Below are 72,089 nucleotides of genomic sequence, written 5' to 3' on the forward strand. Positions count from 1 at the left end.
GGGCCAGCTGTTTCCCTATTGAGACATCTCTGCACTCTCTCTTAAGAGAACCAGAAGCATTTCCTTGACCCACTAACCAGATCAAAGGGCAGGGTGGGCATGCTATTCTAGACATTAAACTGGTAAATGCTAAGCTTTAAAAGCTACAATACGTTGGCATTTCCCCATTTAATGTCTAGAATAGCATTCATTCCAAACAAAACTGAGTCAACAGAAAATGAAAGCTTTAAGAGTGATGGCTTTTGGTTTCATAGTTGAGACTTTTCTTGAGAATAGACAGACTGATGCAGATATACTAACACAAACTTTTGTTCTATCCACTGGCATTCTGATGTAGCCTGGGCTCAAGTGTTACAAGGGCTTTCCCATTCTCTTCACAATCATGGGGTTTAGGGACTGCCAGGACTATAGCTAAAGACTTTCCCACATATCATACACACAAAACATTTCTCCTTCATCAGGTTTGTTATCTGTGAAGACTTGTAAAATAACTATTACACTGATAAGGCTCTGTATAAGTCAAGATTCTGTTCCAAGGAAAGAAAACCTAACTTGAACTTGCTTGAGTAAACAAAACAAAGCAAAACCAAAAGTAGAATTTATTGGTTACTGGAATTCTAAAACCCAGGTGTATTTTTAGCTTCAGATATGGTTTAAAGTGATTGCTCAAGCAGAATCTTTAAGGTTTGATTGTCCTCCAACTCTGCTCCCTCTTTTGCTGTGCTGTTCTCAGCCTCCACAAGAACGCAGGAGTTCCTCTCAATTTTCAGACCAAGTGAAAAAGAGTATTTCTTCCTGTTAACTCTTGTCAAGTCTTGGGACTCTAAATGGACCATCCTGGGTCACCTACTGACACCTGAACCAACAGCAATGGCTTGGGGGAAGGAATCTGCAGCTGAGCCAGGCCTGTGTCACACATTCCACTCCCAAGCAGAAGACGGAATCCAAGAGGAAATTTAGTGTACTATTACCAGTAAAAGGGGGTAAAAAATTCTGGGAGCCCAAAACGACAAATGTCCAGCATAGGCTTCTCTCCAGGGTGGACATGATCTAGCTGGGAAGAAGTCCTAAAGGTTTTTTCATACCTGACACACTCATAGGGTTTCTCTCCAACATGGATTCTTTGATGCTGAAGAAGATTTCTTTTGCTCGTGAAGACTTTTCCACACTTATCACATACATAGGAAGACTCCTGAATATGGATTCTTAGATGCCTTTTCAATTGTTCCTGAGCACTAAAAGCTTTTCCACAATCTACACAGTCAAAGGGTTTCTCCTTACTGTGGACTCTCTGGTGCCGAGTTAGTTTTGTATGAAAATTGAAGGCTTGCCCACATATTTTACAAGAATAAGGCTTTTCCCCTGTGTGAATACGCTGATGTTGGCTAAGATGGGAATTCCTTCTGAAGCTTTTGCCACACTCATTACATTCATAGGGTTTCTCTCCAGTGTGGATTTTCTGATGTCGAAGTAGCGGTGAATTACGAACAAAAGCCTTTCCACACTCGTTACACTCATAAGGTTTCTCCCCAGTGTGGACTCTCTGATGTATAACAAATTCAGAACTACTGGTGAAACTATTTCCACACTGCTTGCAGAGATAGGGTCTGTCCCCACTGTGGATTCTCTGATGCCTGATCAGGTTTGCATTATCATTAAAGGCTCTCCCACATTCCTCACACTGATAGGGTTTCTCTCCAGTGTGGATTCTCTGATGCCGAATTAACGAAGAATTGCCATTAAAGGCTTTTCCACACTCACTACACTCAAAAGGTTTTTCCCCAGTGTGGATTCTCTGGTGTCTAATATAGTAAGAAAAATAACTGAAGCATCTCCCACACTCCTCACATCTGAAGGGTATCCTATCACAGTGGATTCTTGGAGCCCTTCCTCTAATATTTTTCACTATGGGGATTTCCTGGTGCTTCTCCAGTTTACATGTTTCTAGGAAGTTGGTTCTCTGAAGAACACTCTTCTGTGGACCACGTGACAATATCACGTCTCTTTCTTCAGGAATTCCCTGTGTTGATGTGGACTCATTGTCAATGTCGGTCTCAGCATCTGACATAATAGAATACACAAATGTCACTTAAGAATTATACTGGAAACAAAAGAGCATCCAAATTACAGGGCTTTTAGAGATTACTATTACAACCTCCACATCAGGCTGCTAGCAAGACAAGGCTATTAAAATGAAAGTGCCAAATATCTTAGGCAGAGAACAGTCGAGGAGGAACAGGGTATCAGTACACATCACACGTCAGATTGCTTCCTAAGCTTTTCCAGACTCTGTATTTGAATAACTTCTCCCTGGTATGTTCTAGTATCTTTTGATCCTATGGTATTTACAAGCCTACAAAATACAAAGAAGGCAAGGCTCTAAGAGCAAGTAGTGACATCGGGGCTGGCAAGACTCAGAGTCTGAAAGTAAAACAGAAAAGAGTCAGAATGCAAAGGCTATGAATGAACTGCTCTTCTTTTTAAAATTCATACCCTGCAGATGTCCCAAAGACTGGAGACACTGAGCATTAGGAGCACTCACTAGGCTGTGGCAAGACAGAGAGAAAAGAAACACAGAAACACTTAGAGGACCTCACACCCAGAGGTTCTTAACTGCAGGTCCACAGATGACAAGTGAACACCCTAAAACTGTTGGCAATTGCTGTCTTGTCATCAGACTCTCCAAAAAGTCTGAACCTCAAACATGCAGAAACTACTGTCCTAGACTCTCTGCCTGTTTGGAAAGCGAAGAACACAGTTTACTTAGATACACCAAGACTGCGGAGTATTCCTTCTCATTTTAGCAAAAAGGAGACAGTCACCTGGAAAATGGCATTTGTATTCCTAAAGACTGGATAACATTCACGTGTGTGGTGATGGGTTGTAATTAGTACTTTGGTGGTGAACATGATGTAATCTATGCAGAAATAGAAGTATAATGATGTACACCTGAAATTTTTACAATGTTATAAACCAATGTTACTGCAATAAACAAAAAATTTAAAAAAAAAAAAACGAAAAAAAAAAGACTGGATGACATTTTACCTAAGTTAAAGTCTATCCATTTTATACAAAATGTTGGACTAATTTTGTTTTAACATTAATTTGGGTTATCAGGGACTCATCTGCTAGTTAATCAAGTTCATCCTTTGTGAGTTAAATGAGTGAGGGCCCTCAGGAGGAAAGCAGAGATCAATAAGTTAACCAATAGTCTGAAAGAGCGATCAAGACAATTGAGAACCTAGTGGTCTGTTCTCTCTCTTCCTGCCTCTTTCTTGCTACTAGGGTGCTCAATGTTATAAAATCAGGACTGAACAATCACTAACAAAAACACTCCTATTTTCCCTTCCCCATACTCAGCCATTCATCTTGATCTGTATCCCCACAGCAGTTCTTCCAAGCAACCCCCACCTTCCTAGTTCTCCAAGTCATCATCACCTCCTTCCTGCTGAAAGAATAAAGCTGCCCAGAGGCAGTGCCCTCAACTTCCTTCCCGTCCATGTCCACATCCTCTCATCCCAAGCCGCCCTCCACACCTCACACTTCCCAACATCCCGAATGCCATCTCCTCCTTTCCCCTGACATACTGCTCTATCAGCTATATCATTCCTTTTCTGCATCTTCAACCTCCTTCTTTAGATCCTCAATCCACTGGGGCTTAACAATCATCCTTTCACATCCCATTTTTTCTTATAGTAGTGTTTTTCAAACATCAGTTGTGAAACTGACAGTGTGTAACTGCAAAGACTTTTTAAAATGAAATACAGTAGTCTATATTAGAATAGAACAGAATAGGATTCACATACATTGCAATGCCAAGGGCAAAGTCTGTTTTCTGATGCTCCACGTTCAGAGTACATATGAATATACAGTGTTCGGGTGCAAAATGTAATACTTACTGAGGCTCATAATCAAAAAGAGTTTGAAAAACATTTGCTACTGTTTACTATATTTTCTTCCATTTCTTTTTTTTTTTTATGAGGAGGACCAGCCCTGAGCTAACATCCAATGCCAATCCTCCTCTTTTTTGCTGAGGAAGACTGGCCCTGGGCTAACATCCGTGCCCATCTTCCTCTACTTTATATGGGATGCCCCCACAGCACAGCTTAACAAGCGGTGCGTCAGTGCATGCTTAGGATCCAAACCCGCAAACCCCGGGCCGCTGCAGCGGAGCGCGAGCACTTAACCCCTTGCACCACCGGGCCAGCCCCTCTTTCATTTCTAAACTTACCAAAATATGAGGCTGAAGTGCTGTCTCAATTTTGTCATCTCTCCTTTATTCCCTCTCTGCAAACCATCTACCCTGGCTTCAGTTTCCCTGTTCCCTCCTCTACCTGTCTACTTTCTCTTCCCTCTCTCACTAAAATTAAATATCACTTAATATTTAAGTTCAGCCCTCATTTTTTCTCTCTAGGGGTCATTTCAGCTGAAACTCTGGTAGAGGACACTTGCATCTCTACTTGTAGACCTGACATTTATCTCAGACTCTATACTTGCCTTCTCAATGGCCTGCACTAGCCATCCATTTTCATATTCTAAAGGAACCTCAGACTCTGTGCTCAGATCTCAATTCGTATGAATTTGAAAAGCTCCTCCTATGTCATGACTTCCCAATGTTATCTGACTCAATTAGCCCCTTTTATGGCTGATTTTGGTGAGATCTGGTCAATCCAAGCACCAAACACTCATTCTCGTTCCATGTTTGCAGTACCACCATCCTCTATTCAATTCACTCCCTCATTCACAAGTCAATGCCTGATATATAGTAACAGTTTAATAAGACTTGATGCCTTCGATTTCCTTCAGGCCGATCAAACGACGTACCATGTTGAGTTAATATTTCACAAACACAGACAACTATGGGCCTACGTCACTGAGGCAAGGGCCACTGCTCTTGCTCCACGCTGTTTTGCCTGCTCTTTCATCTCTGGTTCCCACGCTGTAAGTTCTTTAGGATAGAGCCCTCAGGTCCACCACAAACTCTGCATTCTAGATTTTCCACACGAGACTGGGTGGGTAAGACGTACCAACTATATTCATCTACACTGCTGGCTAAGTTAAGGGGGTCAGGGCACACCGCAGACTCTGCCAGCCGCAGAGTCTAGAAGTCAAGAACAGGAAGTCTTGCTTAGGCTTTGAGTCCGAAGCCTCATGCTCTTGCACTGCTTACCAGAAAAGACAGAATAATACTTCCAGATGAGCTCCAGAAACATCCATTTTTAAATATGCTTTCCAGGTGATTCTCCTCCAGATTAAACTGCAAAGTTTTTCACAATGATTTATTGGATCCTCTACTCCCTTCCTCAGGCCAGAAAAATCTCCTTCTTTTTCTTCACATGAAATCCATTGTAATCTGTCAAATTTGGAACATGTGGCCTGCCACCAAAGGAGCGTTACTTGAGCTTCTACATAGAATTCCGCTCACCCCTCCTTCTGCCGTGCTCCCACAGACCAACAACAGCACTTAACATGTGTTTTTTTTTTTTTTTTTAGCTCTTTACATCTGTCTCCATAACTTGTATCTTTCAGAGCTTCTTCAATAAAGCTTGGCCCATGGCAAGTGCTAAAAAACTGCTCCTGAATAAATCCACCCCGCCCCAAGGAAGGAGGGCCACTGAGGCAGGCAATGCTGAAACTCAGAAAGGAGGGATGGATTCAAAAACTGCATATGAGATCTATTAAGATCTAATAAATCCGAGAAGAGTTAAAATTGGTGAGAAAGGTTTCATATTTTACCTATTAGGAGAAATCATCTCTTTTATTTAAACCCTTCCCAGCATCGTTCACTTTAAAATACACTGCTCTGTAAAGCTCTAGAGCTGCCAGTTCTAAACCTGCCTTGCTTACCTTTACAGATGTCTATGGTCCTCTCTGCAGGTGGGTCATCCTGTGCCTCCAAGCCCCAAGGCAGATCCCCTCCCTCCACAAGTGAGATCAGGGCAGGTTTGGGAATTGGGTATCCTGAAAAGGGGCGAGAAAATGGCACCTTTCAGCCCTAGTCTGCTGGGTCAGAAGAAGGAAAACCCCAAGTGCCTCAGTAAGAATAAGATCTACAGAAGAGAGCTCAGGACTGCAGAAAGCCAAGGAAATTTTGATGAAGAAGAAACTGAGCATTTGTGACCTTTTCCTACTTAAGAGGAGGTCAGTTTGTAAGATCCTGCAAGACATGTGCAAACACACGGAAAGGGTCACACCCTTCCCTAGACAATGCAGGGATGGCAACAAGCTGAGAATTTAGTTCTGGCAAAAGAAACCACTTATTCCTTACTGTGCAGAGCCCTTAGGAGGATGAGACATACTCTTACCAGGGGACAGCAATACCCTACATTGGGACCAAATGACCCAAGACCCCTCCCTACCCAGCAAACTCTGAAGTGGGTCATTTGGCCTCGGCCCTGGAGCAGCGCAATGGAGGATACCAGAGAGAACCCCTCCTTCTCCACACTGCACCCCCAGCCTATAAGGAGAAAAGAAGGAAGGAGAGGGGAAAACATAGATCTGAGTCCCAGTAGGAAAATGGCCTTACCCAGGGATGTCAAGTTCCCATAATTCTCCAGCATCACACTTCTGTATAAGGCCCTCTGTGCAGGAGAAAGGCCAGACCATTCTGCCCGGGTGAAGCACACAGCCACGTCCTTGAAGGTCACCACCTTCTAAAACAAGAGGTTCCTGCTGCCCCAGAGCCAATACTCTGACTCAGGACCAGAGTGTGGGGCACAGGGAACAGGAGGGAGGGGTCCTATTAGAGATGGCTAATGAGAAAAGGTGAAACAACTGGGTGTTAGATCATTAAACGACTATTTCTACAACCAAAAACCTGGAACTTCTCTCACTACCAGGAGAGCTTCCATTAAGACATAAAATTTACTGTTATGAAACATGATAAAAACATTTCAAAAATGCTGGAAAGTCTCCCATTAATTAAGCTTCCTAGAGAAAAATCTCTTTGATGTGGTAAATACTTTCAGTCTTTTATTGTTATACCTACAAGTGGACAATTAGCTTCAATCTGTCTAGATACCCATCATAGGTAGCATCTCAGGACCTACCTGCTCCCCCTTCACTGCCCCAGTGCCCAGCCAATCCATCGGCTCCCCACATGTGCTCCCTCTGCTCTAAAGCTCCAGCCCACAAAACAAGAACAGAGTCATGGTTTGCCCTGATGAGCCCATCTCATCCATCCCCTACCTGTTGCTTAAAGAAAGGGCTGTGCTGTCTGTGCTCAAGAACGGCCAGCAGAGGGAGCTAAGTGCTGCCTGGGGCAGTCTATTCTGCTTCCTGATGGGTATGCCTGGGAGAATATGCTTCTAGAATCACATTGCTGTGGGGTAGCTGTTTTAGATGCTTTTCTTTATACCTCTAAGACAACCTGTAATAGCTTCTGCCAACTAAGCCTCACGTTTTTTCAACAGCCACACTTTCCCCTCCCTGATAGCCCTAACTCGACCTTCCTAGGGAGCTCCAACATCTGGTTTAGACCCTCTATTCACTCCTCAGACTTTGGTATCAAACTTGGTTACCTGAACATGCAGTGACTACCCTCCCACCTTCCAATACCTCAACTCAGTCTGCAGATCTCCACTTCCACTAGTCCCGGCACTGCCTGGGGACCCAACGCATCTGACTCACCATCTGATACCAATCTCATCTTCCCCCAAAACTGGCTCCCTTTCTAATTCATATAAACTAATTGGCACAGTGAGTGACAATTTTGTTTCCCTACCTCAGTTAATAGTACCAACTTCAGCCCAGCCTCCTCTACTAGAAATTTGACATTCATCCTAGACTAACTTGCCCCAGTCATTGCTCATTTCTGACATACAGTCGGTAATCAAATCCTACCAATTTACTGCCTAAATATTTCTGGAATCTGACTCTTCTTCACCATGGTACAATCAGTACACTAGTTCAACAGCTGGGGACACTTAAACAACTCCAATTCCAGGTGTCCTGCCACTGAATCCATCCTTTGCTAGCACATACAATGATCTATTTAAAATGACAACCTGTAGGTCCTTCACTCCACTCATAACTGGGTAGCTGCGGCCTGCTGCTTTTAGGTCCAAGACCAAGTTCTTAACAGGCACAAGGGCCTGCATGGCTGGGTCTCTCACAACTTCTTCATCCTCATTTTGCAGCACTTAGTGTTCACTTTACAAATGAAGTCAGCTAAGATGCAAACAGGTTAAGTGATGGGCTCAAGGCCACTGAGGCCTGATGGGATCCCTAACTTCAGGTGTCCTGTCCTAGCGCATATTTTTCCTACCGTAGCCCACTGCCTCACCTTAGCCAGCAGCACTGACCTCAAGGAGGATATATTTTCCCTGATTCTGAAGCCCAAACTTCTTTCTTTAGGAGGATAAATGGTATAAGCCCCCTTTTTCTTGTCTTCTTCTTGCTGTCCCTCTGCCCCCAATTCCCAAGAATCTTGCGACCTTGATGATCTTAGTCACTGCCACTGACACTGGATACCTACACCACTAACCTGAGTCCCTCATCCTCACAGATCCCTCTGTGGGGGGAACTACCAAACTGGGTACCTTCCAGCTCAGCAGAGATCCTCAGAGTGCAGGAGGCTGTACTTCTGCTTCCCAGGACACTCTTTCCAGCCATTGCTTGCTATGCTTCTGGCTGCTCAGGCCCTCACCATCAGCATTTTACCCAGCATCCAGTCCAACTGGAGAGAATCAACAGGTGTCTTCCTACTGGTTTGGCTCTAACACTTTTGCCAGAATCATCCCTCTCATGCCCCATTTCCTTCAAATCAGATCTCTCAAAGGCTGACCTGAGGGATCCACAGCTCACCTGGTGCCAGGCTTTCCGGGGCATGGCTGCCATCACCTGGGCTTCCTCTCAGTGAAGGGCAGAGGCTGAGGGAAGAAGCAAAGAGAACCAAGAGTGAGTCTGGCCCAGTCAAAGGTTCTCTTCTAAACCAACAAACCTGCCAATAACAATAGCAGCTAGTCACTTACTAACTGCCACTGGGCAAGTGATGTATAAATATTTTCTCTTTTAATCCACACCACACCAGGAAGTTTGAATTCTGAGGAAACAGATTTTGAAACGGTAAATAACTTGCCCTAGGTCACCAGAGCCTGTGCTCACCAACATCAAGCAATGCTGCCTGTCCTGGGTAAGGCACGAGTACAGGGCGAACACGAGTACACTAAGAGCAAAACAAGCAAAGGACACCAAAAAACTTGAAGTAAAAGCTAACAAGAGGAAACTTAGACCTTTGTTTTTAAAAGTACAATTTTACTGAGAAACATAAAAAATTAAAAAAAAACAAAAAGAAATATCTTTTTGGATCAAAAATATATATCTCCTCTCATGCAGTCCCCACAATAATCCTCTGAAACTTTTCTTTTCCCCAAATGAGAGAAAACAAGGCTAAGAGAATAATTTTCTCTACCAAGGTCACTCAGCTGGTGGATGAACTTGGATCCCAAACCAGATCTGCCAGATCCCAAAGGCCATGCTTCTAATAACTACATTAAATTGCCACCAGTCACAATTGCAAGAGAACTTCTTGCAGAACCTGATAAAGTGATTCTAAGATGGAAAAATAGATATGAGAAGCCAAGAAAATTCAGAAAAAGAATCTCAGAATAAGTCTTCTTTTTTTTTTTTTTTTTTGGTGAGGAAGATCAGCCCTGAGCTAACATCCAGTGCAAATCCTCCTCTTTTTGCTGAGGAAGATTGGCCCTGGGCTAACATCTGTGCCCAACTTCCTCTACTTTATATGGGATGCCACCACAGCATGGCTTGACAAGCAGTGCATTGGTGGGCGCCCAGGATCCGAACCTGCAAACCCCAGGCCACCGAAGCAGAGTGTGCGCACTTAACCGCTGCGCCACTGGGACGGCCCCAGTCTTCCTTTTTTTAGACCCCGGGGCAGGCATCTTTTTTATCACCCCATTTTAGGACCCAGTGATAACCAAAACTACTAGCAATGGACCCTGAAAGGCCACCTCAACATGCCAAAATGTCTGAGTTATTACTCTATTACATCATCCCCTACAGACACTTTGTACTCGTTACCCAGCCATATTTTACCAAAAAGGCAGCATCTTCCCTAAAGAAACTCATTGCACGCTGTAATTTCCTGCGTCGTCCTCCTCCTTTCCCTCAGTGTAGCCACAGTGGCCTTCTTTCAGTTTCCCCTACTATGCCAATTCAGGACCTTAGTACCTGCTGTTGCCTCTGTATGAGCCACTCATCTCCACTCTTAGGACCTTGATAACTGATCCTCTCCACCTGCAATACTCTCCAGCAGCCTGACCTCTCTCCACCTAGATAATGCCAGCCCATCCTTCAGATCATCCTCTCCAGCCCAGGTCAGGTCCCCATGTTACACACTCCATTAGCACTGTATTCCCTTTCCTGTATTCCACATCTCCCAGTTTGAGATTATACATTGATTTGTGCTTTCTTCCTTCAACAAACATTTACCACACGCATTTCATTCCAGGCCAAGTGTGAGATACAGTGGAGAGAGAAAAAAGGTGTGATTTCTTCCATCATGGAGCTTAGTCTAGACTAAAGGAAAGACACACATTAATCAAAGACTCTCATAAATAACTTTAAGATCACAATTGTGTTTAGTGCCAATGAGAATCTCACCAAGATGGGAAGACTTAAGAATTAAGGGGCTGGCCCCTTGGCCTAGTGGTTAAGTTCCACACACTCTGCTTTGGCGGCCGGGGTTCACAGGTTCGGATCCTGGACGTGGACCTACAAGACTCGTCAGCCATGGTGTGGCAGCAACCCACATACAAAATAAAGGAAGACTGGCACAGATGTTGGCTCAGAGCAAATTTTCCTCAGCACAAAAAAAAAAAAAAAAAAAGAATTAGGTTAAAAGGAAAATCTTTACAAAAGTAACAGCAAATGAAAAAGCACATTCTAGAAGTGACAGGCCAAGAAGATTGTAGCACAGCCAAAGGGAGTGTGCTGCAAAACGAGAGAGAAGAAATTGCAACAGACCCAACCACACAGGTCCTTGTGCACATTAAGAACTTGGTCTTCCACCTAAAAGCAACAGGCCGCAGCTACCCAGTTACAAGCAGAAGGAGTGAAATGATCAGATTTGACTAATACGTGACTTTCCCATTAGGACTGAAAGCTCCCTGAGGGCGGGAGCTCATTCAAAACTGCATCCCGAGAATCTAGAAAGGCACGGGCATTTAGCAGCTCAATAAGGAGTTGTTGGCCCAACGAGCAGAGGGGCTTGGTGCCTGCGTCGGGCACACCGTACGTCTCTTTTCCTTCCACAGCCTCCATTTCGCCAAGAGGCCGCTGCAGGCTGGGGGGAGCAAAGGCGCCCAAGGGAGGGCGGGACCGGCCCTCAGGCCGCCTCCGACTCCCTCTACCCCAGCATCAAGGACGAACACGACAGCATTCTGCACGAGCGAACAGACGTCCCTAGCAATCTCCTGGGTAACAAGACCCAACACTCACCTCAGTGAAGGCGCAGCGTGCGGCGTGACCGGAAATGCGTCACTACGTCGGCGCGCCCCCAAGACTCAGGTGCTCCCTCTCTAGGATGCCAGAGCGCGCCTCTCAATGGTTCTCTGGCTTTACTCCGCAGGGCGGGGCTTGTTAAACTAGGTGCCTCAGAAGCCTTGATAGGAGAGAAAGTTTATCGTTGTTTTCGCTAATTTTTTAACCGAAATTTAGCATTTCTTTCAATTATGTGTTGGTGGCAAACCATGGTAGCATCACTGTGACTTTGTCACCAATAGAAATCACAGATATTTTCATATCACCTTACAGTTGATGCAGATATCTCAAAATACAGGCTATTCTCATCTCTAAGTGAAATTATCATCTTTGTTATTAGGCTCACCTTTAGATATTGTCATTTCATTTCATCACATTGGTAAAGATGCACGTATATTAGTGTATTACCAATTTATTTTTTAAACTATTTAACTGTATTTTAATTGGTTTCAGAGGGGTCCACGGGTGTCATTACACCGCCAAAGTGGTCGTTGGACCAAAAAAGCTGCCCTCCTTAAAGGTAAAGATCCAGTCACATTAAGAAAGCCCAGGACTGAGAAGGGATACATTAAAGAACTGTTTAGGAAGTGAAAACAGTGGACATTAAAAAAAAAAATGTTTGAAAAAGAGATATGAGGAAGGGGGAGCAATCTATGGTAGCCATAAAGTACAGATGACCTGACAGATGAAGGTGTCATTAACTGAGATCAGGAATTCAGGAAGAGGAGCTGGTTTTAGGCAGGAAGATTACAGAATTTGGTTTAAGAAATACTGAATACACACACAAACTTGCTTTATTAAAATATAATTCACATTCCATACAATTCATCCATTTACTGTGCACAATTCAGTAGTTTGTGGTATTTTCACAGAACTGTGCAACCATCACCACAATCAATTTTAGAACATTTTCATCATCCCGAAAAGAAACCCCATAACCATCAGCAGTCACTCCCCATTTTCCCTGTGATAGGTAGAATAATGTTCCCCTCAAAGACGTCTATGTCCTAATCTCCAGAACCTGTGAGTATGTTAGGTTACATGACAAAGAGGAATTAAGGTTGCAGATAGCATTAAAGTTGCTAATCAGCTGGTTTTAAAATAACACTATTCTGGATTATCCAGGTGGGCCCAATGTAATCATAAGAGTCCTTAAAAGTGGAAGAGGTCATGGGAAGAGAGAACCACAGAGATGACAGCATGAAACTTGTACCAACGCTGCTGGCTTTGAAGCTGGAGGAAGGCAGCCATGTGCCAAGAAAAGTGGGTGGCCTCTAGAAGCTGGAAAAGGCAAGGAAACAGATTTTTTCCATAGCCAACACTTTGAATCTCGTCTAGTGAAACCCGTTTTGGACTTCTGACCTCTACAACTGTAAGATATTAAGTTTGTGTTGTTTTAAGCCACTGTTCATGGTAATCTGTTACAGCAGCAGCAGCAAATTAATATATACCCCAATTCCGGCCTTGCTCCAATCCTAGACAACCACCAATCTATTTGCTGACTCTACAGACTTGTCTATTCTGGACATTTACATCATATAAATGTCCTTTAAATCTGGACATAAAACAAAAAAAAGGAGTTTTTATTGTTGGTAATTTTATTAGTCTTTAGAATGATGGAAACCTATGTGTTTATTTAGTGGCAAGACGTGGGCTGAGCTTGATTTTTTCCTGGGAGGTGGGAGGGACATTGTACTTCTAATCTGCACAAACTCTCAACAAAAAACATAGACTACCTCAGTGAGAAGAAATGTTTCAATGATCCCTGGTGAATGGCCACTCCGAGCAGAGCAGCTGTGTGATCTGAATTATACTTTAAGGTGCTTTACGCCAACTACACACTGCGCCGCCCTTCAACCCTGGCCACAGTGAGCATTGGCAGATGCTCCCTAGCAAGGTGTGAATTTAGGTGCCCATTTCTCCATGATATTTTATTGATTTTTATGCAAGTCTTTTTTTCTTCAAATCATTTGGTAATTATATCTAGATTATGTAGCAGGTGACCTGTGGGGAGAATTAGAAGTTAAACAGCATGCTTATTTCCTGCATAGTCATATTTTTTGCATATTGCTGTTTTTTTTGATATTTAGAAATAAATTCATCCTAGGATTTTGCAACCTGGGCTTCCCTGACCAAGACTCTAATCCGACATCCTTGAATGGGGAAAAGCCTAGGCATCCCAAAATCCTTTTAGCTTAAATGGTTAGTGAGTAATTTCTGTTCCCAGGTGTCTAGACAGTCTCCCTGTGAGTCTTCAGGATTAATAAATAACAGCTAATTAGTGCTGGTCTATTGTACCACCTCTAAGAAAATGTATACTCATACCTCTTATCTGTGGTGATCGCTATAATCAAACATAATTATTTTAAAGCCTCGGCCTTCCTTAGATTCCATTGGGAGCCACCTTCTCTCCTTCTGGTTACTTCATGGCCTGAATATCCAGCTCTCCCTCTAACTGCTATCTTTTTTTTTTTTTTTTTGAGGAAGATTGGCCCTGAGCTAACATGTTGCCGATCTTCCTCCTTTTTTCCTTTTTCTCCCCAAAGCCCCAGTAGATAGTTATATGTCATAGCGGTACATCTTTCTAGTTGCTCTGTGTGGGACACCGCTTCAGCACGGCTTGATGAGCAGTGTGTAGGTCCGCACCCAGGATCTGAACTGGCGAACCCCAGGCCACCAAAGCAGAGCACGCAAACTTAACAGCTACACCACCAGGCTGGCCCCTATGTTATCTATTTTTAACTTGTATTATGAGTAATGAAAGATTGTGGGACCCAGGATATAGTATATGGTCATGACGTACTTGCTGTTATTCCTGACTTGAAAATGGTGGGGAAAATATCAAATTCTCCCAGCTCTCTGAAAAACCCAACCGCAAATGGATTCTAGTTATGGTAGAACTTAAGTTTCATGCATAAAGTCATTTTTGCCTTGGCTGCCAAAAAATGTACAGTTAAACTGTTTTGTTGCAGTATCCATATCGACATAGGATTTGATGTGATTATCTCTTCGCAGCTGAAAACATACTTAATAGTGATAAACAGAATGCCTTCCCTCCAACATTGCAAACAAGGCAGGTATGTCCGCTCTTACCACTACTATTCAACATCATAGTGGGAGTCCAAGCAAGTGCAAGAAGGCCAGAAAAAGAAATAAGAGGCATACAGATTGGAAAGGAAGAAATTAAACAGCTACTATTTGCAGAGGGCATGATTGCCTAGATGGAAAATCCCAAAGAATCTACAATCTCCTAGAACTAATAAGTGAGTTTAACAAGGTCACAGAATTAAAGTCAGGGTACAAAAAAAATCAATTGTTGGAAACTGAAATTTCCAACAATAAAATTTCCTATGATACAATACAATTTAGTAAGTTTTAAAAAATAGTAACATTTACAACAGCACAAAAAGACATGAAATACTTAGGTATAAATCTAACAAAATATTGGAGGCCAGCCCAGTGCCGAAGTGGTTAAGTGCGTGCGCTCCCGCTTCAGCAGCCTGGGGTTCACGAGTTCGGATCCCGAGCGCGCACCAACGCACCTCTTGTCAAGCCATGCTTTGGCGGCCTCCCATATAAAAAGTAGAGGAAGACAGGCACGGATGTTGGCTCAGGGCTGATCTTCCTCACAAAAAAAAAGGAAAAAGAAATAAATCTAACAAAATATGTCCAAGCTATGCATGCTAAACACTACAAAATAATGACAAAAGAAATGAAAGAATAACTAATGAATGGAGATACTGTGTTCATTGACTGAAAAACTCAATATTAAGATGTCAGTTCTCCCCAAATTGATCTATATATTCAAAGCAATTCAATCAAAATCCCAGCAAGACCTTTTATAGAAATCAACAAGCTGATTCAATTGTACGTCAATCATACAATGAAGCTGAACAAAAGCAGTGGAGAAAGGAGGGCAATACTATGTGATGTCTAGAGCATGGGCTCTGAAGCCAGACTGCCTGGGTTCAATCTCTGCTGTTCCACTGACTAGCTGTACTTTGGGCAACCTACTTAACCTCCTGTTCCTCAATTTCCTAAGTGAAACAAGATAACAGTATCTACTTCAAAGGCTGTTGGGAGGATTGAGTTAATGCATGTGGACTACCTAGCACAGGTAAGCACCACAAAATGTCACTGGTTATTAGTATTTATTAAAGAACAGTATGGCTAATTAAAGGCTTATGTTCTGTTGGGGAAGCAACAACTGGAACTAACAAACCTCAAGTGACTTCAACCATATCTTTGCCTGAACCACCTTTGTGTCACCTTTGTGTCTGCAGAATTATAAGTCCATTACTAAAAATCTTCCCCACTGAGTCGATTGCTGTCAAGTAAGGAGGAGGGGGTAAAGCCGTCTTCTCAGGGCCAGATTTCAGACAGCAGGTTAAGTCTGGAATTGAGACTTGTCATGACAAGTAGATGATAGTACAAGGTGGCAAGGGAAGTAACAAGGCACAGATTGCCATGCATCCAAAGAAGAGAAGGACTTGCTCCTTAGTTTTACCAAATCATATCCTCAGTATCTCTTTAGATCAGTGGAGACACTTTTGATTTTCATGACTAAGGGGAGGGCAGAGTGTTATAAATAGTATCTGGTGGATAGAGGTCAGTGGGTAGAGTAAACATCCTCCACAGCACAGGAGAGCCCCAACAAAAAATTATCAGGTCCCAAAAGTCGATAGTGTTGAGTTTGAAAACAGACTGCTTCAGACTGAGAACCCAGACCATTTCCTTGGTTTTAAAAGCCCCTTAACCAGATCAAAGGTCATGGTAGACATGCTCTTCTAGGCATTATAATGACGAATGTCAAGTTTTTGCATGCAAATATATGAGTAATAAAAACTCTTCATATAGGTTTTGTAGATCAACAAATTTAGGAATGACAAGGGGCATATATTGAAAAAAAAAAAATATATATATATATATATATATATTTTGGTGAGGAAGATTGGCCCTGAACTAACATCTGTGCCTATCTTCCTCTATTTTGTATATGGGATGCCGTCACAGTGTGGCTTGAGTAGTGTGTAGGTCCACACCAGGATCCGAACCTGCGAACCCCGGGTCCCCGACGTGTAGCGTACGAACTTAACCACTGTACCACTGGGCCAGCCCCTGAAAATATTTTTCAAAATAGTTAAAATAATCTGAGTACAATGCTAGGCTAATGATTTGTAAATGTCCATTGTTGTTAGCGCCAGCCAAGTGGATTCCAACTCCTAGCAACCCTGATCGTACCCCTGCCCGGTCTTTTTGCACCACCCTCTCACCTTCTGGCGCTATGTCAAACAATGGTCCACTGCTATTCATAGAGTTTTCCAGATCAATTTTTTTGAAAATGGGTGGCCAGGTCCTTCTTCCTCGTCTGTCCTACTCTGAAAGCTCTGCTGAAACCTGTCCACCATGGGTGACTCTCCTGGTATTTGAAATAGCAGTGGCATAGCTTTCAGCATCAAAGCAACATGCAGCTGCCACATTATGACAACCAACAGATGGGTGGTGTGATTCCCTGACCAGGAAATGAACATAGGCCATGGTGGTGAAAGCACCAAATCTTTTTTTTTAAATTTCAGGTGTACATCATTCTATTTTGATTTCTGTGTAGATTACCATCATGTTCACTCTCCAAAGATTACCATCCATCACCATACACATGTGCCTAATCACCCCTTTTGCCCTCCTCCCTCCCCCATTCCCCACTGGTAACCACCAATCCAATCTCTGTCTCTATGTGTTTGTTTGTTGTTGTTATCTTCTATTCACGAGTGAGATCATACGGTATTTGACTTTCTCCGACTTATTCTGCTTAGCATAATACCTTCAAGGTCCATCCATGTGGTCACAAATGGCAGGATTTCATCTTTTTTTCATGGCTGAGTAGTATTCCATTGTATATATATACCACATCTTCTTTATCCATTCGTCCCTTGATGGGCACCTATGTTGCTTCCAAGTCTTGGCTATTGTGAACAATGCTGCAGTGAACATAGGGGTCATGTATCTTTACACATTCCTGTTTTCATGTTCTTTGGATACATACCCAGTAGTGGAATAGCTGGATCGTATGGTAGTTCTATTCTTAATTTTTTGAGGAATGAGTGCCGAATCTTAACCACTAGACTACCATGGCTAGCCATTTCAAAATGTTAGTAGGAAATTACAAATTAACCAACATTGGTTCAAGAAGAAATAGACAATGTAATTGATCAATGGCATAGAAGGAACTGATAAAGTAGTCAAAGTTCTACTCTCCTCTACACTAGCCCCAACAAAAGCAACTGGCCCAGGCAGCTTTATAGGTAGACTTTTTTCAAATTTCAAAGGAACATGTAACTGCTAGGCTTTTGAAACTGTTCCAGAGCACAAAGAAAGAACAGCCTCCTAACTATTTTTAGCAATCTGGTATAACTCAGTTCCCAAATCTTGACAGAGATGGAAAAACTTTACAGGACAATCTCACTTATGAATACAGATGACAATATCCTAAACATATTAACAAATACTATCCAGTAGGATTTAAAGAAATTTATAATATTCTATCCAACTAAGATTGACAACATAAATATGAATCAACTCAATATTAGGAAAAACATTAATATAATTAGTTACATAAATGGGTCAAAAAAGAAACATCATCTTTTTTTTTTTTTGTGAGGAAGATCGGCCCTGAGCTAACATCTGCCAATCCTCCTCTTTTTCTTTTTTTTTTTGCCGAGAAAGACTGGCCCTGAGCTAACATCCATGCCCATCTTCCTCCACTTTATATGGGATGCCGCCACAGCATGGCTTGACAAGTGGTGCGTGGGTGCGCGCCCAGGATCTGAACCGGCGAACCCAGGGCCGCTGCAGCGGAGTCCACGCACTTAACCGATTGCGCCACCGGGCCGGCCCCAGAAACATCATCTTGAAAGATCTAAAATAACATATAAAATTCAGCACCCATCTCTATTAAAAACTAAGTGGGAAATAAACACTTCTTTTAAAGCCTATTTAATACATTCATCTTCCCTATAGAATATTCATTGATAGAGATTTAGTTTTATGATAACTTGAAATTTTCACTACAGTGCCTAAATTGCTGTAACTGCCATCCATTTGGGATACCTGAATGTCGACCTTGCTTAACTAAGGGTTAATGGCTTTCCCACATTCACAATACTTGAGTGTTTGCCTCTGTGTAAACCATCAGAATCACAGCTACATCCTTTCCAACAGATCACACATATGAAATGTTTCTCCATAGTATGGACTCAATGATACCAAATTAAGTTTATGTTAACTCTGAAGGCTTTGAAACATATGAGACATTGAAATCGCTCAATATCAGTAAGGAAAGAAAATTCAACTCAAAACTACTTAAGCAAAAAAATGGAATTTATTGATTCATGTCGCTAAAAAACCCAGAGGTAGACTTAGTTCTCTGCATTTCTCAGTCTGTCATCTGCAGGGCTGGCTTTCTTCCCAGCCATCATGACGGATAAAGGCTAACATCCACGTCCAGCAGAAAAGAATGTCGCTTCCTGGTAGGTTTTCCACAGTGAAAGGGTCCATTGTGATTGGATGAACTTGGGTCACCTGAACCTATCATTCTGGCTAGTGGAAGGAACAGCATAGAAGAGCCAGACTAGGCCACAAATTCCACCCTTGCAGTGGGGAATGGAGCCCCACCTAAACCACATGGACTGTTGAGTGGGGATAGAGTGGCAAAAAAAAGTAGCGCAGTTAATAATTACCATGAAAAGGGGCTAAAAAATGCTGGGAGGCCACAAGAACCAAGGTCCAGGACAGGCTTCCCTCTAGGGTGGGCATACTCGTGATGATGTAGCTGGGAGGAAGTCCTGAAGGTTTTCCCACACTTGATGCACTCATACTGTTTCTCTCCACTGTGGATTCTCTGATGCCGACTTAATGTTGACTGACCAGTGAAAGCCTTTCCACACTCATTACACTCATAAGGTTTCTCCCCAGTGTGGATTCTCTGATGCACAACCAAATCAGAACTTCTGGGGAAGCCATTTCCACACTCCTTGCAGAGATAGGGTCTGTCCCCACTGTGAATTCTCTGATGCCGGATCAGATTTGCACTATTATTAAAGGCTCTCCCACACTCCTCACACTGATAGGGTTTCTCTCCAGTGTGGATTCTCTGATGCCGAACTAATGAAGAATTGCCATTAAAGGCTTTTCCACACTCATTACACCCAAAGGATTTCTCCACATTGTGGATTCTCTGGTGTCTAATATAGTAAGAAAAAAAGCCGAAGCATGTCCCACACTCCTCACATCTGAAGGGTTTCCTTGCATAGTGCATTCTCTCATCTTTTCTTTTAATATTTTTCACCGTGGGGATTTCCTGGTGCTTCACCAGTTCACATGTTTCTGGGAAGTCAGTTTCCTGAAAAACACTCTTTGGCAGCCCATGTGACATCACATCTCTTTCTTCAGAAATTCCCTGTGTTGATGTGGACTCACTGTCAATGTTGGTCTCAGCATCTGATATAAGAAATGGAAGCCACATGCTACCTGAGAATTATACTAGAAAAAATACAGCACTGAAATTGCAGAGCCTTTAGAGATTACTATTCCAACCTCCATGTAGCCTGCCAGAAATACAAAGCTATTAAAAATGGAAATGCCAAATACAACAGAGGCAGAAAACAGTAGCTGTGGAACAGGAAATGAGATCTTGAAGCCAGGTCGTCATACTTTCCAACACAGAAGATTGCTTCCTAAGCTTTTCTAGACCTACGTATCCTCAATAACTTGTGACTTCATAGTACTTAAACGCTTGAAAATGCTCATTGGAGGAAGAGGCACAGGGTCTAAGAGCAACAGGCAACCCCTGATGGGTGACAAGAGTTGAGTGTACGCCCTATAACTGTTAGCAATTGTTGAGTCGATGTGCTGTTGTCAGACTCAAACGTGTCTGCTGGACTACTCAGAAAGGGGAGAGCACAGTTTGCTTCAAGAGAGGAGACTGCACAGTACCCCTTTTCATACTGAGGAAAACGAAAGCCTAAGGTGAGAAACAGACAATAGTAACAGGCTGTCCAGAGGCAGCTGTATTTGCAAAGACTGGATGACATTTTAACTAAGTTTGTTTCAATTCAATTCATTTTTTTTAAAGTTTGAGTTAAATTTCATATTCAAGTGTTGACCTTTATCAATTTGTATTCTTTTGTTAAACATTTGTGTGCTAAAACACGATATTAGCATTTTTATGCCTTTTGCAAAGTAAAACTATGTGCTGAATACCTGTTTATTTTTCCTTTTCTTTACAAATTAGCTGCCCTTGTTCTTTAACCGCTAGAACATAAGCTCCATGAGAGCAAGGGCTTGGTTTTCTTTCCTGCTGTATCCTAGGTGTCTTGAACAATTCCTGGTACATAATAGACACTAAATAAATATGGTAAATAAATGATTGAATAATTATTTGTTACTCTGTATAAAGAGACATACAACTTATGTACTGCAATAACAACATTATTTCGGCTCAAAAATAACTGGATCTAAGGCCAGCCCCAGTGGCCTAGTGGTTAAGTTCAGCGCACTCTGCTTTGGTGGCCTGGGTTCAGTTCCCGGGTGCAGACCTACACCACTCGTCTGTCAGTGGCCATGCTGTGGTGGCAGCTCACATACAAAAAGAGGAAGATTGGCAGCGGATGTTAGCTAGGGCAAATCTTCCTCAGCAAAAAAAATATATATATATATCTATACAAATATTATATATATAAATAACTGGATCCATGTTATAACACCATGGCTGATAAGTTCTATTTTAATAATTGGGGGGGGTTATCTATTGAGATCTCCATGTGTGAATTAGAAGAGTGGGCTTGTTCAGAAGAGAAGTGTTGGGAAACAGGAGCAAGGAGACAGCTGAAATTGTGAGTAAACAGGGTAAATAACAATCTGAAATACAGTGACCAGAACAATGGGGAGCTTGGAAGTCAATTCTCACATACCTTTTTCCTTGCTGTTTGGCAAGAAGTATCACAAAACCTGGATTAGAATAATAGATGAGGGCTGGCCCCGTGGCTTAGCGGTTAAGTGCGCGAGCTCTGCTACTGGCGGCCCTGGTTCGGATCCCGGGTGCGCACCGACGCACTGCTTCTCCAGCCATGCTGAGGCCGCATCCCACATACAGCAACTAGAAGGATGTGCAACTATGACATACAACTATCTACTGGGGCTTTGGGGAAGAAAAGGAGGAGGACTGGCAATAGATGTTAGCTCAGAGCCGGTCTTCCTCAGCAAAAAGAGGATTAACACGGATGTTAGCTCAGGGCTGACCTTCCTCACAAAAAAAAAAAAAAAAAAAAGGATGACAAGAAACCCCTTTCCCTGCTGCCCTATAACCCTATCATTTGCATTGATCACGTTCCCCACAGCAGTTCTTCCAAGCAATCGCCACTTTCCCTAAACCCCCAACTGCCCCCCTCACCTAACACTCCAGTTAGTATCACCCTTCCTTGCTGTGAAAACTAAGGCTGCCCAAAAGGTGCTCCTCAACCTCCTCACTCTCCACTCCCACGTGGTAGTGCCCCATCTCCCACCTTCCCTTAAGGACCCACCCTCTACTCACCATGATGCCAACTCTTCCCACTCCTCCAGGACACAGCTCCATCAGGCACATCCTCTCCCTTCTCACCTTTAACCTTCTCTTATGTTCGATATTCAGGTCCACTTGAGGATATTTCTCTTTCCTAGACTAGTTTTTTTTCTTTTTAATTGTTTGAGAACCACTAGTGGGTCATGAAATAAATGTAGTGGATTGTGAGCAGAAATTTTTTAAAAAGTGAAATAAATCAGACTAGATTTGAATAGATAATTAATAGAAAATTCCAGAGGTCAGAGCAAACAGGAAAGGTAAGCATTGAAATTTTGGTTTCAATTATTTATAGAAGTGTATATATTGGGTTGTGACAAACTGTATTTCTTACTGTGGGTTACAGTCAAAATTGATTACAAAACAATGCCTTAAAGTTACTATTTACAGTCTTTCCTTTCATTCTTAAACCTCACAAAAGAAGGGCCTGTAATTGTTTCCTTAACATGTTCACTTCCCATTTACCCCTCAATTGCCTTATTCTCCACTGCACACCATCTTCCTTGAAAATCTTCCCACTCTTAGCTTCAAGGTCACTCTTCTCTTTTCTGGTGCTCCTGGTCTTAATTATATCTATTTCCTCCTCCCTCTCTCTTTAACGCTCAGTAGTCCTTACTTCTGTTCCGCTGATTCTGTTCCCCACCCTCTTCTCTATTCAGGGACATTTCAGCTACATAGAGTCCTTTATGTAAAGCAAGGTTTCTCAGTCTCAGCACCACTGACATTTGGGGCAGATAATCCTTCATTTGGGGGGGCTGTCCTGTGCAGTACAGGATACTTAGCACCATCCCTGATAAGCAGCAACCCCTTCCCCAGTCTACACAACCAAAAATGTCTCCAGACATTGCCAAATGTCCCCTGGGGGACAACGTGGCCCCAAGTGAGAACAACTGACATAGAGGACTCCCACATATACAGGGTGACCATAAAGTCTGGAAACAAATATAATGTATTTTTTAATAGACTGAAGATGTCCCTGACACCAGTATGTACATCTGCCTGTGTTTCCAGACTTTGACACCCTGTATAATTCCAGACCCAACCTCATCCCAACTTTACAGAGTTGCATTCTGAACAGCCTGCTATACCCAGGGAGTTGTGTGTCCCAAAGAAACGCAAACGTCATGGGATAAGTCTAGTGTCATCTTCCCCATAAGAGCTGTTTTTCTATCATGACTCCTCTATGTTACCTGACTCACTTATACATTTACTACTAAGCTTTGTCAATGCTACCATGTCACTCCTCACAATTCTCTCCATCCCCACATCACTCTCTTCCCACCCTTGTGTAGGCCTTCAAAGTTATTAACTGCAATATAATTTATAACAATGTAACAGGGCCTTAATTTCCCTGTGCAAACAAATTACACACTATGTTAACATTTCTAAAACATAGCAATTATGGGCCTGTCACCAAGGGCAAGGTCACTGAGGTAGGGGTCACTGCTCTCTCACTTCCTATTCCCACGCTGTAAGTTCCCTAGGAGAGAACTCTTCCCATCTGCCGCAATCTCTGTGTTCTAGGCTTTCTACACGCACCAATGATAGTTATGCATGGTTGGCTAAGTAAGGGGGCTTAAGGATATGCTCTGCAGTAGAGCAGTGCTGTTCAAAAGAAATATAACATGAGCCAGAAATGAAAGCTACATATGTAATTTTAATTTTCTGGTAGCCACATTAAAAAAGTAAAAAGAAAATGGTGAAATTAATTTTAGTAATATATTTTATTTAACCCAATATACCAAAATATTGTCATTTCAACATGAAATCAACATAAAAATTAATGAGATGATTTACATTTTTTTTGTACTAAGTCTTCAAAATCTAGTATTTTTTTTTTAAGTTAATTTCACCTTTTTTCTTTTTACCTTTTTGTGTGTGTGTGTGTGTGTGAGGAAGATCAGCCCTGAGCTAACATCCATGCGAATCTTCCTCTTTTTGCTGAGGAAGACCAGCTCTGAGCTAACATCTATTGCCAATCCTCCTCCTTTTTTTCCCCCCAAAGCCCCAGTAGATAGTTGTATGTCATAGTTGCACATCCTTCTAGTTGGTGTATGTGGGACGCGGCCTCAGTATGGCCAGAGAAGTGGTTCGCCCGTGTGCGCCCGGGATCCGCACCCGGGCCACCAGGAGCGGAGTGCGCGCACTTAACCGCTAAGCCACGGGGCCAGCCCCTGAAAATCTAGTATTTTATATTTACAGTGCATCCCAATTTGAATCAGCCCCACTTCAAGTGCTTAGGAATTTAATAAGCACACGTAGCTAGTAGCTACCATGTTAACAGCAGAGAAGTAGAGAAAAGAAAGTCTTGCTCAGGCTTCCAATCCTAAACCTTATCTTCTTGAATGCTTACCAAAAAGACAGAAAAATGAATGCTTGCAGATGGGCCTCAGAAATATCCATTTTAAAATATGCTCCTCAGGCGATTCTTCTGCACACAAACTATGAAGCTCTTCAAATTATATAGTGATATATATGATAAACATGTAGTGATATCTCATTGTGGTTTTAAACTGCATTCCCCTGATGGCTAATGATCTCAAACATCTTTTCATGTGCTTACTTGCCATCTGTGTATTCTCTTTGGTGAAATGTCTGTTCATGCCTTTAGCACATTTTCTAACTGGATTGTTGGTTTTTATTAAGTTTTGAGAGTTGTTTATATATTCCAGATATTAGTCTTTTGTCAGCTATTATATTATGCCAGAAATTATACTGTGTCTTTTATTCCCTTCCTCTGGCCAGACCATCTTCCTTTTCTCCCCCTCCGCAATCCATTCTTATCTGCTGAACTCAGAACAAATGGCCTGCCAGTGGAGGAGCATTACTCGATCCTCTAAGTGGGATTCCTCTCACCCCTCCTTCTGTTGTGCTCCCACAGCACACTGCCTATATACCAACAACAGCACTCAACATCTTCTCTCCTTTTTAGCTCTTTACATCTGTCTCTATAACTAGTATCCTCCAGAGCTTCTTAAACAAAGAAGTGCCGTTTTGGCACATGGCAAGTGCTCAAAAACTTGCAAAGCATGTATCTAACAAAGGACTACGGCTGCAGGTTCTAAACCTGCCTCACTTACCTTTAGAGACATCCGTGGTCCTCTCTGCAGGTGGGTCATCCTGGGCCTCCAGGCCCCAGGGCAAATCCCCTCCCTCCAGAAGTGAGATCAGGGCCAGTCTGCAAACTGGGTATCCTGAAAAGGAGGAAGACAGGGCGCTGAAGGCGAGTCTCATGTTAGTGTTCCTAGGGCACCTCGTAGCCCTGAGACTGCACTGACAGTATCAGTGTCCGAGAAGGAAACCTCAAGTTTCCTTGGATATGGCCCACAGGAGTGGGCTGGAGGACGGGGAAACCCAAGGAGATTTTAATCAAGAGAAAACTGAGCATTTGTGACCTCTTCCTAAAAGGTCACTTAGAGATTATTATCAAGATCCTATGACACACACAAGCACAGGGAAGGAATGATGAAAGTCTTCCTTAGTCTACTGGGAGAGTTGAAGGAAGGTGGAACTCAGAAGATACTTCTTTCCCAGGGTGCCCTGCAAAGAGCCCCTTATGGTGGGAAGTGTTCTCACTGGAACAGCCAGACCCACATTAGACACAAACTAACCTCAGGCTTCTCCCTCCCTCCCCACCTAATATCCTCTGGGGCTGAGGGATTAGGAGTTTTTGCCCCTGGAAATATGCAGAAGGTTATGAGATTCATGCCACATTCCATCCCTACCCTTGTCCTATGAGTCTGAGTCCCAAAGGCAAAGTGGCCTTACCCAGGGAAGTAAAGTTTCCATAATTTGTCAGCATCACTTCCCTGTACAGGGCCCTCTGTGCAGGAGAAAGGCCAGCCCATTCTGCCCGGGTGAAGCACACAGCCACGTCCTCGAAGGTCACCACCTCCTAAAATAAGAGGTTCCTGCTGCCCCAGAGCCAGTCTTCTGGCTCCGAGCCAGAGTGTGGGGCACAGGGGACAGTGTGAGGGCCTGAGGGAGGGTCCTGTGACGGGAGGGAAATGAAGAAAGGGTGAATGGACATGGACATGAGTGCCAGTGAATGACTACATTTACAACCACCAAATCTGAAACTCCTTTCACTATCAGAGCAGCTTCTACTTGCACACAAGATTTTCTATTACAAAAGATAATGCCACATTATAGAAAAGTTGGAAAAGAGAAAGTCTTTCATGAATTCACCTTCCTGAAGCAAACCCTCATCATTTTTGCACTTCCAGTCTTTGAGACACTCCATGAACAGATGATTGGCCTCTGACTGCCCTTCTCACTGGTGACATCTCAGGACTTACCTGCTGCCTGTTCCCACCTCACTGACAAGGGCCCAGCCCTCCATCCTGCTCCCTGCACTAAAACTGAACCCTGCTATGTGTTCACATCTGCCTGTCCTACCCCACCTACCAAAAACACAGTGATGGTTTGTCCAGATGGGCCTCTATCCCCTGAACCTCTCATCTGATGCTTGAACCCTGTTGTGCCACCCACCCCTCCACCCCAGCAAAAGGGGCTGTGCTGCCTCTGCTCAAGCCCCTCCAGCAGAGGAAACTCTGCTGTCTGAACAGCCTACTCAACTCCAGGTGGTCTTCCTAGGAGAAGGTACTTCCTGATTCTAATGGCTGCTAGGTAGCTCTTTGCCTGTCTCTCTTTATACTTCTCAGATAATCTGTCCTTTGCAAAGCAAACACGCCTGCAAGCCCCACTCTCCCCTCCCAGACAGCACCATGATCTGGTCCCTCTCATCTCCTTGGTGCCTTCCCTGGGTGGTGATGATCCTCCCACCTCCTCACTCCAAGGTCTCCCATGTTTCTGGCACCATCACATGGCTGATCTAGATGCCCTGGTGACCTTCACACCAGTTACATTCCTGATACATCTGAGCCACAATCCAATTCTGAAATCATCTCCCTCCCTAAATTGACTCCTTGGCTCCTCCTAATTCATATGAACTGCTCAGTGCAAGGAGAAACAAACGCCAAGTGCTCAAACATGATGCTGGCTATTATTCTGATCCCCTGTCACGGTCAGTAGCACCACTTTCATCCTGGTCTCCTATGCTAGAAACCTGAGAATCATTCTTAACTATCCCCCTAATCACTGCTCAGTTATGACAAGGAATCAGTAATCAAATCCTTCCAATTTCATCTCCCAAATAACTTCTTGGATCTGACTCCTACTCACCATTGTTAGGTCACCACAAGTGACTTAAGTTACTTGTTAACTTATAACCCAACTTGTATAACCCAAGTTCTCAGCAACTGCCCTTTGGACGACTGCAACAGTCCCTAACTCAGGCTCATTCTCCAAGTCCACCTTCTGTCCAACACACAGAAAGATCTTTAATGCCAAACTGACCTCAACTCTGTGGGGTAAAGCACTTGGATGGATCACCATACAACAACAAACTTAAATCCAAGAACCTGAGCCTGAGCTCTACAGGCAACAGATGTCAGATGACAGGAAGGCCCAAGATGGGAGACAAAGGAAATAGCCAGGAAGCTCTGCTGACAACGTCCCAGAAGATGGATGATAAAATCAGGAGAGCCATACAAAGAAGGGACAAATGGACACTGAGACAGGAACAACAGGACTTGGATTGGATTGACAAGGTAACGGGGAGAGTGAAAAGTCAATAACGACTCAGAAATCTAAAAACAGTGACCAGGATGGTGACATGGGGATACTAGCAATTGGTAGGAAATGCAGGAGGGGAGTGGCGGGTGCAAGGAAGACAATGAACTGTTTCTCTGGTGTGTTGAGATTAGGCTTCCAAGCAGGGCGATCTAAAGGGAAAGGAGCACAGAGACAGTGGACATCCTGGGATTAGTACTTGGGATAAGATCGTGGATGCTGAGATGCAAGCTGGAGTAGCCCCGAGAAGACCATCAGGCAGCATTCAACAACCCAGCAGACTGCAGAGCTGAAAGGCACTTGGAAAAGTCTTTCTCTCTAACCTGGGAAGGAACAGTATTGTTGCTATTTGACAGATGAAGTCGGCTGAGGCACAAAGAGGTTAAGTGACTGGCTCAAGGCCACAATGCCACTGAGGGGAAATCTAATCGGAAATTAAATTTCCTGCCACCTAGCAGCAAGTTTCATATTGCAGCATGCTGCTTCCCTCAACCAGAAGTACTAACTCTCAAGAAAGACATTTATGTGCCCTTCCTGGACCAATTCTTTCCCTCATTGATACTGAGCCCCCAACTTCCACTCTCTTTTTGGAAGACAAGTATAGGCCCCTTTTTTCTTGTCTTCTTCCCAGTGTCCCTCTGCCCCCACTTCCCAAGAACCTTGAGACCTTGCTGATCTCCATCACTCCCACCGAATACTGGATACCTACACCACCAGCCTAAGTCCCTCATTCTCACAGATCCCTCTACGGGGGGAGTTACTGAACTTGGGGACCCTCTAGCTCAGCAGAGATCCTCAGAGTGCAGGAGGCTGTACTTCTGCTTCCCAGGACACTCTCCAGCCATTGCCTCTTGGGCCCTCCAGTCTCTGGCTGCTCAGTCACCATCAGCTCTTTCTCCCCAGCATCCAGTCCCACTGCAGGGGATGAACAAGGGGCTTCATGCTGCTTTGGCTCTAACCCTTTTGCCAGAATCACCCCTCTCATCCCCCATTTCCTTCAAATCAGATCTCTTGAAGGCTGACCTAAGGGATTCACAGCTCACCTGGTGCCAGGCTTTCAGGGGCATGGCTGCCATCACCTGGGTTCCCTCTCAGTGAAGGGCAGAGGCTGAGGGAAGAAGCAAAGAGAACCAAGAGTGAGCCTGGCCCAGTCAATGACTTTCCTTTAAACCTGCAAATCTGTATTAGCTGCTAATAACAACAGCTGACATTCACTGAAGGCTTACAATGTGCCAGCTTCAGAGCTCAGAGCTTTACGTGCACTATAATCCTAGGAGATATGTAATGCTATTGTCCTCATTTTATCAAAACAAGGAAATGAGACTTAGAAAGTTTAAGTAATTATCTTAGGCCACAACATCTGTATTAATAACCACTATATAGTGCTATCACTCCTGGGTAAAACAATACAGTAGGGCAAAAATATATATAAACAAAACAAAACATAAAAAAAACCCAGGTAATAAACTTAATAAGAAACATACTAAATCTATATAAAGAAAATTATAAAGTATCACTGAGAAACATAAATGAAAAGGCAAAACATGTTCCTGGATGGAAACAATCAATATTAAGTATTTTGTAAATGTCAACTTTCCTCCAAACTAATCTACATATTTAACAATAACTTCCTTTTATTAACAGCCTCCCCATGCTCAGCACTATGCTAAATGCTTTATACATATCTTCTCATTTAGTCCTCACAACATTCTTTTAAATGAGATTTAGGTTTTTAGTTCCTCACTCCCCTCTCTACGATGAGTAAACAGAAGCTAAGAGTTTAAGAGACTTTATCAAGTTCACATAATGAATCGATAGTCAAACTTGGATTTTAAGCCAAACTTGGATTTCAAGCCAAGTTTGCCGGATTCCAAAAGCCATACTCTTTTTTGTGTGTGTGAGGAAGACTGGCTCTGAGCTAACATCCATTGCCAATCCTCCTCTTTTTGTTGAGGAAGACTGGCTCTGAGCTAACATCTGTGCTCATCTTCCTCTATTTTGTATGTGGGACACTGCCACAGCATGGCTTGAGGAGCAGTGCGTAGGTCCGTGCCCAAGATCCGACCCTGCGAACCCCGGGCCACCAAAGTGGAGCACGTGAACTTAACCACTACACCACGGGACCAGCCCCCAAAACACCATACTCTTAAAGGCTGACTAGTATTACTTTCAAGCAAACCTCGAACAGAATTTATTTAGAAATCTGATAAAGTGATTCCTAAGTTGATATAGAAGAATAAATAGTCAAAATAGCCATGAAAATTTAATAAAAAGGGAAAAGAGGAAACAAAAAACTTGCAATACCAGATGCTAAATGTATAACAAATAAAGCAGACTGGTACAAGAACAGACCACTAGAACAACAAAACAGAATCTAAAACCCAGGAAAGACTAAAGTATCAAGTATAACATAAAGACGGCATTCCAAATCAGTGGGGAAAAGGAACTGATTATTCAATGAATGACACCAGAACAACTGGTTAACAATTTGAGGAGAAAATATGTAATAAGATTCTTTATCTCCTACCATACACTGAAATAAATTACATATGCACTAAAATTTTGAGTGTGAAAAACAAAACCAAAGAAAATGAAAGTGACTTAAGTCTCCATGCCAGGGTGCAGACATCCAGCAAGAGCAGTTCCAGCACAGTGGTGAGGTCACAAGCCAAAGGACAAAGAAGCAAAGAGAAAACTCAAAATGACAAATTAAACCACTTTTAAACTTCTGGTTTAAAAGATTACGGAAAACTAAAAGGCAAACTAGGAAACTAAATCTATAACATAGCCAAAAACAGTTAATATCCCAAATTCCTACAAAATCAATAAGAAAAAGCTGGACACCCTTGGAGAAAATATCATTAATAGGCAATTCACCCATAAATGGCCATGAAAAGCTGTTTACGCTCTAGTGTATAAAGATGGCAAATTAAAACAACCAAATGTCATTTTTCTATCTATCAAATTAGGAACTTAAAAAAGAAATTCTTTATACTGGAGAAAATGTACAGAACCATACACTCTGCTGGTAGGAGTGTAAATTATTACATCTTTTCCTGAGGACAAATACCTGTTTAAGTGTATTCCTATCTATATCTATATATACCATTAAGTATAAAATGCCAAGTTCAGTTGTATGTGATTTGTTTTCATATAGAAAAATGTTACTAGTGGTTATCTCTGGATAATGGACATGAGGGAGAGAGGGAGATATCTTTTTTTACCACACAGTCTTAGGTAGTTTTTTTTCTTACCACGTACATGTAGTACTGTTTAAATTTGTTTAGTTAAATTTTAAAACCAATTTAAAAAAATTCCAACTTGAGGAATTTATTGGAGATGTGCTCAAAGATTTCTGCTCATAAGCATTCATTGCAGTTATTTCTCATAGAAAAAAGACGCAAACTTAAATATCCAACAATTTGGTACAAACGAGAAAATATAAGGTAGCCATTAAAAATCATGTGGAATATTTCAAAACATGGGGAAATACTCAAACGCGGTAAGTGAAAAAATTTTTATAAAAGTACTTACATTTCAGCCTTCAATTATGTAAAAATCACGTGTGTACTTTTATCTACAAAACCACTTAATGGATATAAATAAAAAACTCAGTATTTACCTCTGAGCGGTGGTCTACTGATGATTTTTATTTTTTCTTTGTGCCATTTTGATATTTCCCCAATTTTCTTACTAGAAATATAGTACTACTTTTTGAATTAGAATAAATGTCATAGGGCACGTATTAAACGGCTGACTGGGTCCCAACTCGGGATCCCAGCACCTGCTATGCCCTCTGCCTCTAACAGCCTTTCCCAATTTGCCCCTTCTTTAACTGGTTAACTCCTTTACACCCTTCAGATCTCAAATTGAAAGTCACATCCTGGAAAATCCAAATAAAGTCAGATTCTCCTTTCTTATACCAGGTATCTCACATTGAAATCATAAATATATTTGCCTTTTCAGTCAATATTTATTGAGGTATGCTCTGCAGGGCAACATAGTTGACACTAGGGATTCAAATACCCAGGGGAAAAAATTCTTGTTCTAGTGTAACTTGCACTAAAATAACTGTGAGGCTACAACTGTATTAAGTGCCGGGAAAGACGTATGTGGCGGTCTGAAATCCCATGAAGACGTAAGCTGTGCCACAGAAAGCAGGGTGGACGTAACACATGGAATTAACTAGTCCAGAGGGGCCTCTTTATCGAAGGAACCACATGATCTAGAAGTACAAGGCCAAGCAGGCTGTAGCAGAGCCAAGGGGAGTGTGCGGCAAGAAGCTGCAAGGAGCCAGGCCTCAGGGGCCCGTGAACGTTCAGAACGTTGATCTTCTACCCCAAAACAACGGGTTATTATGAGCAGGGACAGAGGTATGATCAGATTGATTAACAATGACTTTCCCATTAGGCTGTAAGTTCCCTGCGTCTGTCTCCTTCACAGTTGCATCCCCGGAACTTGCAACAACACTCGATAGGGCGAACGATAGGGGAACGGACTAAACTGGGCCTGTCGGTCACCCGGGGCCACACCTTCCACCCGCGGCCCAAGTCCTCAGCCCCCACTTCCCAAAGCGGCCGCCGCAGGGGAAGGGCGGCACTGCCCCCCGCAGACAGCCTCACTCTCCCGGACCCCGCGGCGCCTCCCCGGTCGGCCCCGGGGAGGCTCCGAGAAGCCTAGGCGCCGCCCGCCCGGAAGACGGAACAGAAGCCTCCGCACCCCGCACTCACCTAGGGCGGCGAGCGGACGGCGCTGCGGAAGTGCGTCACCAGCCGGCGCACCTCGTGGGGGCCCGCGCTTCCTCTCCTCTAGGATACTGCCGCGCTTCCCGCGGCGTCTCCCTCTTTCCCCTGGGCGGAGCCCTGCGAGGAGGAGGCTGCCTGCTCTCTCTGCTCTACGGTGGCACCGCCTCTCAGGCTTCGCAGGGGGCGGAGAAAGCCAAAGGCCAAGCTGGATGAGCGCTAGCATTGCGGGATTCTCTTATTCGACTGCGCTCAAGCTGGCTCTGGTCATTAGATGGCGCCAGATTTCGTTGTGGATCAAATTGTAACTGTAGTGTGAAGAATGGATTAAAGTTGGGCAAGAGAGCAATCAGGAGGCTATTCAAAAGGCCGAGTCACGATAATGAAGAGCTGGATCAAGGCGGTACTGTTTATAATTCTTTGACATTAATATCTCTCACAAGCTATTCTATAACGGGTAACACCTGTAACTATACATTCAAACAAACACATTTATATGAACCACATATGCATTTATTCTGCCTTCTCGATGGTACCGCTCTAGAAATTAATCTTTCTTAATTCTTAATTTCCCATTACACGTAATTAGCATCTAAACTGCTCCAAAAGCACCTCCGTTTATTGTCTTGGTGCCCTTGGCTTGACAAAACAAAAGGTTTGGAGATATGCTTTCTTCACTTCAAGATCACTCCATTATTCCAATGAGGAAACTGAATCCTAGAAAGAGGAGACATCCGAGATCTCACAGTGATGTAGGAGGTTTCTTGGCCAACTGTGCACTGTGACCCTGGCTTTTATCTCTGTTCTCATTCCCTCGACTCGCTGAGGGGCTTAACATCTCTTGAGGATCTGCAGTCTTCCAGCCCCACTTCTCCATAGACAGATAAGTAACAAGCCCTGATGAGGTTGGACTGTAAGCTCTGTAATTCAGTTCAAATTCAACGAGGTAGGAGAAATATAAAGGGGGCTTAGACTCTACGCAGAATTCTTCTGCCTAGCTTATTGCTTTGGATACAGCCAGAAGGTCTCTCCTGGAGGGCTCCCATGGAAGGGTTGTGGCACTCTGGCTTCCAGGGAAGGGCAGGTAACGTACTCAGGTTCTTGGAGGCTCAGGAGATGCAGTTGATGAGAAAGTGAAACAATACAGGCACAGACTATAGCACAGTTTGACAAAGAGATGGAGAATATAAAAGAGAGGCTAAGATACAGGAAGAATAAAATGAGACTACCCAATATACAGCTAATAGAGATCCAAAGGAAGAGAACAGTAAGTGTGAGAACAAGTGATAAAGTTATAGGGAAATGGTGACTCATACATTGTTCGTGAGAGTGGGAATATACAAAGACTTTGGAGAGCAACTGGGCAATATCACATAAAACTGAAAATGCGTATACCCTAGAACCCTGTAGGTTATCTTCCTTTAACCTAATAAACTCTTGCACACATGCACGAGGAGTCATTTTGTGTAATAAAAAATTATAGCCCCAAAACTTTGATTCAGTTACAGTTTAAACTTTGTTAATACCATAAGTCACAAGTAACAATGATAATTTAATGAGAAACCTTGAAAGGGGTGAATATTCTTATAGATGCTTTTACGAAATCAATGTCTAAGTTTCTCTAAAGAAATATTTAAAAATATTTACATACCAGTTCCCTAAAGGCATTAAAAAGAGGAACATTAGCCAGATGGGACACCAATCCAGCCTGAGTTGAGTCAATACACCCTCTGTGTGGTAGATACTGTGGAGTGGCTCACTCAACATGTTTTCCAAACTTCTTCTAATGTGCCTTTCTGTACTGCAAGGATGGAAAGCTAAACACCAAATTTCCCATATTCCCTATGGCTGGGGGCTTCTGGATATGACTTAGGCTCCACTGATCACATGTATTCATGAAAGACTAACGTAGGTGATTTGAGTGGTGCAGCTCACCACAGAGGTAGCATGGTTCAGAAGCCCCCAGCTGTAGTCTGGAAGGCAGTTTCATGGCTATTGCAGAAATCATAGGTCCTTTGATGGTACAGGCCTGCAGTGTTGCTTTGGGAGTCATTCCCAGATGTTTAGCCGGAATCTATTTCTTCAACCTTGCCAATTATTTTGTAAGTTTCTAAAGCCTTGTGGTAAATCTGGCTTACTTAAACTAAACCTTGTAAAATACACACTATGAGTTATTATAATGAATTTGAGTTTCTGTCTAATCCGTTCATTAATAAAGAGAAAGCACTTCTATTGACTACAAAGTTTTTATATTCATCTCCTAGGGAACCTACTCTAAATGGCAAGATTATGATGACTGCAAAATTGTTTTACATATTTGTTGTGGGAAATTGTTTTGGCATGCTTTATTTGCTAAAAGAAACATTTGTTAGAATATGCTTGTTGTAGGAAATTGAGTTTATTTGCTTAATAAGTAATGAGCTTTACCTTTCTATTTCTTACTATCTATGAGTCATTACCTTTATTCTCTATCTCTCCTATTATATAAGTAGCAAGAAGTTACCTACTATTCAGCATTAAGACCCCTTTGCTTTGGCTTTCTCTCTATAGACCTCTGAGTTAATTCTTCAACATATACAAGGATATTCACCATGGCACTCCTTGATATAGTAAGAGTAGATAAGTAGGCTGTAGAGAATTCTTTTCATCCGTTAAAATGAACTAGAGCTACAGGCTTCAACGTGAACAAATTTCATAAATATCATTGTTAAGTAAAAAAAAGCACATGACAAAAAGATACAGTGTAAACATTTTTGTACATTTAAAAAATACATGTTATAAATATATATAATATTAATGTATAATTTATGGAACATACATATATAGTAAAAGTCCCAAAAGAAAAGCATGCATGGTTCAATGAACACACGAACCCCAGCATAGGCATTTACACTGGCGGAAGGGAAGGGAAGGAGAAACAAGGAGGGACAGGGAAGTGGGGCTTTAGCTGTAGAGGAAACATTTTTAAAATGTTGGCAAAACGCTAATATTGGCTTAGCCTAGTGGTCAGTACATGAGAATTGATTACTTTTAGCACTTTTCTATATTTATCAATTATTTCACATTAAAAATAAAAGATTTAAAAGTAGAAATAATGCCTTTATCACATTCATTATACTCTTAGACTTTCACACTGAAGTGGACTGTCTGATGATATATTAGTTTTGCTTAAATACTGAAGCCTTCCAAATATATTATTAAAACTTCGTTTCCACTGAGTATACCCTGGGCTGTCTAAATTGGGAGTAACTCTTGAAGATTTTCCCACGTGCTTTACAGTCATTGGATTTCTCACCTCTGTAATGCATAATACCATTAGAACTATAATTGAAACCTTTCTCAACTTCATACATATGAAGTGTTTCTTCCTATCATGATGACCATTTAATTTTGCATTAACAATATAGAAGACTCTTGTAGTACTTACACGGGTAGAGTTTTTCTCCAGTGTAGATACCCTGATGCATATCAAATTGGAAAGTACTTTCAGAACTACAGTTAAAGCCCTTCTCACTCTACATACATTTGATAAGTTTCTTCCCATGGCAGATTCCTGAATGCCCAATTAATTTTTCATTAACAATGTGGAGGGCTCTTCTCTAATGAAGGTATTCTGATGTTAACTCACTTGGGAGATACACCTGAAGGCTTTCCTACAATTACTTCACTCATAAAGTGTCTCCTCAGTGTGGATTTTCTGATGCTGACAAAGTCTGAAGTTATACCTAAGAGCTTTCTCACACTTAATACAGTCATGGCTTCTCCCCACTGTGGATTTTTTTGATGCTGAATTAGTCTTGCATTGATGCTAAAGGTTTTTCCACACTCCTTACATTTACATTGAAGTGGTTTCTCTCCAGTATGAATAAGCTGATGCTTTCTACATTGGGAGCTACATCTGAAGGCTCTCCCACACTCGTTATACTCTTTTTTTTTTTAAAGATTTTATTTATTTTATTTTTTCCCCCCAAAGCCCCAGTGGATAGTTGTATGTCGTAGCTGCACATCCTTCTAGTTGCTGTATGTGGGACTCGGCCTCAGGATGAACAGAGAAGCAGTGCCTCGATGCGCACCCGGGATCCGAACCTGGGCCACCAGCATCGCAGCGTGCGCACTTAACCACCAAGCCACAGGGCCGGCCCATCGTTATACTCTTAAGGTTTCTTCTTAGTGTGGATTCTCTGATGTTGAAGATAGTTAGAATTATGGCTGGAACCGTCCCCACATTCCATACACAAATAAGATTTATCCCCATTATGGTTTCTTTGATGCCTGACTAGATTGCATTGACATTGAAAGCTTTCCCACATTCATTACATTCATAGGGTGTTATGAGAGGTTTGAGGATTTGATCAGAGACATAAAAGAAACTTTCCACTTCAAACAAATGGACTGAAGGTATATTTTATTATATAGAGGATAGTAAAGGTGATAGTCTGCAAACAGATCCAAATAGGTCAAATATTAAGAGGGAAAAACATCAGCTCGACTGGAAAGGGAAAACATCTACATCGGCTGAGATGGCAGCAGATTTGAATAAGTCATATAACGAGAGGGAAAAACATCAGATCGACGGGAAAGGAAAAACATCCACATCAACTGAAGGGAAATGACACAAATCAACTGGAAAGAGAAACACCAGGTTGACGGAAAAGAGAACACCTCAGATTGGTTACTCACAACATCCATGCCCCACTACCAGGGAGAGTCCCTTCGATTGATACGGCTGGGCAGGAATCCTATCATTAGAGGTCCTGGGCTGGGCGTACCCTCCACAGGTGAGACTCTCACCAGGCCTTGGTTTCTAGCAGTTTATATAAGCAGTTACAGAGTTTACAGAGCAAGCATTCAGTGTTTCCATACACAAATGGTTATCAGTGGCGTGCGTGCACTGAATCTCCTGGCTATCATCCCAGCCTGGCAGTTGTGTATGTGCATTGTTTACGCTGGTTATCATCCCAGCCCGGCACAGATGGCCAGTCTGCCCCAGGCTGCGGCACCAGAAGGGCCTTGAAATTTTTACACATTGCAACTATCTCCGTAGGAGAAGGGCCAGTTCCCACCATGCAGAAAGCAGCTTTTATATTTCTTTTTGTGCTGGTGACTGTAGGTCAATGGAGCAGCCAAACATGGCTGTACTCATGTCAAGACATAGAGCTTCATTCCCGTATGGATTTTTTGATGTCTAATATGGTAAGAACTATACTGGAAATCTTTTCCACACTCTATATATTGGAAGGATTTCTCCCTAGTGTGGCTTCTTTGATGCCGGATTAGTTTTGCGCTCACATTGAAGGCTTTCCCACATTCCTTACATTGATATAGTTTCAAATCTCTAGTGTGGATTTTCTCATGCTAAATTGGGAGTTATATCCAAAGGTTTTCTCATACTCTATATATTTGAAGGGTCTCATCCCAGTGTGCATTCTTTGGTGCTGAATCAATTTTGAGTTAAAACTGAAGCCTTTCCGACTTATCTTACATTCACAGGATCTCTCTTTAGTGGAAATGATCTGAAACTGAGAAGATATTTGTACATTGATTAAAATAACCTCTCCAGTGGAGACTCTCATCCTCCCCACACCTATTGGAAAATAATTTTATTCCCCTCACACTCCCCACCATGGATATTTCCTATAGCCTCTTTAGTTCCTAGTCTTCTAGGAAGGTAGTTCCTTGGAAAATGTCTCTCTGGGACTTACTAGATATCATAATCTCTTCCTTTGACATATCTTTTGTTGTTATGAATTCATTAGCAGTCTTGGTTACATCATCTATATTATGAAATAGAAAACAAAATTGCACTTAAGAATTGCTCCTGTAAAGGCAACAGGATCATAAAACCATAGGACTATTAAATATCATTGGTCCAATCACCTCAACTAACCAATGACAAGCTGAGGCTATTATAAAGGAAATGCACAGTATCTCGAAAAAGGAAAATACCCAAGGTAGAATAATAAACCAGGTCTTGTCTCCAGTTACGTGTTCTTTCCATCACCAGCAATGTACTTTCCCTCACCCTACATTTGACCCAGCAATTCTACTTCTAAGTATGTCGTAGAAAGCATGTCATAGAAAAATTATTTCACATATGCACAAGGAAACATGTCCAACAATGTTCACTGCATCAGTTTGTCAAAATGAAAAACTCCAAATAACCTAAATGTCCATTATTAAGACAATGGCTAAATCAACTGCAGTATATCCCATACAATGAACTACTATACTAAACATGTGAAAATGAATGAACTTGGGTTATGTGGTTAAATCTCGGTTCCACAATGCTGAATTTAAAAAGTAAGCTGCAAAAGAATATATCAAGTATACCATTTATATAAATTCAAAACATGCAAAATAATGTTATGATGTTTATGAAAATAATCATATATAACAAGTTTGAAAGCATCTATGGGCATGATTAACACCAAATTCAGATAGTAACTACCTCTGGAGCCACAGAGAAGGAAATGCAATTCAAGAGAGGTATACAGGGGAGTTCAATTCTGTCTGTAATGCTTTAGTTCTCAAAAATATATGAAAAAACCATGATAAAATGTTAAGATATGATAAAGCTGATGGGAAGTACATAGGTGTTTATTGTTCTTTATATTTTTCTACACCTGAAATATTTCTAAGAATTTGTTTTTATCTAAATAGTACCACTAGTAGAATAAAAACTGATGAAATAGCTTCCAAAATAATAAAGGATGATAAAAGAGCAAAGAAAACAGAATCCATATAGCAAAAGGGACAAAATAGGACACAAGAAATCATTAAAAACTAAAAGCACTTAAGATGACAGATGTTAGACCAAAATTTATAACAATAAATGTAAATAGGTTAAAATATTCTTAAAAGCATCAATACAGCAAATGGATGAGACATACTCTGCCTAGATAATTAGGTTACTTTCCATAAGTCCAAGGGTAAATAAGCCTGTGAACAGGGTGATTGCCTTTACCTAAACAGTCCTCACAAATGGAAGATCTTGTTCCTAATATCTAGAGAGCACTTGCTCTTTTCACTGAGAACAGGACCCCATATACCCATGAAGTACACTATCCTGAACAAATTCCTAAATTACTAATGCAACAAATTAAACATAAAGGAGATCTCTTCTCACTAATCATTATCCTATAGTTCATATACGATACTTGCTTTCCTGATATTTCTTGACAAAGCCCAGGAATCATTAAAGACTTGGGGGACGATAACTTTTGTGTTACATGTATTTTTTTGGTATCAAACTGGTGGATTTGGACGCTCCAAAGCAACTGGACGCTACAACAGCCTTGGTTAAAGTCTCAGACTTCAGTGACAGACCCCAGGGGGCTGTTCAGTCTCCCTGGCCCAGGAAGTTTCCCCATTTTGAAAGTGCTGAAGGACGGCTCCCTAGGAGGTGAGAATTGGCTGAGCTCTCCGTCTCTCCCCACCTCGTGCAGGGGCAGCACCATCTACAGACACTTGCCTCATGCTCCCCATCCCTGGGCTGCTCTCTTTCCAGCTCGGGTTCGCGTAGCGGAGCTTGCAGCTGTGAGGCCTCCGGGGAGAAGCAAACACAGGTCCCAGGCGGAGACCCGGTGGCGGGAACCGTGCACAGGGACGCCCTTAACCCAGCCGCCGGTGCCCTCCCTTTTGTCTTCCTTCAAGCTTGGCCCCAAGCCGTACCGGGTGCAAGGGATGTAGACAAGAGAAAACCAAGATTCAAGGAGTTTCACTAAGGCCACAATAATCACATTCTGGCATCAAGGGGGGGGGCGGGGTGGGGTGGTGTGGGGAATGAACAATCTTCATACCCTTGAAGAGGCTGAGCGTGTCTGAATATTAAGTAGCACGCCTGAGCGTCAGCTACATTTGCACAGAACAATGGTGACATCTAGTGTTGGCTGGATAAATCTCAAACAGCTCTGTGATTTACCTGAACTTTAGAGAAAAACAGGGTTTTGGTGCCTCCCTTCCTCTCAGGATTCTCACCTCAGCCTCCTGCAGAGCCAAGAAATTTGTTTTTGTTTTTCCAATGTGTAATTTGCCTTTTAATTTTCTTAACAATTGCTCTTTTATTTTTCACATTATTGAAATAAAATTGATGTAAAATAAACTGGACATTTTAATTTTTATTGAACTATATTTGACACATAACTGTAAATTTAAGTTGTACAGCATGTTAACTTGATACATTTATATATTGTAATATGATTGCCATTGTAATGATAATTAGCACCTCTATCACATTACATAATTATCATTTCTTTTTAGTGGTTAGAATGATTACGTTCTAGTCTCTTAGCAAGTTTGATGATTATAATACAATATTGTTGTCTATATTCACTATACTGCGCATTAAGTCTTTAGGACTTATTTAGTACTGGTTGCAAGTTTGTGCCCTTACACAACAACTGTCCTGTCCCCCCACCCAAAGTGAACATTTTTAGAGTGTACAATTTGGTGAGTTTTGACCAGCAGAGAAAAAATATACAAAAATCTCTGTCCTCATAAATCTTGCATTCTTAGTGGCCAAAATTATGTCACATGGCTCCTCCCAACAGCAGAGGAACCTGGAAGGCAAGTTTTCAGCTTTCTGGCTTCCACAGTAGAAAGAGGATGGAAAGGGTGTTGTGTGAACCAACCTACAGTTCCTGCCACAATGGGACTGAGAAGCATAGTCAAAATATGTAAATGCTATGTACACCAGTTAGGTTTAAAACATGCTTCAGAAGTATTGACATGGTTATTCCTTAAGCCAACTCTATTTATTATTATTATTACTATTAACTTAGATGTCTTCTTAGTTGCTGACAAAAGCACAAAAGCTTGGACCACAGGGGACCTCCAGTCACTGGTAGATACTATCCTGGCACCAATAAGGTCCACCCTGTGGGCCCTCGAGTGTTGCTTAGACCTTCGATTAGCTCTGGTCCCTCTTATTAGCTCACTGTAAATGTCCTCTGTAAGTTACAGGCTCAGCTGGCTTTGCTAGCCTCTTGAGATGTTCACAGCCTCTTTTCCAAAGTCCCCTTGATAGAAAGAAACAGATGCTTACTAGATAGGATGAGTGGAACTGCTCATTTGGCTTGGCATATGTCCATTCTTATTGAAGCAATATTAAATCACAGTTTATACAAACCCGCTCCAAAAGTCCCGGGACTTTCCACCAGGGTACACTTCCCAAAGGAAACTCCATCAGAGTACTGGTTTTCAAACTTGGCTGCGTATTGGAATCACCTGGGAAGATTTAAAAAAACATGATGCCTGGGTCCTGCCCCCTAGCACAGTGATTCTCAATTGGGTGATTTGCTCCTTCTACCAAGAAACACTTAGCAATGTCTTTTGGCTGTTACAACCGGGGGAGAGAATAACTGGCATCTAGTGGGTAGACGCCAGGGATGGTGCTAAACATCCCATAATACAGAGGAAAGCCCTCCATAGTGAAGGATATCTGGTCCCAAATGTCATTAGGGCCAAGGTTGAGAAATTAGATTCGACTCTCTAGGTACAGGTTCAGCCTGGGCATGGATTTTGGTTCTAATATGCAGCAAAGTTTGAGGGGGAAAAAAGCTAGAGGCCTGTTGCTAGAGAATATTCGACTATATGGCTAAATTCCTTTCAACCCTGTAGTTTGAGTTTGAACTGGAAACTTTCCATATATTCTCATTCAATTGTGAGTTGACTTGAGGGTTGAAGGTGGTTGGAAGGAGGAAGAATTAACTGCTTTTTTGAGGAACCCAGGTTTCCCACAACATGCTGGAATGGACATCTCCACAAATAGAAGTTTTGCTGCTTATTATTCACCTTGCTTACGAGTTGGCCTCCCTGGTATAGTTCAGGAGGATCGTTAACTACAATCACACCCCGGGGAACAGGCCAATAGGAGTTACACATGGGAGAAGCAACTCCTTTGCAAAATAACCCCTGCTGCTGCTCTGGAGGGTGATAGCGTCTTTTGTGGGGGGACCTCTAGGAAGGGCCACTGCAGTTGCATAACTCCAGGGGGGCACTGTTCATATAGAACACAATGTGAATGGTGCTCCCTGGCTCCATGGCCCCTAAAGTAAAATTTTACATTCATCAGATTGCCTAGACTTTTTGTGAGTGTGTGTGAGGAAGACAGCCCTGAGCTAACATCTATTGCCAATCCTCCTCTTTTTTTTTTTTTTTTCCCTTTTTCTCCCCAAAGCCCCAGTAGATAGTCGTATGTCATAGTTGCACATCCTTCTAGTTGCTGTATGTGGGACGCAGCCTCAGCATCACCGGAGAAGTGGTGTCTCGGTGCACACCTGGGATCCAAACCCGGGCCACCAGTAGTGGAGCGCGCGCACTTAACCGCTAAGCCACGGGGCCGGCCCCACAATCTTTTTTCAATAAAAATAATTTTATCTCTCCCCACAGTTTAAATATTTTTTTGTTCAAAGTCTTAGAGATTTATCTCATTCCATTTATGGAAAATACTTGCCATATAACCTAATTGGCAACTCTGATCCTCATTTTCAAACCAATAAACTAATCAGAGCTAATTTCTTTCTGGCTTTTAAAATTCTAATAAATGTGTCACTAGGCATTTTTGAAGAATATTATAAAAATTACTGAGAAATAACTTATGGAACACATCTTGTAAGATACATTAATAAAAGCAGGCAGGAATCAAATAATACAGCTGTTACGTAATTAAATTTATTCACATTTAGAATAATCACAAGATAATTATGCCATTTGACGTCAATTATAATACTCCAATGTAATGTGCAGCTAACATTGTAAGTTATTTACAAAGCAAGAATATGAGGGAGGATATATTCCTTTGATATGTGCATATGCACATATCAATAGCAGGTGTTCAGCTTTTGAAAATAATTAAATAAAATGTATAAAAATCAGAATTAACTTTATTAATTTTGCTAGACATCATGATTGAATTTTCCTTATGAAAGAGAAAGGTGTATATTGCACTAATTGGTCCAGCATTTGCATCATTAAACATTTTGTAGGATAAAATGAGGATTGACTGCTACTAGAATAAACATTTCATGATATATTTTGATTAAACTACCTTAATTAACTACCAGATTGAGTAATGTACAGAAAATCCTAAAGAAATCCCATAAAAATTTGGTGGCAAGTTTATCCAGTATATCTTGAATAATTTGTTAGTTCCAGAACACATTCAAGTTTCCTTGAAAAAAATCAGCTTTATTAACTCTTACCCCTTTGGAGGAAACTTTCTTTCCACAAAAGATGTGTCCTGGGGTGAGTATTGAATGGAATGTACTGAATGGAATGGTTTACCTTAAATATGGAGAGAGAAAGCCATTTTGAGGACGTGATGTTTGCTTCGCTTTCATGGAGATGTTGCCAGGAGCAAAGCTTTCTTCAACAATAAACCAGAGGCAGAGGAGGCGAAGTCATTTCTACCCCACTGTCCCTCTCCACAATATCTGAATTCGGAATATCCTAATGCAGGCCCATGCTTCCCAATAAAAAAATGTACAAGACAATGGAAGACAAATGGTAGGCAGTTTTTTTCCCCCCTTTGATTAATTATTAAAGGAACCTTTTCAGAAATCCATATTTCAAAGCGTCCCTTTGTTTGGTGACCTAGAGGTTTTGACTCCCTGGGGCAGTTCCGGCAGATTAAGAGCGTGCATTCCTTTTGTGAAAGCAGGAGAAGGGCAGATTATGAAAGGTGCTTCGGAAAGGACAACCAGCACGAGCAAGCAGGCCTGCTTTCAGAGACTGAACGTGAAGCTGACAATCCAGACATGGATTCCCTCAGAACTGTCCATGCTGCTGTTCCCACTTTGAAGACCACTGACTGCTGACCTCTGCTTTCGAGGATATTTCCTTGGACTGGCAAAAGGCAGATAGAGCAGACTTAACCACGAATTTGCTTTGGAACTTGGGGAACATTCTTTAGCCTTATTGTTCTAATCTGGAGAGTAGAACCAATATCTAGTTTCCTGTTTCCTTCCCATGGTATTTTGAGAATTAATCATGAGTTAATAACACTACTTAGGTTTTGAATAGTACTTTTAACTTTTCAAAAGACTTTTGTTATCTGGGTCCTGTGTTTCCCTCCTAACTGTCCCTAAAGGCAAGACTTGCAATTGTGTGACAGATGGGGATGATGGAGACCCAGCGCAAGATTTGCCAAAGATCTCACAGCAAATAAGAGACCTGGTTGAGAATAACACTTACACTTAACCTCCTTTCTCCAAATGCATCAGCATGGGAAAGTACCAAGAAAACAATGAAAGCAGAGCATGAAGAAGTTACCAATTAAATTAAACATCAGCAAATAAACAGAAAGAATGAAGTATACCCAGTATGTATGCTATACACAATATATAGTAAGATCTAGGCTTATAGTACATCCAGATTTTTTAAAAAATCATCATTTTCCTTAAGAAACAGAGGCCAATGAATATTCTTAGTCTATTCCACAAAACTATGACACAGTTAACTGAAGGGGGAAGAAACAAAAACCTGAAGCTCCCAAAGGCAGTCTCCACCCTAAAATGCACACTCCTTCTTCCCTGTCCAGTGATCTGTAACATACTTCATACTTCTGGAACCACCCTGCAAGATGATTCCCCCCTGCATGGAATGCTGCCAGCCAAACAAAGAAATTCTTAGAACTGATTACAATTCAAGAAAGTTTTTTTTTTTTTTTGGCTTCATTTGAAGCAAAGTTTAGTTTGTCTTTTGACTAGTAATACTAAAGGTGTTACAAAAGAGAAGTTTCCCTTCCACTCGTTTTTTCCTACCACTCCGTTCCTTTCCCCAGAGGTAACCAATAAGCAAGAATTTAAAACATGAAATCTGTTGTAATCCTGCACATACCATGGGCAACATGAAATAAAACATTTGGGGCTAATCCGTAGTGCAGGAAGGGTTTGGATATTGTAAGACCTTTGTTTCAGAAGACTAAGTATAGAAAGTTGGAAGCAGGGTCTACTCAAGGGTCAAGGTAAAAACTGACACATCACATAAGCATTAAAAAAAAAGAGAATGAGGGACAAATGAATGAAATCATGAGTCAGGGAGTACTCAGTCATAATGGAGAGTTATGCATGAGCCCAAGAGGAGAATAGAAGTTTCCAGAGGTCCATAGAGCAGTTAAGATCAGAATAAATCCAGGTAACCAAGACCAGTCAAACAACATAGAACCTAGGCATGGGGTCAGGTCCCAAGACTGCCCCACTTTCTGAGCTGACCCAGAGACTGCTTGAGCCCCTGCCCTCCAAAAGTTATATATGATCTAAACTGCTTGACAAGCAGAGAACCCCTACATTTTAGAGCTGAGAAGAAACTTAAATTTTATCTAATGCATTTATGCTCAAGCAGTTTGGGCTCAGGGCCCTTAATCCTCTTAAAGATATTAAGGACTCCAAAGACTTTTTGTTTATATGGGCTATATCTATAGATATTTTTCATATTAGAAATTAACACTGATAAATTTTTTAAAATATTTATTAATTTATTCTAAAATAATTATTAAAAAACACATTACATGTTAACATAAATAACATGCCTTTATGGAAAATAACTTTATTTTCCAAAACAGAAAAAAATTAAGTGAAAAGATTGGCATTATTTTACATTTTCAAAAATCTCTTTAGTCTGGCTTAATACAAGATAGCTGGATTCTCATCTCTGCTTCTGCATTTAAGGTGTTTGATATCACATGGCATGTAGCCCCGGGAACATCACTGTATGCACACAAGAGTGGTTTTGAGGTACAGACCCCCTGAAGGGTCTTGGGGACCACAGTGGTTCCTGGACCACTCTTTGAGAACCACCGATCTCATGTAATTTAGTATTGCACTTTGTTGTAGTGCCACTTATTAGCAATGTGACTTTCCACAAGTTACTTAACCTCTCTAGGCCTCAGCTTCCCTAGCTGTAAAGTGGGACTAATAATGGAAGGTCCCTTTTATGACTGCGTGGATTCCTGCAAATGTTGTATTCTCACCATCATTTAAATATACGTGAGGTGATACCCATAAATGTTTAATACAGTGCTTGGCTCATAGTAATTACCCAAATGATGGCTCTTCCTACTATTGTTGTTGAGATTTGTTATTAACTACATACCAAGCATTGTGCCAGGAACTGAGGGTCATATCCAAGTGAGTAAGATGGTCTGAGTTGCTAAAGAGTAGGGGACATGAGATAAATACATATCTATAGAACAAAACGGATTATGTCAAGAATGATATAAAAGAGGGAGAGGTCACATTCATTCATTCATTCAACAAATATTAACCAATTGCCCCCCATGCACCAGGAGCAACAGCCAGGAGGGGGCCAATGTAGCAGAGCCAAGTGAGTGAGAGGGAGGGAGCGGGGGCAGCAAGGGGGAAGGGGGAGAAGCGAAGAGATGGGAGTGGCCCATGCACACACTGTGTAGGCCTTTGTAGGCTAATGTGATTGGGGACATAAAGAAATGTTTCATGAGAAAGTGGCATTTGTGGGGCCGGCCCCACGGCACAGCGGTTAAGTGCTCGCACTCTGCTGCTGGCGGCCCGGTTACGGATCCCAGGCGCACACCGATGCGCCGCTTGTCAGGCCATGCTGTGGCGGCGTCCCATATAAAATACAGGAAGATGGGCACGGATGTTAGCCCAGGGCCAGTCCTCCTCAGCAAAAAGAGGAGGATTGGCATGGATATTAGCTCAGGGCTGATCTTCCTCACAGAAAAAAAAAAAGAAAGAAAGAAAGCGGCATTTGAGTGAGCACTTAAGAAGAGATAGGATGTGGGAATAGGGTTGATGTACATGTTCTTTCACTCATTCACCAAACATTTGATTTTTCTGCTGAGTCTGTTCCATGTTGCACAAACAAAGGATCTCTGTTGCAAAGAAGGCATTTTTGCATTTAATTGTTTTTATTATATAAGGAACACATGCTCACTTTAAAAAGTTACAACATACAGGTAAGCAAAAATGAGAAAATAAGAACCACCCACAATCCTCCTATCCAGAGAGATCCACGTCAGGGCCAGAATTAGGGTGAGGTGAATGATGCATTTGCCTCGGGTGCAAAATTTAAAGGGGGTGGAGGGGACACAGCACTAAAAAATTCAGTAATCAAGATAAATGATATTTTAATGTAATATTTTTTAAAAATCAAAATTATTTCAAAAAATCCAGGATGGGGCAATACATCAATTTTAAATAAAGGCAGGATCCAACCCTGCACTTGGCCCATTCAGCCTCACTTGCCACCCTAATCCTGGCTCTGACTGCTTCGTTATGCCCCTGTATGTCCCCTCTCCCCTCCAGATCCATTCTCTGCCCTACTCTGGGCCCTGGGAGGCTGATCCCTGAGGACTGCACCAATGGGCTCCTTTGCCTTCTGGCTTCCCACTGGGTTCAGCCAAGGTACAAGCCAACCTGTAGGAAACCAGAGGGTCAGGTATTTCTTTCTCCACTTCCTCCCTTCTCATGACCTAAGTTCTGGCAGTGGTTGCTTCTTCTGCGAAGAGCCCCTTCTCCCACACATTCTGCTGTCACAGAGTTCCCCTTCCCGCTTCAGGCCTGGAGGTGCTAATGGCTTCCTGCTTTTGCGGGACCCTGGGTATCTCAGTTCTCTTGCTGATCCCTTAATGCTGCCCACACTTCTGTAAATTGACGCTTTAGAAGGGATTTCTGTCTAAATTCCAATTTAGGGAGCCTCTGTTTCTTTCGCTTTTTTTGTGTGTGAGGAAGATTAGCCCAGAGCTAACATCCAATGCCAATCCTCCTCTTTTTGCTGAGGAAGACTGGCCCTGGGCTAACATCCATGCCCATCTTCCTCTACTTTATATGGGACACCGCCACAGCATGGCTTGACAAGCGGTGCTGTCGGTCCACGCCCGGGATCCCAACCTGTGAACCCCTGGAGCGGAGTGTGCACACTTAACCACTATGCCACCGGGCAGGCCCCAGGGAGCCTCTGTTTCTTACAGGAACCTTGACGTTACTACCACTCAACATTTTAGGTCAAAGATATTGGCATTTTTTAAAGAAAGAAATGTTTGTTAATTTCATGGCTCCATAAAGATGATATTATTATGTGTTTTATGTCATTATATTATGTGTATAGGAAAACTGTTCCTATACTAGCTTAAAATATCCTACTTGTGGAGACTGGCCTGAGAAAAATATAAGCAAAAATCATCATTTGTGCTCTCTCTGTTTTTGCTTCTGCCTCTGCTACAAGGGACGGGTTACCCTGCTTCACTCTCTTCTCCCAGGCCAAACTCTATTTCCACCAATTTCTAGCCTGGAGCCTGAGGCCTGGGGTGACTTTAACCTGAATTGTTCCCTCAATAGAATGCAGGGATAGTGAGGGGTGGGGCTGGGCAATTACCTGACTGTCACCTGGGAAAGTGTTTGGAAGGAGACCCTAGAGCTGGAGCACTGGGGCCACCTGGGCCCCTCCTTTGACATAGATTTGAGGAACTCAAGGAGGCAACAGCACAGCTCTGCCCCATGGTCTACCCTCAACCTCCCCTAACTGGCCCCCCACCCAGCCCCTGAACCATGCCTCCTCCTTTCCCGCTTCTTTTGGCATCCTGAGGACTGAGTGGGTTGTATGGGAAGCTTCAGGACTTGGCTTCCCAAGACGCACCTACCGGATTCAACCCTAAGCCAGTGGGACCAGTGGTTTTGTCCACAGCGAGCTAGAGGCAGCGGGAAGAGCCGTTCTGGCAGCGTGAAGAGCCGTTCCGCCAAGGTAGACTTCCTCCTCGCCCCCTAAATAAATAGTGGGCACGTTCATTCAGTCCTCACCACCTGTTGATTACAATTCACGCCCGTCTGATTACAGACTTTAAATGCTGGAAGGAACATTCACTGACTAAGAGAAAACACATCCCGGGGCGCAGAGGGGGAAGCCCCTCCCGCCCCCCCGGCGCCCCCCGCCCCGGCCCGCGCCTCCGCCCGGCGCTCCGGGAGGCCCGCGCTGGGAGGCGGAGGGTGGAGGAGGATGTGGCGGCCAAGGCGGATCTCCTGGGTGGGGGAAATGTGAGAAACCGTGACAAAGTAAAGGAGAGTGAGCATCCACGTACGCAGCAGGGCGGACAAGGCAACCGTGCTCTGCCGGGCGCCCGGAGGGGTCGAGGTCTACGTGCTCAGCGCACTGCCAGGAGTCTCCACGGGAGCCCCTGAGAGGAACACCATACGGCGGCCGCGCTGACATTTCCCTGATGGCCGCAGGAGGGCTGAGAACCCTCCTTTCTCAAACATTTCAGAGCAGCAACAAATGAATCTAAGTGGGGATAGTTTTACATGTTGCCCTTTATCTTTTGCTTAGATATTAGCCGAGTTTAGAATTTCCCTTTTTGCCTTTAGATTCTCTCCCCCTTGGATTCGACAACGTTAATTAAGCACCTGCTGTGTACCAGACACTATGCTTGGTGCTGGGGACACAAAAGGGAAGACCCTCAAGGCCCCTCTAATCCAATAGGGGAGACAGACATGTAAAGGAATGTGCATAATTACAGAAGTTTGTACAACCCAGAGGATGATTTCTATGGGGGGAGGAGGAAGGGAGAGGAGACAGATCTGAGCATGGGGATAAGGGAAGGTTGCACAGACAAGGCATGTCTGAACAGGGTTTAGAAGGCTGAATAGGAGTTTGTAAGGTGGGATGAGAGTAAGGTGGAGAGGAGAAAACAGAAAACATTCTAGAGAAAACAGGTATAGAAGAAAGGAGCGTGAAGACATGCTTCTATCACTAACATGACATGAGATTTTGGATAAGATATTTATCGTTCCTGACTCTAAGTTCTACTTGCAGAAAAAGAAATAGTGACACCACATAGCAAATACAATGAGTGGATAATAAACACTTTCAAGGACAAAATGACACCCTCACACCTGAAACGTAAATGCTGCTATACAACTCAGGTGAGATATGCTTGGAAAAGGCACTTAGAACGGTTTAACCCAATGTTGATTCTGGTTTGGGCTACATGAAGTCTCATTCATTCTTCTGACCTCTACCCCTGGCTATAATTACTTTGTCACAGAACTGGACCAGCAGGAGCAAAATAGAAGAAAATGAGATAACCCAATAGCCAAAAAGAAAGAAAGAAAAAAAAACCCAAATAATTTCTAGACTCCCAATGGACAACAGGCTAATACTGTCAGGAAGAGAAGAGCAAACCTTATGATCTCAAAATAATTTCTTCGTCATTTGCATCCAGTATAAATCTAGACTTTAATCAGAAATGTGATTTAAAAATAAATGCTAACATCATCGGCATAATAGTATTTTGGCATTAAATGATTTAATATGACTTTTAAATGTGTTTCTGCAAAAACCATCCCACACCATACTACTACAATCTAGCAGCTGAGATTGATCCAACACTTCATTACTTCACTCCCTTGCTCAAAAGTTGTAACCTTCTTGCTGAGTAAAAGATAATGCTCAAATGCCCCTAACTTAATATTCAAGGATTTCCACAATTGGGCTTTATCCTGCCCTACCACTCCCAGCCTTTTTTACTATTTCTCTACAGAAACCCTCTTCTTTGGAAAAACTGGATTGCTCAGCGTCTCCAAAACATGCCATACCATGTGATCACTGACCTTTCATAAGGATGACATTCTTGCCTTCCCACCCCATACCTGACTAGGCTACTAGATATATTTTCCCCTGCAGACCCCTAGTGGAAATTCTCTCTCTCTTTTTTTATATTAATACAAATACTGTTATATAATTTTAAGCACTGCAAGTTTCTTGACATGATTTAGGAAATATCAGTAGTTACAATGGTTTGGTATTGTGTACTGAAGATAATGGTAAGGATATCTAGACTGAGTCATATCCACTTATTTACACTCTATCCTTTAATATGTTTTATGGGGTTTAGATTATCTTTAAATTGATCTATATAATAAAATATAAAATCGAGTGCCCGGTGTTTAAGAAACGACCATTATACTTGAGGTAGAAAAGCACTTTAATCTGTGATGAGAGTTCATTTTATATTGTAGCTTCACGTATCTTGTCGAACCAGGTTTTCTGTGGGTGCGTTCATTTGATTACATTGTTTAGTTATGGTGAATTTTGCACCTGTTGTGCACAAAGCAGTAAGTTCCTTTACAGAGGTTGAACAAAGGTTCATTCATTCATACCTTTCACAAGCTTTCACTGAGCTCCTTCTATGTGCCAGGCATTGTGCTACTATGATTACACAGATTTACACAGATAAAAGGTGGCCCTGTCCTAAAGGCACTCCCTAAGTGCCTTAGGAGACAGGGCTAAGCTTGTGCTGTGTCCAAGGGACTCTGTATCAATGATCCAATGCCATAATGATGCCAAGTAACAACCAACCACAAAACTTCAGTGGATACAACAATAACTGTTACTTTCTCATGCATCTGTGGTGGTTGCCTAGGCAGTTCTGCTGATTTTGGTTGGGCTCACTGAAGTGTCTGGGGTTAGCTGCTGGCGGCTGATCTAGGACGGCCTCACCATGATGATTCAGCTCTGCTTCATGTGCCTCTTCCTCCAGGAGGTATGTCCTCATGGCAGTGGCTTAGACACAAGAGGAAGAGCATGCCCATGTGCACAAGTGATTTTTAAGCCTCTGCTTAAAAATGTCCCATTGGTCAAAGCAAGTTGCATGGCTGAGACCAGAATCAGAGTTATATGGCACAGGGCATGGATACAGAGACAGGAGAATTGGGGTTGTTACTGCAATCTATCCCAGGCTCTGAACACACACACCAGGGGCACCTAACTCAGCCTAGGGAGATAAGGAATGGTTTCTCCGAGAAGGTGATGCTGACTTGAGTTGAATTTTGAAAGAGAAGATGGCAGATAGCCAGGTAATAAAGGAAGAAACGTGCTTTAAATGGAGCAACCCACGGGCTGGCCCGTGGCTTAGCGGTTAATTGCTCGCGCTCCGCTGCTGGCAGCCCAGGTTCGTATCCTGGGCGTGCACCGAGGCACCGCTTCTTCAGCCATGCTGAGGCCGTGTCCCACATACACCAACTAGAAGGATGTGCAGCTATGACATACAACTATCTACTGAGGCTTTGGGGGAAAAATAAATAAATAAAAATCAAAAAAAAAATTAAATGGAGCAACCCACATTAGCTAAGAATTTCAGAGATTGTAAATGCTTACGCGTCTTTGTCTCACAGAATGCATATATCCTCCACCTATTAACCTTTTCCCCATTTCCTGTCTGGAATTTAGGTGTGAGCCCTAGATGTGCATCAGCCTTCTTATGACTGTGAGGCAAAAAGCATTAGCCTCAAGGTCTACAGAAGGAAGGCACCTAACAGCATCACCAAGCCACTGTAACAGCCCCAATTGACTATGCCCAGACTTCTTGTCATGTGGGTCAGCACCCAGGAACTCCTGTAAAATCCCCTGGAGAACTACCCTGCCTTCAGTGTTTCATGCTCCACCATTCCTTCCCTTTCTTCCTTCAATCAAAACTCCCATTCTTTCAGTCAAGCTGACTCCAGATGCTTTGCATCATTTGCAGAAGTGGTGATACTATTTATCTCCAGGATGAGGTTTCTAAATTTCTAGAAATTCAGGTGCCCTGGATAAGACAACACCTCTCCCCTGGCCTCCACTTAATCATTGCCAAGAGTAAAGAGGGGCACCTCAGACTCTCCTGGCAGGTCCTTCCCACCTCCCTTTCCTCAGTATTCACAGTTTGGCCACCACTATCTGCATCGAGACCTCATTATCTGTTATCATTATTCCCTTTATCCTGGTTTGTGACAGTCACACAAGAAGCCTAGGATCATAGGTCACTTTTTATCCCTTGCATTTCATCCCAAATGGCCCTGTCCATACCATTTTCTGACCCCATTTCCTACCCTCCTCATCTCCTGAGATCCTCGGGAATACATTGTCAGGATCGGCAAAATCCTTCTTTTCTCAAAGGCTCTGAATTTTTCCTTCGTCTTCTTGCTGTAAAGAAAACCTGGGTCTCCTTTGAGAACACTGCTTCCTCTGCAGCCCTCTCAAGCAGTGGCTGTTTTTCTCCCACACGCCGCAGTGGAATAGGTGTCCTCCTTGTTCCTCATTGCTGCTTCCAGACCATTCTGCCTCCCTCCTTCCTAAAGCTATGCAGCTTTGATTCTGATGTTAACCAGACCATGCTACTCTCATTGCAGTCATATGGCCACTGTCACTCTCCAATCCTGCTCCTACGTGATCTCAATATCTTTATAGATGATCCTTCCAAGACACTAATTTCTAAAATCCTTGATCTTCTCTCCTCCAAAAGGCGTGTCCTCCGTCTTAGCTCAGTTGTTCCCCTCATGTCCTTGTCTCACCTCTTATCTGGCTTAGATTCCATGGCCCATTATTATAATCACTCCTTCGAGTACACCATTGGTTCCCTTTCCGCTCTCTCACTTCATTGTACTTTTCTGACAGAACACAAGCCTTAACTAAATCTAACTCTCCACCTACGCCTGCACAGTGCAGCAGTTGAACATGGCTGGGAAACTCACACACCTGCGCTAACTGCTCTCATTTTAAGTTCATGACCACTCACCTCAGAAAGGCCTTCAATGTCACTCATCAATCCCATTTACATTACCCTAGCACAGTCACTAACCCATCCTCACAAATGGCCATTCTCTACCTTCTCCTGTCTCTTCAAACTTTCTGTAACTTCCTCCCCATCCTCAGACTCAGATGACAACCTTTTTTTTTTATGAGAAAGATCAGCCCTGAGCTAACATCCATGCCAATCCTCCTCCTTTTTGCTGAGGAAGACTGGCCCTGGGCTAACATTTGTGCCCATCTTCCTCCACTTTATATGGGACGCCACCACAGCATGGCCTGACAAGCGGTGCGTCAGTACACGCCCGGGATCCAAACCTGGGCCGCCAGCAGTGGAGCGCAGGCACTTAACCGCTACGCCATGGGGCCGGCCCCTCAGATGACAACCTTGTCGACTGGTTGACTGAGAAAATAAAAACAATAAGAAGAGAATGTCCACAAACTCCTAGAACATCAATCTCCCCACCTACCTGTATCTGTGCTCATATACTTCGCCTTCCCTCCTGTTAGTAAAGATGACGTATATGCACTCCTAACTCGGGCCAACTCCTCCACTCGTGTACACCTGATTCCATCACTCCAACCATTCTCCTCTCTCTCCTGGATCATTTCCATCAGCAAATTTAAAAAGCTGTTATTTCTCCCATCTTTAAAGAAAAAAAAACCCATCACTTGACCTCACTTCCTCTTCCAACCACTGTCCCATTTCTCCTACCCTTTATTTTTTTATTTATTTATTTTTTGGTGAGGAAGATTGTCCCTGAGCTAACATCTGTGCCAATCTTTCTCTATTTTTTGTATGTGGGATGCCACCACAGCATGGATTGATTAGCGGTGTGTAGGTCTGCACCCAGGATCCAAACTCGTGAACCCTGGGCCACCGAAGCAGAGCACACAAACTCAACCACTATGCCACCAGGCCAGCCCTCTCCTTCCCTTTAGACAATGACAGTTGGCTATATTCCCTATCTACAATTCCTTTCCTCTCATAAGATTTTCATGTTTATGACTCCACAGAATATCCTCTTGTCAAGGTCATTAATGACATCCATATTGCTCTATCCAGTGGTCAATATATAGTCTCTATCCTTTCTAATCTTTCTGGAGCTTTTAACACAATTAATTACTCCTTTCTCCTTGAAACATTTTCTTCTCTTGGCTTCCAGGATACCACACTCACCTTGTCATCCTCCTAACTTGCTGGTTACTCCTTCATGGTTTTCCTTTGTCCTCTTCTCCATCTTCTCACTCTTCCTGAGTGTTCTCGCCCAGCCTCATGGCTCTACATACCATCTCTATGTTGATGACTCTCAACTGTATATTTCCAACCTGGACCTCTCCTTTGAACTCTAGACTTATATATATCCAACTGCCTGCTTAACATTCCCATTTGGATGTCCAATAGACACCTTGAATGAAACACAGCCAAAATCAAACTCCTGATTTCCACTCCAAAACCTAATTCTTCCTGTTTTTGAAAATTGCAACAATATCCTTGAGTCAGCCTTGACTCTTCTCTTACTCTCATCCTCACATCTGATCCATCAGTGAGTTATTTGATTCTACCTTTAAAACATATATTTTCATAAATATTTTAGAATCCACTGCCTCCCCTGATACTACCCTGACCCAAGCCACTGATCTCTTGCCTAGCCTCCCAGCTGATATCCCAGCTTCTGCCCTTGACCCTGATGGGGTTCAGAGCAGGCCGCCCCAAGATGTGCCACTCGGTACATGGATTATATCGAGATGAAGACAATAAAGGCTGAGGGAAACTTTGACCTCCCCTCCCACTAACTGCATGAAAGGATTTAAGATAACAGGGGGACAGGCCATCACCATAGAAAACTCTGGTTATCAATAGACTGGGAGCGCCCTTGCTAAGCCCATTCTTATCAAAGTTCTGTTTACCAAACATTTACATTTGTAAGGGAAATTTCCATTTGTACATGTGTCTCCTTCTCTGTACTGGGAAGGGGGGGGATGACCTCATCTCTAGAAACTCTTATCCATATGGCAGGAGAGGACTTAAATCTGCATACTCTTGATTACTGTGCTTTCTGGTCATCTCCCATAACTGGCTCCTCTGCCCCCAACATCCTCCTTTGTCTACCTGAATACGCTATTTAAGGTGAAAACCTCTGCCATTTGTCGAGAAACTCAGTTTCCCTGGTTTCTCCCATGTATACATGTTCTAAAGCTTTGTTTGATGTTCTCCTGCTATTCGGTCTCATGTCAATTTAATTTGTAGCCCAGCCAGAAAGGACTCAGAGCCGGTAGAGGATAGTCTTCCTTCCCTTCAACTCCTTATGGTTTCTACCCCTCAAATGATCTTTTTAGAAGATGAGTCATTCCTAAAGTCATACCCTCCAGTATCTTCCCAACTCACTCTAAGTAGGAGTCAAACTCCCACTAGTAAGGCCTAATGCATTCCTACACAATTTGTCCCTCCCTACCCTTTGTTACCTCTCAACTGTCTCTGTTACTACTCTCCCTCTGACTCACTCTGACTCACTCTCACACTGCTTTCTCTGCGATTCCTGGCTTAGCACCTTTGCACTTGCATGTTCCTTTTGCCTGGAATGGTCTTTCCTCAGCTATTTTCTTGTTTGTTTGTTTTTCCCTCATTTCTTTCAGGGCCACGCTAAACTGTTACTTTCCCTGACCCTCTATTTAAAATTGGAACAAACTCCACCCCCAGTCACAATCTCTGTCTTCTTCTTTCCTTATTTTCCTTCAGAGCACTTATCACAATCTGATATACCACGCATTTTATTTATATGTTTGTCCCCCATCCAACAAAATGCAAGCTCCACAAAGGCAGAGAATTTTGTCTGTTTTGTTCATTGCTGTTTTCAGGGCCTAGAGCAGAGCGTGGTATGTAACAGGCACCCAACAAATATTTTTGGAATTTATTGCATGGAGGAGATTATGATGGAGAGTAGAGACACACCAGCTCTTAAAAGGTGCTTAATGGCATGCCAAGGAGTTTTCATCTCGTCTATAAGGAGCTCCATTGTAGCGCTGTCATCAGACAAGTGATAGGGATCGGATCCATACAATGAAAGATCACTCTAGCTGCAGGGTGGGGCAAAGACAGCAAGGAGTAGGATTGGAGGTACAGGGAATAGTTGAGGGGTTGTTGGCAGAAATTTAAGAAAGAAAAATTGAGATCCTGAGCAAAGACAGTGGCTGTGGACATAACGAGAAGCAGAGCGAATTTATTTAGGAGTAGAATGGACAGACCTTGGTGATCAGTGTGATACATGGGGTTCCAGCCCACCAGAAGACGCCCTTTTATCTCCCCAGATTTCACCCCCAGAAACTCCTTGACTGGGCCATCATGGATCACCTGCAGCAGTCCCTGGAGACTTTTGAAAGCATGGAGGTAGAATTCTCAGATCACATCCTGGCCTGATCCCAGGTAAGGCATCCACTATCCAACAATGCCAACTCCTGAACTACCAAAGACATGCAAGACTGGGCTTTATGAAAAACTCCTGGCTCTTTATTTCCCATTCTGTCATCCTCTCTGCCCTGTTAAGGAGCCTCAAGAAGGCAAGAACCAACGAGAAACTTAAAACCATGTTCTTTTCCTTCATCCTGACCTACCCTAATCCAACTTGTTCTCCCACTATCGAAACAAATACTTCTAACAGAGATAAGGGTCATTCTATTGTCAGGGGATCCCTATCCAGGTGTCCACCCCCAGGGCTCAGCTCAAAGAGTCAGGTTCTACTGAAGGCAGTTGTCCAATTGATAACAGCATTTATAGAAACCAAGATTCCTTTCCTGGCACATTTCTTCAGAAGGTGCTGGTGCCCTAGGATACTGAAGTCAAAATTCTACAGCCTGCAGATGCTTAGCCAAAGCAGAAAGTTCTAGTCCTCCAGAATCCAATCTTTAAACCCGGCCACTTAGCAAGCACCCTAGTCAGGTCCAACACCAGGCTTTGGTAAGCAACATAGAGCTGGTGACCAATGTAGGGAGCGTAATGTCACTCAAGTTTCAGGTCTTGACATCCACATTGTAGGCTGATGCATACTGAGTGATGCATAATGAGGAATGCTGGAGCCCCCACATGAAAATGAACTCAAGGGAAGCCTGATTGTTCTTTTAATCTCGCAGTAGACAGGAAAGACATGTAGCCAAGTATAGCAGTAAAGAAACTCCAATCCTAGTACACAAGGAGCAATGGTCTGGGTAAAGGTAGCAGGAGTGGATAGTGTACAACAGAAAGATCCTTCTTCACCCCTGAGAAAATCAGACTCTGGCTCAGTGGCTGACCCGGGGTCTCTTCACCATTCAGGTGGGTCCCTAGACTGTAAAGATGGTAAAGACCCAAGGACAAGGGATGGAGCACAAAGCTCCGCTGCATAGTGGTCCCTGGGAGACAGCTGTCTTCAAATCATGTTTTAAGAAGCACCTGAAGTACACGTAGCATTTTGTAGGGATTCTTAACTTGAGACCCCTTGAAATTGGATATGATTTTGTGTTTGTATGATGAGTAAATGTGCATTTTTCTAGAGAGGAGGTCCTTATCTTTCATCAGATTTTCTGAGACTCAGAAAGAAAGAGATTGGGTCTCTACAACCTGAACTGCACTCTCCAATGTGGTAGCATTAGCCACATTTCAAGTGTTCAATGGCCACATGTGGTAGTGGCTACTGTATTAGATAGTGCAGATGCATAATATTCCCTCATCACAGAAAGTCCTATTGGACAGTGCTTCCTTAGAGATATGGTGTTTTCTCCATGAAATTTCCACGAGAAGGCTTGGATATCAGAGGCCAGCATTCAGATTTCTTCCTGGTGCTGTGGAATACTGTAGACCCTTAGAAGCCCAATAGCTACACGTGCTGACTACCACCAGATGCTAGTGGCCAGAGGATGCTTTTCTTTGGCTGCTTGGCATTCTACTAGCACAAATTCCTATCAAGGAAAAGATGGTAGGTGATATGAAGTATTTAGGGGTTATGGTGTATTTGAGCGACCACATTGTATTTGGAAGGCTTAGAAAAACATGAAGAGGGGTGCGCGCGCTGCGCAGCCACGGTTCGCCGGTTCGGATACCGGGCGCAGACCAACGCACCACTTGTCAAGCCATGCTGTGGCGGTGTCCCATATAAAGTGGAGGAAGATGGGCATGGATGTTAGCCCAGGGCAAGTCTTCCTCAGCAAAGAGAGGAGGATTGGCAGATGTTAGCTCAGGGCCGATCTTCCTCACACATACAAAAAAAGCATGAAGAGAACATTAGAAAGCTAGATTAAAACTATCAGTGTTCATCAGCGATTGACAAAGATGTAGTTTCTTTCTTTTTTCTTTTCATATGGGGTTAGTAGAATCCCCCATGAGGTAGCAGGGCTGGGGATTACATGGTGGTACAGGGAATTTGGGCAGTTCTTTGCTCTTTGTGAATGTTAAATTTCTATTCCTATAACTGTAGAAAGAGTTCTGCCCTGCAGGTTGACTGTTCTCAGGAGCACAGCGAAAGGGAACAGTCCCCATAGTCCTGGTCCATGATAATGTAGGGAGGCAGCATTGCCTGATGAGTAAGTCTGGGCTTTGGTCTCAGACCTGGGGTTGAGTCCAGACTTTACCACTATAAGCCATGTAACTGTGGATACATTATTTAGCTTCTTCAAGCCTTGATTCTATCACCTGGAAAATATGGGATTTACCTCCTAAGGCCATGGCAAGACTGAATACAATAACCCAAATAAGCGTTAAGTGCAGTACCTGGCTTGTAGCAGGCTCTGAACAAGCAGGAGCTATAATTCTCTTCTTTCATAGTCTTCGTGCTACATAATTCCTTACTGGGAACACCCTCTGTTTTGGATACCTTGGGTTTTTGATTACTGTGAATACCTATTTCTTAATGGCTGCTTCCAGCCCAGCCTTTCCAAAAGTTCTTCCTAACTGTATGTATCACAAACTAGAGAGGCTAAGATCTATGGTATTACAGGTAAGGGGCAGCTACTTGTGCTGAGGATTGTGCCAGGAGCTTCATTAACCATTAATATCACTGTATTCATCACAGTGCTATATGTAAAAGGGAAAAATTGGGAACAGTGTAAATGTCTAACAACAGAGCACTGAAATATTGGCATATGATAAATCCTTTCAAAATAATGTCTTCCATAAATATTTGTTGACAGGAGCAAATGCTTATGATAGAGTGTGAAGTGAAAAAATCAGAGCCAAACACCCCGCCATGTCCCAGCATCTGCTAGAGACACTGGTGTAAATGTGTGTCAGGAGATGTGTCAAGAAAGTTCTGTCATAGCTCCAAACTATAAACAACTCAAATTTCCATTAAAAAGATCATGGATAAATTGTGGTATATTCACACATGGAATATTACACAGTAATAAAAACCAAAAATCCTATAACTATATGCAACAATGTGCTGAATTTTATAAGGATAATATGAAATAAAAAGAGCAAATCTCAAAAGAATACGTGTGGTTTGATTCTTTTTATATAAAGGTCAAATTGGGAAATTTAATTGTATTGCTTAAGGTGATAAACTATAAGGAAAAGCAAGAAACTACTCACCATGAAAGTGATCACCTCTGAGGGTGAGGGAGGTTGTGGGAGGGAAGGGATACTGAAGCAGCTTTGGCAATGTCCCAGGGTGTTGTTGTTTTTAAATTATTTTATTGAGGCCATATTGGCTTATAACATTGTGTAAATTTCAGGTATACGTTATTATATAATGGTTTCAGTACAGACTGCGTTGTGTTCACCACCAATAGTCTAGTTTTTATCCGTCACTATACATATGTGCCCCTTTACCCCTTTTGCCCTCCCCCCACCCCCTTTCCCCTCTGGTAATCACTAATCTGTTTTCCTTATCTATGTGTTTGTTTATCTTCTACATGAGTGAAATCATACGGTATTTGTCTTTCTCTGACTTATTTTGCTTAGCATAATACCCTCAAGGTCCATCCATATTGTTGCAAATGGCACAATTTTGTCTTTTTTATGGCTAAGAAGTATTCCTTTGTATATATACCACATCTTCTTTATCCATTCATCCTTTGATGGGCGCTTAGGTTGCTTCCTCATCTTGGATATTGTGAATAATGCAGCGATGAACATAGGGGTGCATAAATCTCTCTGAATTGTTGATTTCATGTTCTTTGGATAAATACCCAGTAGTGGAATAGCCGGATCATATAGCATTTCTATTTTTAATTTTTTGGGAAATCTCCATACAGTTTTCCGTAGTGGCTGCACCACTTTGCATTTCTACCAGCAGTGTACAAGGGTTCCCTTTTCACCACATCCTCTCCAACACTTGTTATTTCTTGCCTTGTTAATTATAGCCATTCTGATGGGTGTTAGGTGATATCTCATTGTAATTTTGATTTGTATTTCCCTAATAATTAGTGATGTTGAACATCTTTTCATGTGCCTGTTGGCCATCTGTATATCTTCTTTGGAAAAATGCTGTTCATATCCTCTGCCCATTTTTTTATCGAGTTGTTCATTTTTTTGTTGTTGAGTTGTATGAGTTCTTTATATATTTTAGAAATTAATTCTAAAAATTGTAAAATTTTTTTAAGTGGCAGTTCCTTTACATTATTTGTTAAATTGTACCTTTATGCCCTAATTTTAATTTCATAATTTAAAATGTCTTAAAATAAAATAAAGACAAATGGAAAACAAGTACAAGCAAGTATATTTTCCAGTGTGATCTCAATTATGCAGATTTCTGTACGCATGTCAAAAACATCAACAGTGGTTTTCTCTGGGCAGCAAAATGTAAAAGGATATATATTGTCTTCCTTATATATTTTGTGTTTTTCAAATTTTTTATAATTAACAAGTATTACTTTTATAATAAGAATAAAAGCAGAACCACCAACTGCCCAGCTCTGGCTCTTCAATTTACATCTCTTTGAGGAAGAGAAATTTTTCTTCTCCCTGTCAGAGAGAACTACAGCTCTCTGTAGGGAGGGCCACACAGCTGAAATCAGTACAAGGCACCACTACAGGTCTGGCCATTTGTGCCAATAATAAGGCCTTAGGGGACTCAGCTGATGGAAACCAGCAGATACTTCTAGATTATCCCAGAACTGATACAACTCTGCCTGCTCTCTTTCAAGGCCTGGAAAATGAGCCAGCAGTTGAGTAAGAAGAAAGAGGTATTATTATGATTTAATAATAACTACCACTTTTTAGCTGACTATTGTTATAATATCGTGGTAGAGGCATTATAGGCATTAATCCAATCCAATTAATCCAACATTCACAAGAATTCTGTAAGATGGGTATATGTTTTACACTGATATTCTAGGGCTCAGAGAGGTGGAAGGAACGACTCGCCCAGATATCTGACTCCCAAGTCAGTGGCTTTTATACTCCACCACAATTGGCATTTATTTGCACACACGTTGTAAAGAGTTTTTGCATCTATTGTTTTATACTCACGATGATCATGTAAAGTAGCTCAGGGTAGTTGTGTGATTTGTCCAAGGACACACAGCTAGTAAGAAACTATAATCTCTAATGATGATTTGTTTCTTTTTTCTCTTGAGGAGGAAATTTTTTTTCCTGTATCCCAACTAAGCGCCAATACATCTCCGTTGTCCCATATATCTAGTTGTTACATCTAGGTAATACATCTAGTTATTACCTCCTGCAAGAAAGGTGAAGATGGTGAATATGACAGAGGCCAAAAAAATGTAATCTCCCCAAATCCAGCGAAGTGAGCTGGCAGGTACAATCCAAAAATAGCTTTCCCGTTTTCTCATCTTTTTTGCAACAGAGATAAGATGAAGACAGAAGAGTAAGGTTTAAGATCTTGTGGGCATTTGGGTTGTAATTGTCAGTGATTTCCCTATCGACCTCATCTCCCAGTTCTCCATGGGTCTCTTCTTGTTCCACTTTGCCCTGAGGGAGTTAAGCTTTTCAGCTGCTTTCAAGGAGTCTACAGTCCAGGATCCTCTCCCAGTTGTGGGAGAGCAAGCTTCCTCCTTTGCTTCACCCCACCCCTTGAGTCTCTCAGTGTTAGAGCTGCTAATACCACGGCTCCCACTCCGGGCTCCCGGGAGGACTGCTTTCTCAAGCCCGTCTTGGAGGGTGGGTCGTTTCTTTGGCAGAAGGGATAGGGCAGTGGAATTTGCTCTGAGTAGTGACGGTTATGCAAGGAGGAGGAGGAAGCCGAGAGGGGAGTTGGTGAGTCAGAGGAGAAAACCTGCACAGCCTGGCTAGCCGGGAACCTCTCTGCAGCCGTGGGGAGCCTGAGCCATTCACAAGGTAAGGAGAGTTCTCTCTGTGTACACCTCTACAGCAGGCCCATTATCCCAGGACTACTGGAGCTGAGTATCCGACAACTCGGGCAGCTAATCTGGCGATTTCGTTGGCAGTGGCGGAGGTGGATAGTGGAGGGGGGCTGAATCAGAATCACCTGGAATCATTCCTGAAAAAGCACAAGCTGCCTACCAGCAGCTCCCCTATCCCCACCCAGCTCCATCCCTAACAGGGTCCGAAACAGCCTAGAATGGTAGGGCTGCTCTGAGGTCTATTTTGTAGACGGTCCCCTGATGCATCTAAGTTGTTCAGATCCTGGCTTCCGAGCTCAAGTCTCTGAACTTCCTGCAGCTTCTCTGCTCAGGTGCTGGGGAGTGGCAGAGTGGAGGTCCAGGGAGCTGCAGGTTTTCTCTAGCTCAGGTGAGGTGTGATGTGATAATTGAACACTCAGACCTGGGACCCAAAAGACCTGGGCTGATTCAGACAGGGCTCTTTCCACCACGGAGTCAATCAAAGTTCACTTTACTTATTCTGAAAAATGGGGGTGTGGACCATCACTGTCCTATCTATCTAATAGCATTTTTGTCATGACTGTGCCTGAAAGGGCTTTCAAAGTTGTGGAACACCATTCAGGTGTAAAATAAGATTAAGTTATGAGGCCAGCACATCAGCCAGGGTAGAAGAGACCTCTATCTTGTATGGCCTTGGGCAAGTCTGGAATTTCTAACTGGAATTGAAATACTTTTATATGTGCAAAATAAGAATGTCTTGCCCTGCCTTCCACACCCAGATCAATGAAGGCACTTCAAATGCTAAACAATGCTCTACAAATGTTTGTTCATTCGGTCATCCATTCAGCAGATATTTCTTGACCACCTACTATGCGCCAGGCGCTGTCAATGGCCCTCAAGACACAGTAATGGTGAGGATCCTCGTCCAGTCCTCCTGGTGCTTTCAATCTAGTTAGTTATTATAGAGACACCGTTTGCCCAGGTGTACTTATCTCCCCAGGTTTCCCAGGTCCGCAGCTATATGTGTGGTTGCTGGTTTCCCCAACCCAGCTCTGTTCTCTCTCAGTTTGTGCATATATCTCCTGCCATCTCTACTTTCTGGTTTCAGGGGCCTAATCTCACTGGGGAATCTAAGCTAGGAATATGCCAGTGGCTGGACTCCAGGGCTCTTAAATTGATGTCTGTTTGCTTTTTTCTCAGGATTCCTCATTTTGTTTGTAAAAGGCTACATGGTACCAATTTGGGGGTCACCTATAATTCATCCTGCTGGATGAGGTCGCCCATAGTGCTGCCTCATGGTCCCTGTGCCTGATGTAGGTGCTCCCTCACTACCATCCCCTTGGTGATGTTTTTCAAGATCCTAAAGTTCTCCTGACTCTTCAGTGATGGACTATCCTTTGTGTGCTAAGATGATACTACTCGGCCATCATTGGGGCAACATGTTTTTAAATTATTTTGGGGGGAGGTGATGATGGGATGTGCCAAGGGTTTTTTCTTCCTTCTTTTTCTGAGTTGGTTAGAGCAAGGAAAGTAGTCTGTTGCCCTCCAAGGAGGCTTTTATTTCTTATTAACATTTTTAAAAATAATATTCACTTTTTTTCCTGATTTTAACTAACACTTGCTCAGTGTAGAAACTATTTTTTTTTGGAGTGAGGTTAACTGTGCCATATCGCATCAAACCTATGCCTCTGACTTGATCAATATCTTGCTCCATGCAATTGAGACAGTGTTGGTTCTCTGCTCGGTACTCAACAGAATCACCTAAATTTTAGTAACTGATACTAATGAGACATCTGTGTGCATTTTAGAAAACAACAAGTTTCAGTTTCTCGATGGATCTCATTCAGTTATCTGCTTTCTAGCAATGACCATGCCTCTTTCCACCTTCAACTATTTATTTATTCAACAAGTGTTTAAAGAGGCTTAATCACTTGTACGTTTTATGTAGCTGTAAACAAGATAAGATATAATGTTTACCCTTCAGTTACAGCAGCCTAGTGGGAGGGACCTTCATCTACAGCTGTTCACTGTAGAGTGAGAGATGGATGCTAATAGAAAATTTGGGGAACAGCTAAATCTTGGGAGGAAGGGAGATGCCTTTCAGGGAGAAAGCCGACATGGGGGCAGAATCTTGAGGTAAGAGTGGCCATCTTGCCAATGTCTCGGGGCTTCTAAATAACAGGGCAAGTTGGGAAGAACTGAAAGTGAAGTCTGGACCCTAAGGTGCCGAAAAGGAGGAGAGTGACAGGAGATCAAAGATCAGATCATGAAGGACCCTGGGTACAAGACTTGGGGATTTCGATTTAATCTTGTATGCATCAGAAAGTGACTCAAGGATTTTAAGGAGGGGAGTATAGACTTGTGCTTTAGTTTTTGGCAGCAGTGGAGGATGGAGAGAGCTGAGAGAGAGAAGAGAGAGGCTACTTACTATCAAAGGCCAGGCTAGAGATGTGCCTACCGGGATTCTGGCAACAGGGAGGGTGGGATTCAAGCATGCAATTGAAAAGCCGGAAAAGAACACTCAGGAAGGTAGAATAGGGACTCAGAGATGAAGTCCTGTCACACACTTCTCACCAATGCTGACCAACTCCCAGGACTACAGAGGAGGTTAGTGCAGGGTGGTGGGGGAGAGGGGTGGTTAGATTAGAGGAGCTTGCCATAAAAAGCCTCAGTTTCCTTTTCTTCACAGAGCCACATCACCTCGCTTTTCCTACGGTCTCAAAAATATCCACCTCTACCACTGATTACAGTCTGCAGAGATGAGGTTTGCTGAAGACACCCCCTAAAGTATTCCCTGGCTGTTCTGGTCAGCCCCATCATGGGTTGCCTAGATCCAGGATGTGTCTAGATCCCAGTGAGGAGATGGGACTCACTTTACTAAAGCATACTTTCTTTCTGGCTAGGAAAGTGCTCATGGAAAGAAAAAGCAAGAAAGAAGTCTGAGGGTTTCCATGGGAATTTCTGAGAACCATGGATAACTAAAGCCTGAGGACAGCTGGGGATGGAAGTAGAAGGCCTGGCTCCAGCTCCAGGAGAGAATGGGCATAAGGCCAGGAGCTATTGGCAGGCAAGGAGGCCTCAGAGCTATGGAGCTGCTGAGGACACTGAGTTGGCCCAAAGCTGGGATAGGGGGAGGGAGGCTGTAACTTTGAAAGGTCTACATTCCTAATCCCTAGGAAATGTTAGCTTTTTCCTGAGCTGATTATAGGCCTCGTATAAAAAATTCTATCACAATTTCCTTAGGTCAAGGTCTTCTCTTCTTTACTTCCTCTCTCTTTTGCTCCATTGTTTCCTATCTTTGTTCCAAACTTTTCCTCGTATGCACGTTGTCTTTGGAAGAAGATCTCTTGCTAAAGTCTCTCCTCAGTCCTTGGGGGGTAGGGAGGCATTCTTGGGCCATTATCAGTAATGGCCTAGTTTCTAATCATTTCCTCTTGGGCTCAAGTTTAAAAGAACTAGGAGCATATCTTAGCTGGTCCTGTTCTAACCTTTAGGGCCAAGACAGGAACTACCTTTCATTGACATTTTCCTGGCATAGAGCAAAGCGCTTTTTGGCCTCCAAGGGAAGATGATCCTCGCTGGACCCTTCTGGCACATGTGAAGGAAATGCATTGTTGTAATGAATGGAAGAAGAGGGGTTTCTGTGCCATTGCCAAGCAAGGTTTGCCTTGGGTCATCACACACTTCCCAGAAGGTTCAGGGGACTTCCAAGGGAAGCCCATGAGCTGGCAAAGCATGCTCTACCTCTCCAGGAAGCAAGCTATAAACTCTGAGTCACATCTGTGGCTGCCCAGTTCCTCCTCTGAAATCCACTCCCTACAAGCTCTGGACCTCTGGACATAAATAATGGTTTATGACCAGTATGAATGCTATCTGGGCAATAGATGTCAAAGGTACACATACTCATATTCTTTGACTCAGCAATTGCACTTCTGAGGATTTAGCTACCATACGTGTGTAATGATGTATGAACATAAAGGTCATTATCGAAGTTTTTGAAATGGCAAAAGACTGGAAACAACCCAAATGCCCAACAGTGAGGAAACTAGTTAAATAAATCGTGGTACACCCATACAGTAGAACTCTATGTTGTGGTAAAAAGGAAGGAGGAAATACTTTATGTACTGCCATGGAAAGCTCTCCAAGACATATTTTAAGTTAAGGAAGCAAAGTTCAGCCCAGTGTGTATAACTTGCTATTTTTGTGTTATAAAGAGGGAAAAAAAATTAAGAATACACATACATTTGAATTTTGTTTTTCTTTTTCTTTTTTGTTTTTTGTGAGGAAGATCAGCCCTGAGCTAACATCCGATGCCAATCCTCCTCTTTTTGCTGAGGAAGATTGGCCCTGGGCTAACATCCATGCTCATCTTCCTCTACTTTATGTGGGGCGCCGCCACAGCATGACTCGATGAGCGGTGCGTCGGTGCGCGCCTGGGATACGAACCTGCAAACCCCGGGCCACTGCAGCAGAGCACGCACACGTAACCACTTGTGCCAACAGGCCAGCCCCTTGAATTTTCTTATGTATGGATAAAGTGACTGAAACGACACGTGAAAAATGAACCCAGTTACCATCTGGGGGCAAGCTGGGAAATGGGCAGATGGAGGGCAGGTGGTGGAAGTAGACTTTGCACTGTCTACTGATGACAAAACACCAGCTGGTAGGTAAATACTAGTTGGTAGTAAGTAGAGAAGAGGTTACTGATTCAGCAGCTGGTAAAATTCTTAGGTATTCTTTCCCCCAGAAAAATACTGTGAGCCCGTTATAAAGTGTGCCATTACCCCTGTTTACAAATAGTTCTAGAAGTTTTCTAATTTATGACTATAGGCCCCCTCCACAGGAATGACTGCTTGTCATAGATTTCCCCTCGCCTGTCTTTCGATATGCTAAAGACCTGGAGTGTGACAGCCTAGGCTGCAGGCTGGCAGGCGCTATCCTTATTTCCTTCCTCCCACAGCATCTTCTTTTAAATTCTGAGTCGGTGCATTTAATGTCCAAGATAATGATACTTTTTAAAGCAATTTGAACTGTGTGACTATTAACTTATTAAAAACTTTTAAAAAATTAGTGATAAGACCTGTCACCAGGAAAGTAGCAAACCCTAAACCCAAATACTCCAATTACTGTCTAGAAATATGTTTTCTCTTTTTTACTAAAATGAAGGAAAAATTTCTTGGGTATATAGTGTTATGCAAATTAGCACCTTGCTACCATTAATATTTTTTACTATGTGAAATAACTATTACATCTCTCAATAGTTATTTATGCCAGAAAATCACCTTAAATGATCCAGAGTCATCTTAGCCCTTAAAGAGGGTTAAGATCTCCCTTGGAATAATATTCTAGCACAACACTGGGAACCATGTTTTTTCACACAAAGTGAGCCCTGATTGTGAAGGGAATAAGTTCAGGGTTGCCATCAGTCAGTCTATATGAGCCTTAGTGTGAATTACAAAGTGGAACTCATTTCTCTAGATGTTTACTATCTAACAACTGGAAAATCATCCTACTATACATATTCTATTGGACTAAGATACTTTACTGTCACCTACCAGAACATTTTTTTATAATGAGAATCTTAAATTCTTGATGAGATGGTAATCCCTAGGGTTGTGCAGTGCACAACCTGCCTGACTGTACTGAGCAGCCCTGAGTAGGTTGTGTCAAGCGGTCAAGCATTCCCCCAAGCAGCAACACAGTGGCTAACAGGCCACAAGTATCGCTACTGCAGTTCTTAGGTTGGCTTGCCTCACTCTCATGAGTTGGTTGTTAAGGAGACAACGATTCACCCAAATAGATTCAGATAGTATATTACCTACACAGATGTGAGGTCAGCATTGGATCAGCTCCCCTGTCCCTGGTCCCATGGGATGAGGCCAAATCAGAGGAGGACTAGGTGACAGGTGCCACAGGCACTTGGCTTTGCCACTGAGGTGACAACTCCGAACTACAGTCAGGCATAACTTAACGATGGGGATAGATTCTGAGAAATGTGTCATTAGGCTATTTTGCTGTTGTGCGAACATCACAGAGTGTACTTACACAAACCTAGATGGTATAGCCTACTACACACCTAGGCTATATGGTACTCATCTTAAGGGACCACTGTTGTGTTTGCGGTCCGTTGACCAAGAAGTTGTTATGTGGGCATGACTATAAAGCCAAGCAGTTTTATAGCCTGCAGCCATATCCTTCAGGGGATTGCAAGTCCTGTGCTGAACTGAGATGAAGGAGGGTAATGAGAAATGGCCTTGTGTCAGTCTCCCTCAAGATAGGGGGGTGGGAGAGCAATGGCCTCAAGGCAGTTCCTCACAAGTTAGTTTATGTCCCTTAGTTTCAGAAAGAATCACAGGGCATTCAACCAAAACTTGGGTCAGATTGCAGTTAAGCTTTGTCTACATGGCCTGGGTGAAGACATGCATGTCACCAGGGTGCCAGGGTGGAGCTATTCCCCCACGTTGATGAAATATGGTGGAGTTGGGGCCGGCCCCGTGGCTTAGCGGTTAAGTGTGTCCCCTCCACTACTGGCGACCTGGGTTCAGATCCCGGGCGTGCACCAATGCACCGCTTCTCCGGCCATGCTGAGGCTGCGTCCCACATATAGCAACTAGAAGAATGTGCAACTATGACATACAACTATGTACTGGAGCTTTGGGGAAAAAAAAAAGGAGGAGGATTGGCAATAGATGTTAGCTCAGAGCCGGTCTTCCTCAGCAAAAAGAGGAGGATTAGCAGGGATGTTAGCTCAGGGCTGATCTTCCTCACAAAAAAAAAAAAGAAAGAAAGAAATATGGTGGAGTTCAGGCATTTTGGGTAGCTCAATGGACAAGAAAGACCAGGAGGGAGGAAGGAAAGAGCCTAAAATAAATAGAACTTATTGACACACTAATTGCAAGGGACAGGAATTGATTCAGAGAAGGATTTGTGCAGTTGGTTGCAAGAAGTTTCCAGCGCTCTACATTGCTCCTTGGTGGGGGTCATGGAGAAGGTGGCTTTGGCTAGAAAGAGGATGGAAGGCAGACACCAAAACATCAGCCTAACAGCCCCTCTGCTTGTTCCTTAAAGGTTTTCCACTTCAGCACAATGATACTGCCCAAAAAAATGAGGCCACTGCTATTCTTGGTTTCCCAGATGGCCATCTTAGCTCTATTCATCCATTTGTACAGCCACAACTTCAACTCCATGTCTACGAAGGAGGAGCCCGAGCCCAAGCCCGTGCACGTGCTGGTCCTGTCTTCGTGGCGCTCTGGCTCTTCTTTTGTGGGCCAGATTTTTGGGCAGCACCCGGATGTCTTCTACCTGATGGAGCCCGCCTGGCATGTCTGGATGACCTTCACACAAAGCACTGCCTGGAGGCTGCATATGGCAGTGCGGGATCTGATACGTGCCGTCTTTCTGTGTGACATGAGTGTCTTTGATGCCTACATGAAACCTGGTCCCCGAAATCAGTCCAGTCTCTTTCAGTGGGAGGGCAGCCGGGCCTTGTGTACCCCACCTGCCTGCAACATCTTCCCACGGGATAAGATCACCTCCCAGGCTCACTGCAGGCTTCTGTGCAATCGACAGCCCTTTGAGGTGGTGGAGAAGGCCTGCCGCTCCTACCGCCACGTGGTGCTCAAGGAGGTGCGCTTCTTCAACCTGCAGGTGCTCTACCCGCTGCTGAGAGACCCCTCCCTCAATCTGCACATCGTGCACCTGGTCCGAGATCCCCGGGCGGTGTTCCGTTCCCGAGAACGCACCACAGGGGAACTCATGACTGACAGCCACATTGTGATGGGCCAGTATTGGCAGAAACTCAAGAAAGAGGACCAACCCTACGGGGTGATGCAGGTGATCTGCAAAAGCCAGCTGGAGATCTACAAGGCTGCGCAGTCCTTGCCCGAAGCCCTGAAGCAGCGCTACCTGCTCATGCGCTACGAGGACCTGGTCCGGGACCCCCTGGCCCAGACTGCCCGAATGTATGAATATGTGGGGTTGAAATTCTTGCCCCAACTCCAGACCTGGGTACACAACATCACTCGAGGCAAGGGCATGGGTACTCACGCCTTCCACACAAATGCCAGGAATGCCCTCGACGTCTCCCAGGCCTGGCGCTGGTCCTTGCCTTATGAAAAGGTCTTCCGACTTCAGCAAGTCTGCAGTGATACCATGAATTTGCTGGGCTACCGCCTTGTCAGATCTGAGCAAGAGCAGAGAAACCTGTCACTGGATCTTCTGTCTACCTGGACCCCCTCCCAGCAAGTCTACCAAGAGGGCTGAGGAGGCTCTGTTCCTACCTGGCACCAGCCTCAGCCACGTTGACTGAAGGCTGCTTCTGAGCCTTAATTATGACTCTTTTGGTGTACATGTGAGTATGAGCAGTGCCCACACATGCTCAGCCGAGAAATCTTTGTGTCTCTACTTACGTCTAGGAAAGAGATTCAGAAACCTTACATGAGCGGCACATTCCACCACTGAAAGCCACTTCTTGGCTTTCCTATCTATGTATACCTCGGAGACTTCGTGGCCTGGGGTCCTGTTTGGCACCATGCAGTATCAATGGAGTAAATCCATAAACTTCTCTGTTCTCATCTTGCCCAATGGGAAAGGGGTGAGACAGGAAAAACCAGGGAAATGGGACTTCCACCAAAGAGCTCGGCAACACTTTCCACAGGGGTATGAACTCTGAGCCCTTGGACTCCCAGTGGATTCAAAAAGGGAATGGGGAACAGGGATGGATGCTTACCCGTGAGCGTGGCCATCACAGCTATCAGTTATCACAAATACGAAATAAAATCTCTGCACAACAGAGC

The 72,089-nt window shown here is 43.0% G+C and overlaps 3 protein-coding genes across 23 annotated transcripts; 1 reads left to right on the forward strand and 2 right to left on the reverse strand.

The window, feature by feature from the left end:
- Positions 1-582: 582 nt before the first annotated feature.
- LOC147913103 (zinc finger protein 19-like) lies at positions 583-25,305 on the reverse strand. Of its 21 annotated transcripts, none has more exons than XM_087419974.1 (7): positions 25,195-25,260; positions 17,324-17,480; positions 11,461-11,623; positions 8,806-8,870; positions 6,527-6,653; positions 5,848-5,961; positions 583-2,061 (listed from the first exon to the last, which is right to left on the reverse strand). In XM_087419974.1, exons 4-7 carry the CDS (start codon positions 8,836-8,838, stop codon positions 968-970), a joined length of 1,368 nt encoding a protein of 455 aa, XP_087276100.1. In that variant the 5' UTR covers positions 8,839-8,870; positions 11,461-11,623; positions 17,324-17,480; positions 25,195-25,260; the 3' UTR covers positions 583-967. The 21 variants fall into 21 exon arrangements, with proteins under 21 accessions (XP_087276100.1, XP_087276101.1, XP_087276108.1 ...); XM_087419975.1 differs by lacking the exon at positions 25,195-25,260 and adding an exon at positions 21,471-21,610; XM_087419982.1 differs by lacking the exon at positions 17,324-17,480 and having other exon boundaries at positions 6,527-6,650; positions 25,195-25,305.
- Positions 18,862-28,855, reverse strand: LOC101404823 (zinc finger protein 19). Its single transcript, XM_014788555.2, has 4 exons — positions 28,792-28,855; positions 25,883-26,009; positions 25,195-25,308; positions 18,862-19,998 (listed from the first exon to the last, which is right to left on the reverse strand). Exons 1-4 carry the CDS (start codon positions 28,822-28,824, stop codon positions 19,235-19,237), a joined length of 1,038 nt encoding a protein of 345 aa, XP_014644041.1. The 5' UTR covers positions 28,825-28,855; the 3' UTR covers positions 18,862-19,234.
- A 34,161-nt stretch (positions 28,856-63,016) lies between these two features.
- CHST4 (carbohydrate sulfotransferase 4) lies at positions 63,017-72,085 on the forward strand. The gene is made up of 2 exons (XM_004431811.3): positions 63,017-63,289; positions 70,363-72,085. The coding sequence occupies exon 2, from the start codon at positions 70,381-70,383 to the stop codon at positions 71,554-71,556; it is 1,176 nt and encodes a 391-aa protein (XP_004431868.1). The 5' UTR covers positions 63,017-63,289; positions 70,363-70,380; the 3' UTR covers positions 71,557-72,085.
- The last annotated feature ends 4 nt before the right edge of the window (positions 72,086-72,089 follow it).

The sequence above is a fragment of the Ceratotherium simum genome, chromosome 30 (assembly GCF_057802395.1).
Source record: "Ceratotherium simum simum isolate JZ-2026a chromosome 30, ASM5780239v1, whole genome shotgun sequence".
Classification (NCBI taxonomy): domain Eukaryota; kingdom Metazoa; phylum Chordata; class Mammalia; order Perissodactyla; family Rhinocerotidae; genus Ceratotherium; species Ceratotherium simum.

Coding starts and splice junctions, on each gene's coding strand:
- LOC147913103 (XM_087419970.1), bottom strand. CDS start 11,283: ATGGAGGCTGTGGAAGGAAAAGAGAC. Junction 6,654..8,785: donor GTGAGCTGTGGATCCCTCAG/GTCAGCCTTTGA, acceptor CTCTTGTTTTAG/AAGGTGGTGACCTTCAAGGA. Junction 5,962..6,526: donor TGGGAACTTGACATCCCTGG/GTAAGGCCATTT, acceptor GCCCCTTTTCAG/GATACCCAATTCCCAAACCT.
- LOC101404823 (XM_014788555.2), bottom strand. CDS start 28,824: ATGGCAGCCATGCCCCTGAAAGCCTGGCACCAG. Junction 26,010..28,791: donor CCCTGAAAGCCTGGCACCAG/GTGAGCTGTGAA, acceptor CTCTTATTTTAG/GAGGTGGTGACCTTCGAGGA. Junction 19,999..25,194: donor GACCACGGATGTCTCTAAAG/GTAAGTGAGGCA, acceptor TTCTTATATCAG/ATGCTGAGACCAACATTGAC.
- CHST4 (XM_004431811.3), top strand. CDS start 70,381: ATGATACTGCCCAAAAAAATGAGGCCACTGCTATTCTTGGTTTCCCAG.